Source organism: Bubalus bubalis, chromosome 4, assembly GCF_019923935.1.
Source record: "Bubalus bubalis isolate 160015118507 breed Murrah chromosome 4, NDDB_SH_1, whole genome shotgun sequence".
Taxonomy (NCBI): Eukaryota; Metazoa; Chordata; class Mammalia; order Artiodactyla; family Bovidae; genus Bubalus; species Bubalus bubalis.
The window spans coordinates 137,632,568-137,704,656 of record NC_059160.1 but is presented as its reverse complement, the minus strand read 5'-3'; the positions used below and the strand labels follow the sequence as shown (position 1 = coordinate 137,704,656).

The following is a 72,089-nucleotide window of genomic DNA, read 5'->3' as shown; positions in this document are numbered from 1 at the left end:
AGACATATTGATTATTTTGAATAAAGGTATTTGAGAAACAGCTGGTGCAAAAAGGATCTTCTAACCCTTTTATCCCCCTTAAAGCTGGAGATAGATCTTCCATGTAAAAGGTACCTTCCCCTATATTAGGAGGGTAAAAGGCATTCTTGTCACCAGACTCAGGGTGTTTAGGGCCAACAAGGTTGTATTACACAAACCTCATTATTTCATCATTTTAGTTGTTGTTTAGTTGCTAAGTCGTGTCTGACTCTTTGCGACCCCATGAATTGCAGCCAGGCTTTCCTGTCCTTCTCTGTCTCCCAGAGTTTGCACAAACTCATGCCCATTGAGTCAGTGATGCCATCCAACCATCCTCTGTCATCCCCTTTTCCTCCTGCCTTCAGTCTTTTTCTGCATCAGGGCCTTTTCCAGTGAGTCAGCTCTTTGCATCAGTTGGCCAAAGTATTGGAGTTTCAGCTTCAGCATCAGTCCTTCCAATGAATATTCAGGGTTGATTTCGTTGAGGATTGACTGGATTGGTCTCCTTGCTGTCTAAGGGACTCTTGAGAGTCACCACAATTTGAAAGCGTCAATTCTTTGGTGCTCCATCTTCTTTATGGTCCAACTCTCACATCTGTACCATGATTACAGGAAAATCCATAGCTTTGACTATACACTCCTTTGTCAGCGAAGTGATGTTTCTGCTTTTTAATACACTGTCTAGGTTTGTCATAGCTTTTTTTCCCATGGAGCAAGCATCTTTTGATTTCACGGCTGCAGTCAGCATCCACAGTGATTTTGGAGCCCAAGGGGGAAAAAAAAACATCTATTTGCCATGAAGTGATGGGACCAGTTGCCATGATCTTTGTTTTTGGAGTGCTGAGTTTTCAACCAACTTTTCCACTCTGCTCTTTCACTTTCATCAAGAGGCTCTTTAGTTCCTCTTCACTTTCTGTCATTAGAGTGGTATCATCTGCATATCTGAGGTTGTTGTTATTTCTCCTGGCAATCTTGATTCCAGCTTGTGAGTCATCCAGCCCAGCATTTCTCATGATGTACTCTGCATATAAGTTAAATAAGCAGGGTAACAATATACAGCCTTGAAGTACTCCTTTCCCAATTTGGAACCAGTCTGTTGTTCCATGTCCAGTTCTAATCATTGCTTCTTGTTCTGCATACAGGTTTCTCAGGAGACAGGTAAGGCGGTCTGGTATTCCCATCTCTTTAAGAATATTCCACAGTTCGTTGTGATCCACAGAGTCCTATCCTAAAGCTGCATTGTCTTGTCAGTTCTTCACAAATTTATTGTTCCTTTGTGTGCTTTGGTCCCTTCTGAGTCTCCTATCTTTGTGGATTCTCATATCTTTACAAAACTGCATATGTATTTTAAGTTGTTTTTCCTCTTGTTAATCTGTCTTTTATTATAAGGGAGTCTCAGCCCAGAATATACAAGGGTAGAGGGGAAATTATTTTTCCTCCTGTATGATGGCTCTGAGGAAAATTAGCAAAATTTCCAAGGTTTTGATTAAGATGAGCTTATTTTCATCATCTCTTACTTTCTATGCCAACTCTTTAGAGGTAAAGGCTGCAGGAAATAACTTTAGTTGAATAAAGCATGATATTAGCAAAGAAATGAAACTGACATTTTGTTCATGTTTAGAGCAGTTTCTATTTGTGAAAGACTATTTAATGTTTTATCCACTGTAATCATTACTGGTATTTTTTTTAAATGACTGCTATGGTACAAAGTACTAAAATAAACTACTCTAAGTACTTTAGACAGGATGCACAGTAATAATCAGTGTTAGGCTAATATATTAATAAAAATGACACAAAATAAGGAGAAAGAATAGTATGTTTACCTCAAATAGACTCAAGGAGTTGATGACCAATGTTAGAAATTTTTAGGAACAATATAAATGGTCATTTGGTAAACAAAGTAAGTACATTTATTGAGGTTGATTCTCTCAAATAGAAATACATCTTTTAATATTATTTCCAATAGTTCTTCTGCTAACAAAATAGGTCTATTAGATCTCAAATCATCTGAAATTGTCTGGATTACTGAGTTCCAGAGGGACCTTGCCTTCAAAGGTTCTTATAATTGGTTTGAGGAAGCACATCAGATTACAGTAATAGTTCATGCTGTGTGGTTACATGTCTCTTCAACTTCCTTTTCTCTCTCTATCTCCTTCTTTTTCTCATAAGATGTCAGTGTGAATAGGAAAAGTTTATTGTGAATTCTAAATTGCCACCTAATATTTCAGGATCCGTGGCCACTCAAAAATCTTCAATATATTATTTTTTCTATTTTCTGTCATCAAGAGATTGGAAGTAATAGGCTCTGCCTTCAAGATATCAGACATGTGCTTTTGGATTCAGTATTAGGAAAGCATGGGAATGTTTCAGATGAAAACCATTCTTCAAATAATAAAATATCTAGGGAAAACACTTCCTTTTCTTGTGTTAGGTGAACATTAATTATGGATGCAAATAATCATTCTTCCACCAAAAGTGATTTCTTGCATTTGGCTCAATCTGTGTTCAGCTCATACTATTTTAATTTCATAGTTTTTTCCTGGTGATCTTCCATCTGACCAAGTAGAAGCCTAAGACACTTGATCTGTGTTGGGAAGCCTACTGGGGAAGGGATTGTGAGATCTGCATGCCTCAGAGCTGAAGGTGATCCAAGAAATAGCATCCATGAGTGAAGTCAAAATGAAAAGTCAGAGAAATTATGTGATCAAAATGTCAAATCCAATATGCATATGTATGGCTGAGTCCCTTTGCTGTATACCTGAAACTAGCACAACATTGTTAGTTGGCTGTACTCCAGTAAAAAATAAAAAGGTTAAAAAAAAAAAAAACCAAAAAACTGACTAGGGAGAAAAAAAAATCAAAGTGTCAATTCAGAAGGCGAGATAAGAATATTCAGTTCTGGGTTCAGTTCAGTCGCTCAGTAATGTCCAACTCTTTGCGACCCCATGAATCACAGCACGCCAGGCCTCCCTGTCCATCACCAACTCCCGGAGTTCACTCAAACTCATGTCCATCAAGTTGGTGATGCCATTCTGCTATCTCATCCTCTGTCGTCCCCTTCTCCTCCTGCCCCCAATCCCTCCCAGCATCAGGGTCTTTTCCAATGAGTCAGTTCTTCACATGAGGTGGCCAAAGCACTGGAGTTTCAGCTTTAGCATCATTCCTTCCAAAGAAATCCCAGGGCTGATCTCCTTTAGAATGGACTGGTTGGATCTCCTTGCAGTCCAAGGGACTCTCAAGAGTCTTCTGCAACACCACAGTTCAAAAGCATCAATTCTTCGGTGCTCAGCCTTCTTCACAGTCCAACTCTCACATCCATACATGACCACTGGAAAAGCCATAGCCTTGACTAGATGGATCTTTGTTGGCAAAGTAATGTCTCTGCTTTTGAATATGCTATCTAGGTTGGTCATAACTTTCCTGCCAAGGAGTAAGCATCTTTTAATTTCATGGCTGCAGTCACCATCTGCCGTGATTTTGGAGCCCAAAAAAATAAAGTCTGACACTGTTTTCACTGTTTCCCCATCTATTTACCATGAAGTGATGGGACCAGATACCATGATCTTACTTTTCTGAATGTTGAGTTTTAAGCCAACTTTTTCACTCTCCTCTTTCACTTTCATCAACAGGCTTTTGAGTTCCTCTTCACTTTCTGCCATAAGGGTGGTGTCATCTGCATATCTGAGGTTATTGATATTTCTCCTGGCAATCCTGATTCCAGCTTGTGCTTCTTCCAGCCCAGCGTTTCTCATGATGTACTCTGCATAGCAGTTAAATAAGCAGGATGACAATATACAGCCTTGACGTACTCCTTTTCCTATTTGGAACCAGTCTGTTGTTCCATGTCCAGTTCTAACTGTTGCTTCCTGACCTGCATATAGGTTTCTTAAGAGGCAGGTCAGGTGGTCTGGTATTCCCATCTCTTTCAGAATTTTCCATAGTTTAGTTATGGGTGGGATGGTATAATTTGTGGTTGACCAGTACTTCCTTCATAAACAACCAGAAATTCTGGGTAAGACAAGATCACTTGTTTAAAGATAGACAACTGCTGAATCAAAGAGGGTAAAAATCTAAATTTCTCAAGAGGAAAGAACCTCAGCCCTCTGGCATGTACAATCACTTTTTTCCTTGGGACATATGCAGACTATAAGAGATTGTCAGTCTGAGATTTTTCCAGAGAGCCAGGAGGAAGGAAAATTAGCAGAAATTTGAATGGTCTTGTGGTGCACTGGCACCCCACTCCAGTACTCTTGCCTGGAAAATCCCATGGAAGGAGGAGCCTGGTAGGCTGCAGTCCATGGGGTCGCTAAGAGTCGGACACGACTGAGCGACTTCACTTTGACTTTTCACTTTCATGCATTGAAGGAGGAAATGGCAACCCACTCCAGTGTTCTTGCCTGGAGAATCCCATGGACAGAGGAGCCTGGTGGGCTGCCGTCTGTGGGGTCGCACAGAGTCGGACATGACTGAAGCAACTTAGCAGCAGCAGCAGCAGCGGTGCTATAGAGACATAATTAAAGGCTTAAGGGACTTCAGGCTTCCCTGGTGGCTCAGGCAGTAAAGCGTCTGCCTGCAATGCAGGAGACCCGGGTTCAATCCCTGGGTTGGGAAGATCCCGTGGAGAAGGAAATGGCAACCCACTCCAGTACTCTTGCCTGGAAAATCCCAAGGATGGAGGAACCCGGTAGACTATAGTCCATGGGGTCGCAAAGAGTTGGACACGACTGAGTGACTTCATTTCACTTCACTTCACTTCACTTCACTTCACTTCACTTCAAGGGACCTCAAATGCAAAACCCTCAAGACATTTGCCATTTGCCAATTTCTGAAGTGGCAGGGCAGGTCATTGAAAAGCTAAGCAGAAAACATCTAAAACACTAACATCTTTTCATAGACTGATGGTACTGGGGGCTTCCCAGGTGGCACTAATGATAGAGCACCTGACTGCCAATGCAGGAGACATGGGTTCGATCCCTGGGTCCAGAAGATTTCCCTGGAGGAGGACATGGCAACCCACTCCAGTATTCTTGCCTGGAGAATCTCATGGACAGAGGAGCCTGGCAGGCTATGGTCCAGAGGGTTGCAGAGTCAAACAAGACTGAAGCAACTTAGCAAGCATGCATGGTACTGGCCAGACAAAGAGACTTTAGGACTTGCAAGCCATATCAGAAATGTCTGAAAATCAGAAAGGAATTTCCCACTGTTTCATAATGCAAAAGAGAGAAAAAAAAAAAAAAAGATCCTGCCAGGAAGAGGGGCAACAGTGAATACACGAGACATTTAGTTGAGAAAATCCTGAAGGGCAATATCTCAGTAAAAGACAAGGTTCAGAGGCAGACTGAACCTTGCCAGAACTGTCAGTTAGCCTCAACTCAGTTCATTCCCTCATCAGTTTAAGAAATTTCACCTACCTAGCAGAGGAAAGGATAAACCCACTGTGAAGGAAAAAAAGCCACTTGGAGTGATATAATTTTTAGACACATGACCAACATTTAATAAAAAAAATTCTATACATGCTGTGACTCAGGACTATATTACTAAAACCACAAGAAAAACCATTCAGTAGGAATAGAACCACAGATGACATAGATATTGTAGTTAGCAGAAAAGGACTTTAACTACGATTAATATGTTCAAGAAAATAGAACTTTAAAATATCTGTGTAGTATGTTTAAGAAAACAGACAATACCAATTTTAACATGGGAAATTTTCAGAGAATTATAATCTCTAAATGGAATCAAATGGAAATTTAAGAATTTAAAAATATGTGATATTATGGATTTAATAGAGGTTAGAAACAGAAGACAGGACTAATGAACAGCAAAAATGACCAATAGGGAATTCCCCAGTGGTCCAGTGGTTAGGACTCTATGGTTCCACTGCAGGGGGCACGGGTTCCATCCCTGGCCAGGAATTAAGAATCTGCAAACCATACCACGAGGCAAAAAAAAAAAGGAAGAAAGAAAAGAAAAAAGAAAATGTCCAAACTGAAGCACAATGGAAGTAGGAATGAAAAATATAGAAAAAAGCACAAAAGACATGTAGGACAGAATGAAAATATGTAATACATATAAACTCTAGAAGGACAGGGGAGAATGAAGCAAAAGGAATATTTGAAGATAAAATGGCCAAAAATTTTCCTAATGAAGAGTGACAGCAGTACACAAGTTCCTGAAACTCTGCCACAGATTCAAGAAGCAGCCATAAGCAAAATAAATGCAAAGAAAACCACACTTGGGAACATCATGTTAATGCTGCTAAAAGTCAGAAGGCAAGGCAAAGAGAGAATCTAGATATACCACAAAAATCCAAACACACGAGAGGCCATATGAACAGAGAAAAGGAAGCTGGATTACCTGGATGATCCACAGGGTGGTACACTTGGCAAAGTATTTCAGAGGTGGAGATGAAAGCTCTTAAGAATAAAGAGACAAAGGAACTTTTGAGTTTCACTTTTAGTTCACTAGTGCTAAGAAGCCTAAGAACAACAATGAAATCTCAAGCAATTTGTATACTTGGTAGAGTCACCATCAAGTTTGTTCTCTGTTATATACAAATATATTAATTTATAGGGCTTCCCTGGTGATTCTAATGATAAAGAATCCACCTGCAATGCGTGTTTTTTTATATAGTTTATTGTTTGATAAATGCTTTAAGTATCAGGAAGGGTCTGCATCTTGATTGTTGTTTTGTTTACTTGCTAAGTTGAATCTGACTCTTTTGTGACCCCATGGACTGTAGCCCACCAGGTTCCTCTGTCCATGAAATTTCCCAGGCAAGAATACTGGAGTGGGTTACTATTTCCTTCTCCTGGGGATCTCCTCCACCCAGGAATTGAACCTGTGTCTCCTGTATTGCAGGTGGATTCTTTAAGACTGTGCCACCTTGGTGGGGCCTCAGCAAAAGGCCTCATTGCATATTGAATAGCTCCCCTTGTATTTCTGCCTCCCCTATCCCTACCCCTGGCCCCATTAAGAGCCACTTCTCTATACTGATGCTAATGAATCACTCAGGGATCCTATTAAAATGCAGATTCCAACTCTGTAGCTCTGAGGTGGGACCTGGGATTCTGTTTTTCTAACAAACTCCCAAGGGAGGCAGGAAATTGTTTCACAGACCACTTGGAGAAACAAGGTTTCAGGTGATCCCCCAAATCACCTAAAATTGGCCACTTGGGTTGTTAAATGTGTACTGCCTTAAGATAAAAGATCTGAAGTTCTCTCATGAAGTGGGGGCAGTGGGGAGTGATTGTAATTTTCAAATGTTTACCAATGTATAATCTGAACACTAACTGTAGCAGTTGCAGAAGATGCACATTCTCAAGAAGAAATAGTTCCATGGCTAAATAAGTTTTGGAAGCATCAGATACTTTCCTCACTCTGAAGAGATTCGTGATGCACATTCCCATTTAATGATTCTGAACCATCTGCAGTAGGATAACTTATTTCATCTGATAATTTAATTAACTGTTAACACTCTGAGATCTAGTGTTCCATGGAACAAACTTTGGGAAATGCAGCCATACAGTGCAGAGGCTGTCAAACTTTGGTGTGTATCAGAATTAGCTAGAGAGTTAATAGAGAACACAGATACTGGTACTGAACGGAACTTGAGTCTGCTCACTCACCATGCAGCAAAGCTAACTTACTGACTCTGGGGTGTAGTGAAGGAGAGTACAGCATTTATTGCTAGCACCAAACAAGGAGAACAGGCAGGTCATGCTCAGAAGACCCAAACTCCCTGATGGCTTTCAGGGAAGGGTTTTTTAAGGCAACATTGGGGGTGAGGGTTGCAGGGTACATGAATTCCTTCTGATTGGTTCATAGTGAATAAACAGGATGGTGTTTTAAGAGTCTTAATCATCAACCTTCTGGTTCTGACCAGTCTGGGGTCTGTGTGCTTGCAGTCAACATGTAGTCACCATCCCCTACCTGGGCAGGGCTGTTAGTTTCTGCACAACTCAAAGATATGCATTAGACTGTTATATACATTCCTTGAGGAATATACATTTCTGTTACCATCTGAAGAGGGAGGGTTGCCTATTAGCCCGCTTCCCTTTTGCAGAAGCCTATGTTATCCCTGGGAGGACAAACATTGGTTACAAACTGCCTTCATCTAAGGAAGAACATTCAGACCAGATGGGATACCCCAAAGATTCCTCCATGTATTCTACATACCACAGGGATTCCTCCAAGTCTTTTCACTGTAACCTCCCAGTCATCAATGGCTATTTATTAGCCTTGCTCCAAATCAGAGCTCAGGAGAAGGACTTTCTGTCTAGAACCAATTCACTGATTCACTGAACACATTTTCATCAATCAGTATTGGGGCAGTACTCAATGAACAATATGGCACTTCCACAAGGTGGGGTAGGGAAAGAATGAGTAAATAATTTCAGATAGTAATCAATGCTGTGAAGCAAATAAAGTGTTACAGGTTGGGAAGCAGGGTTATTGGATCATATCATCACTTGAAATGAGAACAATCTTGTGGCTGAAAACAAAGCAGGCAGCTCCATAAAGTGCAATTTATTGTGGGTGCCTTACATTCAGATAGGCAGGTTGAGGCATACAGAGGATCCAGAAGCATTTGCAGCTTCACCCCACACTGCCAAAGGGGCACAGAGTAATTTAGAGGGGCTAAGGCTAAAAACAGAATCTGACTACCAAGTGAAGGAGGGACCAAGATGGCAGAGTACAAGCACATGCGCTCATCTTCTCCTGGGAGAACTCCAAAATTGCAACTAACTGCTGAATAACCATTGACAGGAGAATGTTTGATCCCACCAAAAAAGATAGCCCATGTCCAAGGGCAAAGGAGAAGCCCCAGAAAGAAGGTAGGAGAGGCGAAATTGCATTTAGAATCAAACCCCATACTCACCAGAGATGCTCGGAAGGCTCAAATAAAACCTTGTGCACACCAGAACCCAGGGACCCCACAAGAGACTGAGCCAGACCTGCTTCCTGCAAAGGCACAGGTCAGCAGTGGCCTGCCCCAGGGACCTAGGCTCTGGCTGCAGCAGACCTGAGAGGTACAGCGTGTAAGCCCCACCATACAGCCACCAAGCAGACAACCCACAAACTGGAGAACAATTATATCAAAGAAGTTCTCACACTGTTGCGAAAGTTCTAGGGCCCACAACAGATTTCCAAACCTGGGGATCCAGCAAAGGGACTAATTGCACTCATCTTATATTCTAGCAAAATAATGCTCAAAATTCTCCAAGCTAGGCTTCAACAGTACATGAACTGAAAACTCCAGATGTTCAAGCTGGATTTAGAAAAGGTAGAGGAACCAGAGATCAAATTGCCAACATCCACTGGATCATAGAAAAAGCAAGAGAATTCCAGAAAAACATCTACTTCTGCTACACTGATTACTCTAAAGGCTTTGACTGTGTGGATCACGGCAAACTGTCAACTAAAAAAGCAACTTGAGAGCTGCAAGTTGAGTTTTATTTGGGGCAAAATGGGGACTGCAGCCCAGGAAGCAGCATCTCAGATAGGTCTGAGAGACTTCTCTAAAGCGGCCGTGGGGGAAAGTCAATATATAAGGTTTTGGTGAAGGGGGAGTTCAATACCATGAAGCACGCATTTTACAAAAGGTTTTTTTGTTAGTTATGAGGATCTGATATCACCATGAAGGGATTTAGTGCTTCTCTAGATATGAGGAGATGCAAGGATTGAGATAATAAAATCTGTTCCTAAAAACATCCAACTATCTAAAGACCTGTCCCACCAGGTTCCCTGGAGCACAGAGTGCCTCCCTCCACCCTGAACTCCCTCAGGGGTTGTTGAAGGTCAACAGCTATAGCAGCAAGGGATTCAATCACCATAGCAGATGGCAAATGCCTCTGCTTTCAGCCACTGGCAATGCTCCTGGTAAGTGCCAATTTGTAGTCGAGAAAACTGTGGAAAATTCTTAAAGTGATGGGAATACCAGACCACCTTATCTACCTCCTGAGAAATCTGTATACAGGTCAAGAAGCAACAGTTAGAACTGGACATAGAACAGACTGGTTCCAAATTGGGAAAGGAGTACATCAAGGCTTATATTGTCACCCTACTTATTTAACTTACCTTCAGAGTACATCATGCTAAATGCCAGACTGGATGAAGCACAAGCTGGAATCAAGATTGCTGGGAGAAATATCAATAACCACAGATATGCAGATGACACCACCTTTATGGCAGAAAGCAAAGAAGAGCTAAAGAGCCTCTTAATGAAAGTGAAAGAGGAGAATGAAAAAGCTGGCTTAAAACTCAGCATTCAAAAAACTAAGATCATGCCATCCAGTCCCATCACTTCATGATGGGTAAACAATGGAAACAGTGACAGATTTTATTTTCTTGTGCTCCAAAATCACTGTGGATGGTGACTGCAGCCATGAAATTAAAAGATGCTTTCTCCTTGGAAGGAAAGCTATGACCAACCTAGACAGCATATTAAAGACACATTACTTTACCAACAAAGGTCTAGTCAAAGCTATGGTTTTTCCAGTAGTCATGTAAGGATGTGAGAGTTGGTCCATAAAGAAAGCTGAGTGTCAAAGAATTGATGCCTTTGAACTGTGGTGTTGGAGAAGACTCTTGAGAGTCCCTTGGACAGCAAGGAGATCCAACCAGTCCATCCTAAAGGAAATCAACCCTGAATATTCATTGGAAGGACTGATACTGAAGCTCCAATACTTTGGCCACCTGATGCGAAGAGCTGACTCACTGGAAAAGACCCTGATGCTGGGAAAGATTGAAGACAGGGGGAGAAGGGGATGACAGAGAATGAGATGGTTGGATGGCATCACCAACTCGATGGACATGAGTTTGAGCAAGCTCCAGGAGGTGGTGATGGACAGGGAGGCCTGGTGTGCTGCAGTCCATGTGGTCACAAACAGTCAGACACAAACAAGCTACTAAATTGACTGACCAAGTGAAGAGCAATTGGAACCAAGTCCACACTAATTGGAATGAAGGCTTTTCCCCCACTCTCTGAGGGCATCTCATGACCATCAACCATCTGTGTCAGCAAAAGGCAGTCTTTAAATTTTCATGAAAAAAAGCTAAATGGGGACTCATCTGATTTGGTGCATTCCTTGTGAGTGAGGCTAAAGCTCAGTCACTCAGAAAAAGGGAAGGGGTAGGACTATGGGCCTAAGCTGGAGCTAACAAAGTGGTGGCAGAGTGGTTCAGCCACATATCATGGGATGGAGAATGACTGAGTCAGGTACTCTGTTTAGATGTGGTCCTGAAAGACAGCAAAAGCCCTAGGGCCAGCCAGGGTAATGTAGACACCATTCCAGAAAGGCCAATAGTGTTGGGATTGGCCTTAAAAGTTGAGAAGACTTCCTTGGCTATTCCAAATATATCTGGTCAGGAGGCAGCCTGTATCCCTTAGTGACTAGTTCCTACAGGACTCCTGGTGAATGTTGGTGAATGGTTGGTTCGATGCATGCATGGATGGATGGATGAGTGGATTGTTGGATGTATAGTTAGTTCCAGTAATTCTGACAAAATTTCTCTGGTGAGACCTTAAAGCAGGATTTGTTTAAGCCATTGGGCCAAACGGGCTTCCCTGGTGGCTCAGAGGTTAAAGCGTCTGCCTGCAATGTGGGAGACCTGGGTTTGATCCCCGGGTCAGGAAGATACCCTGGAGAAGGAAATGGCAACCCACTCCAGTATTCTTGCCTGGAGAATCCCATGGATGGAGGAGCCTGGTGGGCTGCAGTCCACGGGGTCACAAAGAGTCGGACGCGCCTGAGCGACTTCACTTTCACTTGGGCCAAACTGGGCATTCACTTTGATGAATAGCTCCTACATGATAAGGCAAATGGTGAGATTCATTACATCTGACTCTGAAGGTACATGGTGGTCTAAGCCTTATGAGGCTGCCTTGGGGAAGTGATAACTTATTGGAAATCTGAAGGTTGAGTAGAAATTAACCAGGGTAAGAAAGAGAAGGGCATTTCAGGCAGAAGGCATAACCCAGCATACCTGTGGTGTAGGGGGAACAGCAGGTCCAGGCGAGCCTCTGGAAGGAAGCTGGTCTGGACAGAGGCAAATCGGAGTTATGGGGCGAGGTGGGGTGGGAGAGGCAGGCCAGTCCAGAGTCTGCAGGCAAGCTCAGGGCTTTGTTCTGAATCCTAGTAGCTGGCTGTGTGTTCTCTCATTTGCCCTTACTCCCTGTAAGCTCCCTTGTGTTTATGCTAGGGTGTCTCTCACCTAATAAGAACCACAGTTTCTTCCACCAGCCCTCTGTGTTTAGGATTATAGAATAAAGAATTTCAGCTATGGTGTCAAGTTAAAGACAGACTTAAATAAGGATAAAAATAAAGTGGTGGTTCTTGAGAATGAGGGAAATGGATGCTCCACCTTGAACAAAAAGGATTGAGATATATAATCAGCTATTTCTCTATGATATATCTGACCAAGGTAAAAGCAGTGCCCCTCTCATCAATCAGCAAACTACCAATCTGAAGGATCCAAACATGTGTGCATTGAACTCTTAACAGACTTAGAATCTGAAACTTTGGAATTCCTTGGCAAGTTGGGGTGGCTCTGTTATAAGGCAGGGAATGTACAGATTGTGTAGAATGTACAGATTGGTGATATTTATATCCTCCACAGTAGCTTGCATTAAGTAGGTGCAATAATTGATAAATACTAAGTTGACTTTTAGGACATTGAGAGCCACTCTATAATCAGCGAATGCAGATATTAAGGACCATGTTCTGGGACTCTTGTCAAGGACTGGCACAAAGTTGTGAAGAGCACTAGCTGAGGTTCATGAAGACAGTATTCTGGTTCTCACTCTGGCTCCGGCATGAAGGAGATTTTGGCCCCTAGACAACTGTTTCAAACCACTATAAGCCTCACCTTCATTGTTAAATATGACAAAATCACCTTCTTAAGTATGTGACTAAAATTTGCCTTAAGAAGAAAGGCTAAAATTAAATATCATCAACACTATCTGAAAGACAGCTGAGGAAAAAAATGCCTGAGGAGGGCACATTGCTGGAGCTTGACACACTGCACCATCTCTTACCAAGTCCAACGTTGCCAATTTCTCTCCCAGTGTCGGACAGAATTGCTGTTGACTCAACTGAACACCAGATGAAGTGGTTGGCCTGCATTCAGAAGCCATGCTGTAAACAAGGAATGTACCTTCTCTTTAAACACTGAAATGACATTTTAGCAAGGTGAGATGCTTCCTGGGAAGCACCTGATTCTGACTGAGGTAACACTGCCACATGTGTCTCTCTCACTTCCCCAACTGCTGTTCCTGCATCTGCTAAGAGAAGCAAGTGATACCACCTCATCCCTGCCTGCTTCAAAAGCATTGTATGAAGATAACTGTGGATACGCGTTACAGAAACCTTTACAAAGTCCAAGCCAGTGGGGAAAATCTCCAGGATCAATGTCATGTCAACACTGAGTTTTACGCAGCCAATATTTACAATAATGCAGTATCATATATGACAGAATCCTAGGGCTGCAAGTGGTCTTAGAAGAGTCCTCTTTTCAACAAGGTGACCCACTCCATGTTGCACTCAGACATTTTTCCGTTAATGACTTAATATCTGCTTCTTCAGGACTTCCACTCACTGTCTTAGTAATGTCTTTTGCAACCACAAAAAATTAGTATTCTTGCTTATGGCAACACTTCAGATATTCAAGGGCAGCAGCTGTGTCTCCTCTCCTCATAGCACATGGGTACCAAAGCTCTCATTCACCATCCCAGACACCTGCCTGCACATACACAAAATTTATTTACCAGCATCCCTGTCACAGGGTGGGGCTTTCCAGGTGCAGCTTGTGGTAAAGAACCCTCCTGTCATTGCAGGAGAGATAATGAGATGTGGATTCGATCCCTGGGTTGGAAAGATCCCCTGGAGAAGGGCATCGCAACCCACACTAGTAATCTTGCCTGGAGAATTCCATGGACAAAGGAGCCTAGTCGGCTACAGTCCACAGGGTCATAAAGAGTCAGACATGACTAAAGCAACGTAGCATAGCATAGTCATTATAGGGTGGGCAGGATCGCCAATCTTGCCTGTGCGTGAGCTTCCTTGAATGGAAAAAATTCATTTCTGGTATGGACTAATGGCTGCAAACCCAGAGTAAACCTATCATTGGGCTACAGGTTGAAGATCCTTTTTTTAAATAAAAAATTCAGATGTGTGCATTTTTACTCATAGAAAACACGGACAAAAAAGAAAAAAGAAAAGAAAAAAATTCACCATAAGAAAAACAATTTCTGAAGTCCCCCACCCTTTTAAATATTTGAAATGTTTCCAGGGATTTTGTTTGGTTCCTGCATGCATGCCATCTCTGGAATTCAGTTTTCAAGGACCCAGACTGAACAGAATTGAGATATGGGGATTTATTTATGTTTTCTAATGGCCATAGATAATCAAGAATGTCACAGTTATTTCTCAGGAGCATTATAACCTGGTGAACCCATTAACTTCAACACAAGTAAGCATAAGAACAGACCAAGTCGTTTCCCTAACGGCTCTAACAGCTCCTGAGCAAACGGAATCCCCTGCATTTTCCTAATTCCATGGTTCTTAAAAGACCATGGCTGAGTAATTCTACTTGCGACACAACTCTGTTAACTATCCTGATCACTTTCCGAGCCTTATAATGACTAGGATGTATAGCACATACCATCTGAGATACACACTGTGAAATCTGTTCATGGTTTTTTGCTAAGAGTTGACAAGTTTAAAAATACATTGTAGGAAAATTACTCATGGTTGTGGAGGAAGATGGGAGAAAAGTGCCAAATGAGCTTTTAATGAGGACTTCTCAGTGTGAACATATGTAAAAAGAACCTTTGGATAGAGGCATTGTGATAAACAAAAATGATCCAGCTAAGCTCTTAAGAAAACTTACAGGTACAAGATCATGGCGTTTACATGTACAATGAACAGCTTATTCATGAAGAACCAGCTTGGCTCCCCAGAAACATTTCAGCTAGACAAAACATACCAACACATTAGGCATAAATATAGTTTTATTATTATAATATTTCATAATCTAAAAACCTTTATTTAAAATCCAGGAACAAATAGTCCAACTTCCATACAACAAAATGACCCTGCAGAATACCGGAAAACAGTGTCTAAGTAGTCTGAACTTTTCAGTTAAGAATCTGTAATCTAGTTTTGGGAAAAGAGAATGAAAGCAGGTTGAAACAAAGACTTCCTCCTTACAAAACAAATAATAAAATTAGATCCATTCTTCAGTTTAAACTCTAACATGTTTTCCTAGAAAACTTTGGTGATTTCTTAAAAAGACCAACTCTGAGGTTGACTACCCATGAGCACAAAGAATGCATTTAAAAATAACACCCAAGTGGGACATGGCACAAGGCTCAGGCCATGGCAGGTAAATGGGATATCCCTTAGAATGAGGTGGCTCGCATGTTTCAAAACCAAATTTATGTCTCTAAGGAAGCACAATATACATAGTGCATTTCCTTATATAAGGATCAGAATTTAGTTACAACTTAAAAAAATTTTAATATAATAAACCTTAAAATCATTTGTCTTGTATAATGTACACAGAGTAGACAGGGCATTACGGTGCTTTCTGAAGATCACTGGGTACCACTGTCAGAGACAGCTGTCACACCCTCAAGGCATATTAAACGAAAACTGAAAACGTAAGTTACATTAAATAAAACGGGAAAAAAATCTGGCTTATACGACCTTTAAAAGCAAACGACTATCATTACACACACACATTATGGGACAAAGAGCATGCAATACAACAAACCAGTCAAATGTTTAGTATGTAAAAGGTAAGTGCAATCATGGTATAAACATCAATAATAAATAACCTTGGAAGAGGTTAATTCTCCAAATAAATAATTATTTTAACATTACAGTTTTTACCGTGTTATCCTAACAGTGATATTCACAGCAATGTTTTTTACCACTTGATAGCTGCCTATACACCACGTGAAGGGCCTATCCCCATGAGTTGAAAGTCAAGTGAAGATTCAAAAATCAACATTTTCACTACGATAGGCTCAAAGTATTTGTATCAATTACATTTTTCAATTTACTGGCATTTTACGTAATTGTTTTGTTACCTATTTTGAATGCACTGCTAATCTGATGCTTATTGCAGTAACAATCATAATCCTACTAATGTTAATTAGGTTAAGCTTTAATTTCTAAAATCAGAGAATTCAATTTACATGAACATATATAGTTTAAAAATCACCCACCACAAACATACACCTTTTTCATGAGTATTTAAAAATAAATTATTAATATACTTGACATATACATTTTGTATTTGTTATATATATATATGTATATAGTTGTGGACATAACCGTTCTTGTTTCCAAAGGACTGTCAGCACTTATAAACTCTGCGGGAGACCTGATGATATTGCTAAATTTTAAAAACTAACACAGAAATTTATTCTTGAAGAAAACTATAAAGCAGGAGGTTCATGACAGATGGTTCTTTATGGAAACAAAGGCCATTTTAGGGAGGCAGAGAGGGGAGGATGATTTCAGATTCTGGATCCCACATGCACTGTTTATTTCGGAAATCACTTTAGAAAGCCATATACAACAAATACATCAGATACTCGGCTGAAAGGTGGGAACGTGTATTTTAGTCATAAAATGGCACAGAAGCAGCAAGAGATGGAAAAGTCAGGCCAGCAAGGAGAAAGTTGTGCCTATAGCTGACAGAGAGGCTGCTAATAAACCACCCCTCCGCCCCACCACCCGGGGCAGCGGGTCTTAGTAAAGAGCTGAGTAACATCTGTGTGTCTCCTGGGTGGCTCGCAATGCACTAAATGTGTAGTCCACTGGTATCCAACCTTTCTGACCCTGAACTGCTGACGGGTGCTGAGCATAAGGGTTTTACTGTCCTCCCCAACCTCAGCAGTAGAAGCAGCTATTAAGATAGAGGCTGGCAGCACAGTCTTAGAGTGCAGAATACTCAGCCAAGGAAGAAAGCAGAGGCACCAAAATAAGAATGAACATGCATCCAGGGAAACAAAAAACCTGAATCGAACAAACTGGAAAACAGTCTGTCGAGATGACAACTGAAATCTAATGGGATGAGTTCTTGAAGCAACCCAAACACTGGAATCTCGATTAACCAGAATTTTCAGGGAAACAAGAAGCTTTATTTTGGAGGCTCCCAAATTAACTGACAGTGAGGTTAAAAACAAAAATATTTTTATTTCATAGAACTTTACTGGGCCAATTATTTTAAGAGCTGGAGCTAGCTTCATTTTACTAAAACTTTGGAATAAGACTGATTTCATTATTTTAAAAACAATTCTGTAATCTGCCTCCTGCTTCCAAAAGGGACTTGTATAAAAGCCTGGTTCACCAAGATTCCCATTTGTTAAATTCTGGTTAATCCAGGTCAATGCCCACATTGACATGAAATATGTTTTATAACACAGTGTGTCCAAAAGGACACTACTGATGCCCCCTAGAACACACTTCCCAAAGCCCAGTGCTGGGGTCCAGAACCACCCAACCTTTTAGATGATGTTCACAATGGCTGTCGGCTTTTTTTTGGCCATTTTGGGTCTGATGTTGCCTTTCCGGCCGAACCCCAGAGGCTCCCCTTTCTTTGCTGGTCTGCAGAGTTCTCTTGGCGACTCGGTCTGCTCATGCAGGGACTTAGCGGGCTGCACGCTGGCTCTGTCATCCTTGGCTTTTTTCATCCTTCCCTTTGGATGGAAATGGGCCTTGAGATCAGGGTGGTTATACACAGAATGCAGGTGCCCTCGGCTTCTACAGATGATTGTGGGAGGAGGTAGATAAGCAGAAAGTTTTAAGTCCTTAATAGAATGAAAACTACTCATGGCACAATCACTTCTACGTGCTAAGGTAGCAATAATGCTACCAGTGAAACAAGTAATATATTGTATACTGATACTTTTCCTTCCACATTGATACGATGGCCTTCATGAAAATGATCTCATGATACTAAATTCCCAGGGAGATATTACTAGTCTTATTTACCAGTGACAGAACCCGAGGCATAGAAAACCTAAATGACTATCAAGGGTAACACACAGTGGTCTATGGAGAAGATGAGACCAGAACCTATACCTTTTGACTATTTAAGTGACTTCTAGGGGATTCAAACAAATCTGTAGTACAGCTATCATAAAGTATATGATTCACGGTATAAATTCATGTATAAAATATATATATATCAGTATGTACACTACATTAACAGCACTATAGGGTTACTATGGCTACACGATAGCACAATAGGAGAAAGTTCTATTACACAATACTTTAAAAAGCCTCCTGTAGTACTATCATACTGCCATATACTCATAGACCATTAGCATAAAAGTCACATCCACATTTTTAGAAAGGTAAATAAGCAGGTAAATTTTCACCCAAAGCTCTCAAATATATTTATATTATAGATACCATAAAAAGTGTAACAGGAAGGCATGTCATGCAAACATTAATCAAATGGTCTAAGTATAAAAAGATATACATACAGGCATTTGGGCTTCCTATTTGAGGAGATATCTGTAAGCTGAAGGAAAACAAGACAAAATATTACTTTCACTTAAAGGTTGGGTTTGGTTTTATAAAAATCCTCCTTATGTTTTTGAGAAACTGTATTCCCATTAAGGAAGCCAGTGACTGTTATCAGGAGCACAGCCCATGGCACCATCCATCACTGCAGTGAACAAGAACAGTTCGTGCTCAGCTCTGCTTACTCAGGAAGCCTCTGTGGCTCCCTGTTCTGAGAATTCCAAAAAGCCAGTATCAGCAGATCTCAAAAATTTCAAAAAGTTAAACAGCCCCTCAAGAGAACAACATTTGGAGAAACATGTTTTTAAAAACTGGAATGATGTGCCATTATTTCTTGATTGATTCAGGCTGTATTTGCAGCTAATTTACACAGCTATGACTGGTCACAGTGTATCAACTAAAGGGAAAATTGGCACAAAATATTTATTGCCTAAAATACATCATTTCTAAAATGAGAGCACACGAAAACCCAACTCCACAACTGTCCTGAGGCCATCTATCATTGAGATAATTTTCCACTCTCAATGAAATATCTGCATGCACTTTTGTGGCTGGGCTCAGAACACCATTTGCAGAATAAATGGATAATTATCATTTTGTGTTCCAGATGTCACCAAACACTTTATAGGCAAGTGTATTTCCAGTGTATTCCCAAGCTTCAGTTCCCAACCTCCCGCACGCAGCCTCCAACTAAGAGAACTGCTGTCCCATTAACAGGCCGATTGACAGAAGAGGGCGACAAAGAGAATGTGGAGAAAGGGCCATCTTGGCCCAGGATGGCCAACATCCACCCCCGCTATATTCAAGTCACCCACAAAACCAAGCCTGACATAACAGGATCTTCCTCCAAGTTTTCTGTATGCAGCTTAAGCCGCAGACAGCAGCAAATCAGAAAGGGTTCTTAAACAGACTTCTTGGTGACCAAGAAGGTGAGACAGAATTCCTGCCTTCTGCCTTGGGACACAATTGAATGTCACGTTATTGCCAACCCTGTCCACGCTGGCTGGGTTTGGCATGGGATAAGTAAATTTGAACAGCAAAAGGCACCTTCCTTGTATGAGGGTCCTGAGGTCTTGTAATATACAAAGAAGGGGGAACAGATGGCTCCAGCAAACACCAGACTGGCAGCTTCTGGGAACCCTGGAGGCATCCGCATTTCTACTCTCTTTCCTCCAGTCCGCCCATACCCCCTGCTCCAATCAGTTGGGCTCCTTGAATGGATTCAGTGTATCTATAAACTGTAAAAACTTACACGGTTTTTCTTCCTTTAAATACTTCCCCACTTAAAAAATCATTATTACTGAGATATAACAAAATGTTTTCAACTTTATGTGTGTATGTAAACATATAATGTGATGATTTGCTGAATATGGGTACATAATTCCCTTTGGAATTTTATTCAAAAGTGTGTGTATGTGTGTGTGTGTGCGTGCGTGCGTGCACACGCATTTGCGCACACCCGCACGTACACACATATACATGTTCCCTTACCGGGGAAAAGGCCAACAGTGATCTGACGGATTATGAGGTTTGTGGGTAGAGGTGGTGCCTGTGAAAACGAATTTCCTCTGCTCTCCTCCCTGTGAACACAAGAGGCCAGTGTTCTTCTGGATCCACAGCTGTAGGCAGATGGAAACGCTCTTCCCACTCAGTCAATCCACCTACCTCCATTTTTTCCTGGTCCAACTACTCTGTCTTTTTATTTAGGGAGAGAAGGGTATGACAATAGGTATCAAGAGAGGCCCTGGTCAACATTTCTGGTTGAAAAAAATATAAATAACCTTGTACTGAGAGCCAATCTAAGTACTTCTAAAGCACAGACATGGTGTCTCAGGATATGACAGCTTTTGGGAAACTGGAAACCTAGCCCTCCTCCAACTTTCCTCTCTGTATATACCCAACTTTTTAGGCCAAAACCATGAATTTGTTCTTGACTCCTCAGTTTCCCTCACCATCTAAATCTAATCCTTCATCCTGTTAATTCTCCTCCAAGAACATACCCTATACCTTTAATTTCTACTTTGGCTCTATCTGAGCTGCTGTCCCCTCTCACCGGCCACAACATAACCCATCTCTTATTCTTGCATCCCTCCATCAGTTCCTCCAGAGCGGCAGAGTGGTTCTGCTAAAACATAGATCATCTCCTACTTAAAACTTTTCATTGGTTTTTCCCTACGTGTGATGGAACAGATCCACACTCCTTATATGACCAAGAAGCTCCTGCCTGATCTGGACCCCTCCTGCCTTTCCAACTTACCTCCCGCCACTCAAATGTGCCAAGCTTATTCCCTCCTGAGGCAGCTGCACTTCCTATTTCTCTGCCTAGAATGTTCCACTTCCAAATTTTCCAGAACTGCCTCCTTGCCATTCAGGTCACAGTGCAAATGCTGCCTTCTCAGCGGGGCTTTTCTCGAAAGCTTTTTGCTAAAGCTAAAGTGACCATCTCAAACACGTCATCTTACTTTTTTCTTCATGGTAGTTATTCACTGTACGGAATTATCTTCCTCATGTGTTTGCTTATTGTGTCTCCCTCCTCCCTGAGACCAGGGACCTCATCGATCTTGTTCACAGTAGTTTCATCAGCACCCAGTAAGCGCTGCGTCCCCAATAAATATGGTAAATGAATTACTGCTAGCACTAATTTAGCAACCTGCAGGAAATAAATGCAATGCTTAAAATAAGATTATCCAAGCTATTTCATGACCTTCTATTTGAGCAGGTCTGTGAGTAATTCTGGCAGATGGTATATTAGGTCACTTTGTGTCTAATTCGACAGCATGTTTCAGAGCATACAGACAAATTATCTGAGTAAGCACATTGCATTTTTAGAAATCAGCCAGGTGAAAAAGAACATAAATGCTCAAGGGGATTAATGCCGAAACATTATTTCAGAAAAGGCGCTAATTGTGAGGGGGAAGGAAATTTTTCTAGTGCACAAAAGAATCTTAAAGCTAGAAAGAACAGAGGTACACATCAATCTAAAGATGTCATTACTCTCTGGAGGAGTAATGAGAAAAAGAGGGAAGAGGAGAGAGGGAGGGAGGGAGGCAGGGAAGAAGGGAGATGAAGAGGCAGTGCTGTTTCTGCAGAGCAGCCTTGGTGGAAATGGGGAGAGCCGGCCAGGCTGGGGATGGCATTCCCCACGGTTCTGGAGGAGGGAGTTTAGGTGCCGGGAGTTGAAAGTTCTGCTCCATCCTGGGGTGCACCCGGGCAAGAAGCTCTCCCAGGCAGAGCTGAGGCTCCAGAGGCCTGCACCTTCTCTAAGCTGGACCAAACAGGTTACTACAGATCCTGCTAAAAGCGTCCAAGTTCTTCCATGGCCAGACTGAGTAGTTAAATTACATCAAAGACATGGTAAATGTATTTTATTATGTAAAATAGACTAAGTTAAAAGGAAAAATGATTTTAGGATTCGTAGACTGTCTCATAACATGGCACATTATGGGCCAAAGTAGAGTTGAGAGGACTATATGTGAAAACAGGGAAAACCACATCTGCCCATTCTTTCAGAAATCAAACATCTCATCCTTGACACCTCTCAGGGTGATGTGTCCTCCCTCCAAAAGTCAGCTTACCTCGCTACAGCCTGATCATGCCCTGCTTACAGACAGCTCTCATTTCTAAATTCCCACTCAATCTCAACTGTGTTTTATTTGACTTGAATTAAGTTCTTTCCTGTGTGGATTAAATCTGAAAAAGGCAGATGGTGTCACGTTTGGGACATAAAGAACAAAAACATAAATATTTACTATTACATGTCCTACCATATTTGTATGTACATGTATACATATATATATATTTATGTGTACATGTTTGCATATATACATTATGTGTACCTACACACACATATAATTTTATATCTATACATTTGACTACAAGAGCTGGGATGCTGTTTGACTTTTGATTATATGATACAGCAGGTAAGAACTAATGACTGGCTATGTCTTTTAAAAGGTGTTCAGTTTCCAAGCTGGAAAAGTAAAGTGAGCAGAGGAAGTGAACACAGAAATACAAATAAAGGCAAGAACTAATGGGCTTCCTTTCTCTCTCCTTGCCTTCTATTATTTTTCTCTTTCTTTAAGAACTTCTTAATTTTGTACAATAAAAATTTATACATTTCGTAGCTCTGCGTTACTTATAAGCCTAAGTACTGAAAATATTATGGCTACATTTTAATTTTAGAACTCCTAACCACCAAAGTCAGGTGATGATCAGAGAATCTGAGAAGTTTAAAGCCTTATAGAGCATCTAGTACAACTACTTCATTTTATAGAAGAATGATGGGCCCAGGAAGACAAACTGTCTCACCCAGTCAGAAGCAGGGTGGGAATGATCTAGAAGCCAGGCGGGCTCACCTCACATCTGGTCTCCATGATCTCATGCCACAGCCCCCTCCTGAGAGAGGGCAAAGTGGAAGGAGGAGGCAGGGAAGAGCTCAGAGTGTCCCTCTGTCTATGACTGGACTTGTATTTTCCCAAGGAGGTGACTAGGGAACCAAGGAGGGGAATAAAGCTTCCTCCTCAGGAGACCACAGACACCCACCCAGAAAATAACAAATAGGTCAGGTAGCTAAAACTGCTTTGATGACAGTTACTGAAAGCTCATAGGCATAACACACGGACTTCCTTCCAATCTTCTTTGTTCTTGACTGCTTGCACAGTTGCCTGCACAGGGGCTTGCACAACTGCACAGCTGTAAGGCTGAGTGAATGTAACTAGAGCAAGCACTGTGTAAGTCTTCATTTCTTCCCTTCCTCCTTGTCTCTGTACCTTCCTGCTATCTGTGTCTCTCCCTCTGGTCTTCCTTCTTTCACCCACCTGCCTTTCATTTCATTCCTTCTTTGTTTATTTAATCACGTTTCCTGTTAAATCTTGGCTTCCAGACTGCTCAGCCTAAATTTTTCAATCAACCAACAGCAACCTTACTAATCTTTTGGTTAGCATAAATGTTTCCTATTTTTCTTTTCCTCATTTCGGGGTTAGTAAAAGAATCATTTTTAAACTTCTGAGAAGATGGTAAGCATAAATAGAATTCAATTGATAATGAAAATGTTATAAATAAACCACTTTAGGTTTTCAAAAATCCATTCTTTGGCTTTGTTGTTTATACCATCAGGGAAACTGTATGGACAGTAAATGTGACCACCCACATCCCTCATCTGAAGTGTGCTTATTTGTAAACCACCAACTTCCCACCCACCCTCCAAAGAGTCCAGGCAACCTTGATCAAGCCACTTATCAGAGCTGGACCTTCATCTATACTCAGGGTTCTCATTTGGGCTCTGGGGGTTTCTTAAGTCCCTGCAACCATGTGTAAAATCATATGCAAAATCCTATTATAGAATACCATTTGGGAATTTTGCTTAGTCTTTTTGAAAATCTACTTAAAGAATCTTTCACCTAGAGAGAATACCAACAAGTGTTTTCCTTCCTATTAAGGGGGGGAAAAGTGATTAAATCTTTTGCTAACTAAGAAGCATGAAAGTTTTCAGATGATTCCTTGACGAGCTCAAAAACAGGATAATATTAATAACTTCCTATCCACCTGACACATGATTGCGACAGATGATTTCTTTGGATACTTCAAACTGTTACGCTGCAACATAAAAGTATTTCTACCACCTCAGCCTGATGTGGAGTTGGAGGTGAAGAACTGGAGACCACGCATCCAGGGTCTCACTTACTCCCAGGTGTCCTAGGCTCACCTGTATCACTTCCGCAACACAGGTGTGGCTGGGGCAATGCTTTCAAATGATGCCTAGAAAATTCCTGCAAGTCATTTCCCAGCACCCTTTCCTTCTGTCCTTGACCCCACCTGACGCATCACAACCCTCACGCCGGGCCTGCAGGACTCACCGCGAGCTCTCGGGGATCCCCGCAGGGGCCGGCCCCCTGCTGGCTGTGGTAGTACTCCAGCTGCTTTTCCGCTAGCTCGACCCGGTGCAGCAGATTCTCTATGAAGTCCTGCAGCCGAGCTTTTCCTTGAACCTCCTTCTCAGCTGCTGTTTCCAGGAAATGGTTGAACGTAACCACCTCTCTGCAAGGCAAAAATGTCAGAACACAAAATGGAGAACCGAGACAGGAATTCATTCATTCAGTGAATATTTACCGAGAGCCTGCCCTGTCAGGCACCGCCCTATGTAGTATGGCCATGTGTGTTGTGCTCAGTCACTTCAGTTGTGTCTGACTCTTTGCGACCCCATGGACCACAGCCTATCAGGCCCCCCTGTCTATGGGATTTTCTCAGCAAGAATACTGGAGTGGGTTGTGAATTCATTCATTCAACTCATATTTACTGAGAGCCTACTATGTGTCAGGCACTGCCCTACAAGGTATGGCCATAGCCATGATAAAAGACATAAAATTACATTTTAGTGATTGCATTGAGAGGTTACATTTTAGTAGAAGATAGTCACTATAAAATAAACATATGTGTCAGTTGGTGATTAGTGCTAAGGAGGAAATGGAAACTGGGTGTAAGGGGACAAAGAGTGACAGAGGAAGGAAAGGAATAAGTAATACTGTAGACAGCAAAGACATCCACCTTTTGGATGGGGCAGCATTTGAATGGACACCAGGAAGCAAGCACAGCCGTGAAGACAGCTGGGAACAGCAAGCCGGGTCCTCGGCAGGAACATGCAGAATGGTCTCAGGTACAGAGCAGAGCAGGGAAGGGCGGAACAGCTGAGGCCGGGACCAGGTAGGGTCTCCCAGGTCAGCATGAGGACTCCAGATTTTATCATGAGACAGGAAACCACTGGCTGCTTCTGAGAAAAGTTCTGTCCTGTATTTTAAAAGTCTGGCTATTAGGGAAGAAAAGACTATAGGTAGGGAAGTATGGAAGCAAGATGCCACACTGAGCACCAGAGCATATAAAATAGTCTATGTCCAATAGACTAAGAATGAAACAGTCCAAGAACTGCCATCTTGAGTAGATCCAAGGTATGTTGGGGAAGCTACTACAGCTGACACAGGAGAAGCAATGTGCAGGCTGCCCCTCCCTAAAAAGTTGAGCAAAATACCTGCATCTACATAATTCACTGTGATTCACAAATCCAGAAAAATTTTAGTAACTATATTACTACTTTATATCTTATTTCTAATGCAAGTATGAAAATAATACTTCCCTGAGTTACAACTAAATAAGTTGTTTATTAAAAATTCGAACACATTAAATATATAATGAAAATATCACCTAAAATCCCATTATCCCAAGACCATCACCCTTTACATTTGGTAATCATCCTCACAAACATCGCTACAAATACACACACATACTAGTCAGCACCAATAGTAGGTACACAGTATCACAATTCTCTCATTTGATTTGCCTCATGCAATAAGAAATCATGAAGATCTTTCTGGCCATCCTCTTTGTATGTTTTGTCACACCCATTGGAGCAAATGACTTCAATAATTTCACTACCTGTTGGATACAATATTTATGTGTCTTTGAACTCTCAACCTTCAAGGAGTGGTCCCTCATTTTTCTGGCCATGTTCTACTCATGCAGAACCAAGATTCTAAAGAATCTGCTCATTGTCCCCTAAACCTCTTTCATTTTAGATTAACAAATCCTATTTTTTTTTAATCTAACCTCAGGCATTTGTTCTAGATAGTCAATTAAATTCTATTCCTTCTCCGAATCTTCTCGGCCTCTACTTGATTTTTATTTTCTGCTAAGCTCCATAATTTCTTGAGAGTAGAATTTCATGGATGTTCAGCTCAGGAAGTCATAGTTTCACAGATCTTTGCCAAATAATTGGTGGTGACTTCCAACTCCTTTATTCTGTACAACTAGTCAGGAGGCCACTTTTACAATTAGTAATGATTTTTCTCTCACAAATATATTACATCATATTTTGCTATACTGAAAAGTTTCTGACACTTCCTACAGAGTCAAGCATCTCTGCAAAACTTTCAGAATTATATATTTATACAAACAGAAAAGAGACTGGTTCTAACAATGATTCACTCCAAAAACTGCTCATCAAACTTGTTCTAGTTTCCTATCCAGATCAAATATAAACTCAGAGCCCAAAAGAATTCCATTATCTTTCAGTAGCTAAGAAGCATTCACATATAAGAAGTAAGAGTCCTTTTGGAAAGTTCTCTTTTGTAATTAAGTTCCAATTTTATTTCCAGATGTTTCCCTATGAGCCCTGAATAGAAGATGTACACTTTCCAAGCTGTTCAAGCCACAGAGAGACGCCAGTTTTCAAGTTCTGCTGTCATTTGCCTTTGCTCTGCCTCCTAGGTGAGTCACAAAATCCTAACCAGCAGCAAAACAGTGAGGGTCCATCCAGGTGTCACATGCAGCCCTGTCATGGTCCTTAGTTATAGTACAGAACCTTTGGATGGAACATCTTCATATGGCTCAAAAGCACCACCAAAAACAAAGCCCAGGAAATGGCTACTCCTTCCTCTTTCCAAAATCAAGGCTTCAATTTATGTGGAATCAAGCCCATAATAAAGAGTCCTCTAGAAAGAGAGTGATATTCAGGATAACTGACTCTTGAAGCATCTCCACACTGGTACTTAAAGGAGAAACAACCAGAAACGCACAACCCTCTTGCCCACCAAAACCAAAAAGTAGAAAAAAGAGCCAGTGTATTTTTTCAGTTTATTTTGCTTTAAATATTTACTATATTTATCTCATTACAGAAGTATTTCACATTTATTATGAGAAATATAAAAAGTGATCTATGGAAGACCCAACTGAGCAGAAGCTCAATCACCTTTTCACTTTAACTCCATCATTCAATACATGACACATAATACTCAATAAATATTTATCGTAATCAATGTTTAAAAAGGACAAAGAAGAAACAAAATGTGACCCATAGTCCCATAACCCAGAAGTCACTACTGTCAAGATTCTGGTGTACTTTTTCCAGTCTTTTTTTTTTTTTTTCCTGTGCATATTTACTATTCTTGGGCTCTCAGGCTATACAGTTTAGAATATAAGACATCAGTATTTGACAGCTTAATCCCACAGGATCAACATCTCAAAAGCAAGAAAACAAATCTGAATGCAATGCAGCTTATGATTGTGGCTGTATTTTTACATCATGTGATGTTTTATAACTGGTTCCATATAAAACTTTTTTATTTCATATAAAACTTTTTAAAACACTAATGCCACTAGTTGATTGTATAGTGTTATGTCATGTTGTAAAAAAGAAGCATCTTTTTCTAACCTCCCTCATCCAATTATCTTGTGCCCTAAAGCTAAGAAGTTAATACCCTTTTTTCCAAACAACCTGGCATCAATACTAACCTAATTTCAGTTTATGGATGTTTCACATCAACTAAGAAAAAAAAAACAAACAAACAGTGATGATTTAATTCTAAAAGAGAAGTTACACGAGAAAAGGGCTGGAGAAGTTCATCATACTGAGACTGTGTTTGGGTATCTGTATTAGATAAAAACAGGAATAAAAGCTGGTGATTAACTGTGGAATAATATGTGTGCACAAATTCACATCCCCCTTTTCACATCCTGTTCAGTCTGGATTAACAATATCCAGAAACACCTCTTATTTCCCCAAGGAATCTTGTGAACTTCCTGAATGAAAGAGAAAGAGCTTTAACTACTTTGCATTTGTACTTTTTAAAATAATTATACTCCTAACAGTAAAATATCCATTCAAAGTGCAAGACAGACCAATGGATTTCAATGGAGGGGAGGAGGAAATGTTTGTTCACTGGTGTGGTTTCAGGTTCCACACTGCAATTAACCTTTGAGAAACTACCAATTGTCAAGCTTTGGCACAGTATCAGAGCAGAATAGCCACCATTCTCTAAAAGGCTATTAACGTACCTCTCCACTTTCCTACTACCTATCTGTGTGAGACTAGATTTCCTTCAGCTACTTCAACCAAAACAACAAATTTGCAACAGATTAAAGGCAGAACTAACGAAGTTCAGCTGCCTCCTGTTAAGCCAGACATTAAAAGTATTTCCAAAATTTCGAAAACAAAACCATTCTTTTCACTAAATTGTTTTTGGGAAAATTGTTCTTTTTTGAAATATTTTCATTGTGTTAAACAAGTAATGGATTTAATATTGTTATTTTTATATGAATTAATAACCGTCCTTTTTACTTCACTAAATTTTAATTTTTAATATAGTAAACCTTGATAGATAAAACCTCCACAGAGAAAAGTTTCTTGGGGTCCTCAGATTTTTTAGGAGTGTAGGGGGAAATGAAGCCAAAGAGTTTGAGAACTGCTGCCATACCATGTACAGTTCAGTTCAGTTCAGTCGCTCAGTCGTATCCGACTCTTTGCGACCCCATGGACTGGAGAACGCCAGGCCTCCCTGTCCATCACCAACTCCCGGAGTTTACTCAAATTCCTGTCCACTGAGTCAGTGATACCATCCAACCATCACATCCTCTGTCATCCCCTTCTCCTCCTGCCTTCAATCTTTCCCAGCATCAGGGTCTTTTCAAAAGACTCAGCTCTTTGCATCATGTGGCCAAAGTATTGGAGTTTCAGCTTCAACATCAGTCCTTCCAATGAATATTCAGGACGGATTTCCTTTAGGATTGACTGGTTGGATCTCCATGCAGTCCAAGGGACTCTCAAGAGTCTTCTCCAACACCACAGTTCAAAAGCATTAATTCTTCGGTGCTTAGCTTTCTTTATAGTCCAACTCTCACATCCATACATGACTACTGGAAAAACCATTGCTTTGACTAGGTGCACCTTTCTTGGCAAAGTAATGTGTCTGCTTTTTAATATGCTCTCCAGGTTGGTCATAACTTTTCTTCCAAGGAGTAAGAGTCTTTTTATTTCATGGCTGCTGTCATCATCTGCAGCGATTTTGGAGCCCCTCAAAATAAAGTCTGTCACTGTTTCCACTGTTTCTCCATCTATTTGCCATGAAGTGATGGGACTGGATGCCATGATTTTTGTTTTCTGAATGCTGAGCTCTAAGCCAACTTTTTCAATCTCCTCTTTCACTATCATCAAGAGGCTCTTTAGTTCTTCACTTTCTGCCATAAGGGTGGTGTCATCTGCATATCTAAGGTTATTGATATTTCTCCCAGCAATCTTGATTCCAGCTTGTGCTTCATCCAGCCCAGCATTTCTCATGATGTACTCTGCATAGAAATTAAATAAGCAGGGTGACAATATACAGCCTTGACGTACTCCTTTTTCTATTTGGAACTAGTCTGTTGATCCATGTCCAGCTCTAACTGTTGCTTCCTGACCTGCATACAGATTTCTCAAGAGGCAGATCAGGTGGTCTGGTATCCAGAATTTTCCACAGTTTATTGTGATCCACACAGTCAAAGGCTTTGGCATAGTCAATAAAGCAGAAATAGATGTTTTTCTGGAACTCTCTTGCTTTTTCGATGATCCAGTGGATGTTGGCAATATGATCTCTGTTCTCTTCGTTTTCTAAAACCAGCTTGAACATCTGGAAGTTCATGGTTCACGTATTGTTGAAGCCTGGCTTGGAGAATTTTGAGCATTACTTTACTAGCGTATGAGATGAGTGCAATTGTGTGGTAGTTTGAGCATTCTTTCGCATTGCCGTTCTTTGGGATTGGAATGAAAACTGACCTTTTCCAGTCCTGTGGCCACTGCTGAGTTTTCCAAATTTGCTGGCATAGTGAGTGCAACACTTTCACAGCATTATCTTTTAGGATTTGAAATAGCTCAACTGGAATTCTATCACCTGCACTAGCTTTGTTGGTAGTGAGGCTTCATAAGGCCCACTTGACTTCACATTCCAGGATGTCTGGCTCTAGGTGAGTGATCACACCATCGTGATTATCTTGGTCGTGAAGATCTTTTTGTACAGTTCTTCTGTGTATTCTTGCCACATCTTCTTAATATCCTCTGCTTCTGTTAGGTCCATACCATTTCTGTCCTTTATTGAGCCCATCTTTGCATGAAATATTCCCTTGCTGTCTCGAATTTTCTTGAAGAGATCTCTAGTCTTTTCCATTCTATCATTTTCTTCTATTGCTTTGCACTGATCACTGAGGAAGGCTTTCTTATCTCTCCTTGCTATTCTTTGGAACTCTGCATTCAGATGCTTATATCTTTCCTTTTCTCCTTTGCTTTTCACTTCTGTTCTTTTCACAGCTATTTGTAAGGCCTCCTCAGACAACCATTTTGCCTTTTTGCATTTCTTTTTCTCGGGGATGGTCTTGATCCCTGTCTCCTGTACAATGTCACAAACCTCTGTCCATAGTTCACCAGGCACTCTGTCTATCAGATCTAGTTCCTTAAATCTAGTTCTCACTTCCACTGTATAATCGTTAGGGATATGTTTTAGGTCATACCTGAATGGTCTAGTGGTTTTCCCTGCTTTCTTCAATTTAAGCCTGAATTTGGCAATACCATGTACAGTGCACGCTAAGTCACTTCACTCGTGTCCGACTCTTTGCGACCCTATGGACTGTAGCCCACCAGGCTCTTATGTCCACTGGAATTCTCCAGGCAAGAGTACTGGAGGGGGTTACCATTGCCTTCTCCAGCAGACCTTCCCAATCGAGGGACTGACCCTGCATCTCTTACGTCTCCTGCATTGGCAGGTGGGTTCTTTACTACTAGCGCCACCTGGGAAGCCCTACCATATACACAGTGATCCTAAATCTCAGAACTCAGATGAGGGTGGACAACACAGGCTAGAACCCTGGTACAATGCAGCCAGAATCCCTAAATTTATTTACTCCACTATTCAGTAACTCAGCAAACATTTACTGAATGCTACCAGGTTTGGGATTAGGGCAGCAGCATTTATGAACCAGTGGCCGTCCTCATGACGCTTACTGTCTAACCCAAGGGCCAGCCAACGTTTTCTGTAAAGGGCCAGGAAGTAAATATTTGAACCTCTGCAGTTCATATGGTCTCTGTTGCAAGTATTCAAGTCTGCCTAGCACAAAAGAGCCACGGAGGCTATGTAACAATAAAACTTCATTTATGGACACTGAATTTTGAATTTCATATAATTTTCAAATGTCATGAATTATTATTTGACTTTTGAATTTTTTTCAAGCATTCAAAAAACAAACAAACAAACAAACTATTCTTAGCACAGGGGCTCCACAAAAGCAGGTGGTGGGCTGGATCCAGCTGTGGTAAGGCAGACTCCCCACAGAGTAGGGAAGCAGACATTAAAAGAAACAAACATGAAGTTACAAAGCTGAATGTGACTAAGAAAAAGAGTAACAACATGATGCTATCAGAAAGCAGAGTAAAAGGCGTGTGGTTTTAAGTTCTCAACACTGACTCACAATACAGTGCAAAGCTGGAAGGCCAGACGAGAAGATAAGGGCAAACCTGAAATTCAACCCAGGTGCAGGTGCAGACCAGCTCTGGGAAAATTAACTGATTCTAGGCTGCTTCCAGCCCTATTTTTGACTTATTATTTATTTTTTTTAAAGGTTAAATGTGATTGAAATCAAGTTTTAAGCTTCAATGGAGAATACTTTTATTTAAAGCAATATCTGATACTAAAGGAAAAAGATACCAGTATACAGTATAAGAAACTGGCCTGAAGCTCGTTATCATGCTGAATGATTTGCAGACCTAGAAATCTGTCAGTATCCTGAGATGCACAGGTGTACAGAAAAAGTCTAGAAGGAGGCATGAAGGGAAAAAGCCCCTTCAGTACAAAATTTTATTTAGAAAGAAATATCTGTTCACTCATGTACTCATTCATTTGCAGGATAGCTATAAGCTCTAAAACACAGGTCATACTTCATTATATTACAGATTGAATCCCTTCAGTTACTTCTTCAGAAAAAGGTTACTACTACTAAGTCACTTCAGTCGTGTCCAACTCTGTGCGACCCCATAGGCAGCAGCCCACCCAGCTCCTCCGTCCCTGGGATTCTCCAGGCAAGAACACTGGAGTGGGTTGCCATTTCCTTCTCCAATGCATGAAAGTGAAAAGTGAAAGTGAAGTCGCTCAGTCGGGTCCGACTCTCAGCAACCCCATAGACTGCAGCCTTCCAGGCTCCTCCGTCCATGGGATTTTCCAGGCAAGAGTACTGGAGTGGGGTGCCATTGCCTTCTCCAATGCATGAAAGTGAAAAGTGAAAGTGAAGTCGCTCAGTCGTATCTGACTCTTAGCGACCCCATGGACTGCAGTCTTCCAGGCTCCTCCATCCATGGGATTTTCCAGGCAAGAGTACTGGAGTGGGGTGCCATTGCCTTCTCCATCAGAAGTAGGTTAAAGATGGGTTAATTTCAGAAAAATCAAAGATACACTGTCTAGAAGCAGGTGTAGAGACAGAGGGAAATGCATGTTAACGCTCCGTGGTGTTCACCGCGATTTTACATTGGCAGTGAGCTGTGCATTGTTAATGAGGGGCGGCACACTGATCATATCACCCATTGTAATCTACTGTCAACAAACCATTTCCAGCTTTCACGGCCATCCTGTAAGCCTTCGGTTCACCTCGGGCCTCATCAAGGCACATCACCTCCTCTCTGCTCCAGCATTAGTTCACTCCCCTCAGCCTCCAAGCCAGATGCTTACTTCTGCACACGCTGTTCCCTCCACCAGGGTCCCTTCCCAAGCCCCCTCTTAATGATCCTTCTAGCCTCAGGCTCCCAACAGGCCCGCCCCTAGACGTAGGCGAGGCGATCTGCTGTGTTCTCCCGCAGAACCTGTCACAGCACACTCCAGGGACTAGCTGTGCCATCGACACCATCAACCACAAAACCAGGGACTTCGGGGTCCTGGCCTGCCTCTTCACTGCGACTCCCACAGCCCCTAGCGTGACACCAGAACACATCAGGGTCTCCACAAACTTCTGCTGAATGCGTGAAATGTGTTATTAATAACTCCATCTTTAGTCAAAAATCTTGAACTGACTAAAAGATTCTGAGGTTTGTTTGTCTCTTTTGCCAGACAAGTATTGGGGCATAAAACAAGTAAGTGACCTACAACAAAGATACCTGCTACAGAAGTAGAGGTGGGATCTAAAATTGATGCCTCTTTTCTATTCTTAAACAACACTTTAACAGCTTCCATCCCAAGGGCAAAGCTCTACCCCGTTATTTAAATTTCATTTTGCATTACTGATTTATGAACCTCTTCAGAGTATACGAAACGGTAAAAATACCCCTGGTTAAAAATAGCCTAGCTATTGATCACAGAGCACCTCAGACAGACTGTAATGTCACCCATGAGGCAAATCCTAAAACTAGAGCCAACCGCCTCCGAGTGCTGGAAGCCTGGCTGCTCACTCAGAGCTCGGGGTCAGCTCCTGTGTCCCTGGAGGGGCCCTCAAGGTGGAATCCACACCTGCTACACGTCAGGAGCCACATCACATTTCCACTCGGGTCAGCCCTTTGCCTCATCTTTCTTTCATGACCTCCTGGAACACACCAAAAAGAATACAATTCTAACTAAGGACTTAAAAAAAAATAAGAAGAAAATCAAATTATTCTTATTTGCTCTAAAGAGATCAAAACCACATCCTAAGCCCCTCAGTCCAGACAGAGAGGGTGGTAGGGGAAGGGAGGATGGACATGAGAGAGACACATAAGGGGCTCCACAAATTTCTGCTGAAAGCATGAAATGTGTTATTAATAATTCCATCTTTAGTCAAAAATCTGTAACTGACTAAAAGATTTTGAGGTTTCTTTGTCTCTTTTTCCAGACAAGTATTGGGGCATAAAACAAGTGGCCTACAACAAAGGTACCTACTACAGAAATAGAGGTGGGATCTCTTTTACAAAATTTGAAAATTTGGAGGGGGGGGTTTCCAAATTTTATCAGAGATCTAAGAGGGCATGCTTGACATCCTGTTTTTTCCTACATTAGTCTGTAAGTCTGCACGGAGCACAGCCTGCATAGGGAGGACTCCATTCACATAAATGCATTAAAACATGGAGCAGACACCTCCCTGTCCCACTGAACTCTCCACCTAACGTGATTTTTCTAAGCCTGCTTCCTAGCTATGGGTCAGTCTGGAGACCAAGTTGCCCGCTCACTGCTTTAGTTGATCAAAGATGGGAAAGTGGGTTCAGTTGTGCAAAGCAAGTTACCAAGTCAAACTTGCCTTTCAAAGGACAGCATTCCGCAGCCAGCTCTGGAGAGAAACCTAAGTGGACAGTCCTAGCTCAAGCCACCCATGGATGTCTCTTTTAACACACCCCTCATGATGTTTAATGTCTGACTTACCTGCTCATCTACTCCTGTCATAGAAGCAGGAACTGGACTCCTTTGGTTATCACTGTATGACCAGAACCCAGAACAGTACCTGGCACTCAGTAGGCACTCAATAAAGAGTTGTCTTCTGGCTGACAGCAGCCTGGGAACAGGACAAATGATGAAGGAAGAAAGTAAAGGTCATATCTATGGCAGCTTGCAAGGGAGCAGCATGGAAACGACATGGAACTACAAAGAGTCTCCCTCACTGCCATCCAAGGCTGGCAGTGGCACATACTCCACCCTGACTGGGCATGAACATCTAGAGGGCCACGTTCACAGCCCTTGTTGGAAGCTAGAGGTCCTGAGCTGGTGTTCCAGAAGCTTCATATCATAACTATACTGATGATGCCGCCATTCCCCATTTCCCAACACTTCTGATGCTAAATGATGTCACCATGCCAGGCCTCTCAACACAGCAGAGAAGTAAGCCCATTCCAAAACAGGCCAGATTTGGTATTACCTAAGTCTTGATGCTCTGGGCAAATAACCCATTTTCAAAAGTCTGGCTGAGGCCAGATTTGGTATTACCTAGTCTTGATGCTCTGGGCAAATAACCTATTTTCAAAAGTCTGGCTGAGTGAATTAATGGAAAAGGCACTCAGTAAAGAGACAAGAAATTCGGGTTCCCATTTCAGGTTTGTTACTAAATTTTTGTCCCTGTCATTCTACTGTTTCAGGCATTATTTCTGACATGTGTAAAATGAACATGGTTTCTTTCCAGAACAGAAAGTACACAGTCCCCTCGGGGTTCATCTCTAATAGTCACCTCTCTGATGTCCTTCAATGTCACTGTCCTCCAACTACCTGTGCAAATCCCACCTTTCCTCCTCACTCTTCGGTGTGGCTTCAACACAAGGGAAAACCTTTTCTCTAATGTTCATCAACTTGAAACCGTGGTTTGTATTTAAGCAGTGAGTTTGAACATGGGTATGATTTATTCTTCCTATGTAGTGTGGAAGCTTCTTAGGGAAAAGGACCAAGAATGTTATGCGTTCCCCCCGCCCCCGCACCACACACACATCCAGCACAGCGCTGGGCACATCACAGGTGCTTGGTCAGGGCTTTCCAGCCTTGCCAGCACCTGAGTATGCAAGTAAATTTAGGATTACTGCTACTACATTGATGTCCTCTGAACCCCAGGTAACCAAATCGGCCAGGAGTCAGCTACAATCCAATCCATGTCTATCCTTCTTTTTTTTTTTTTTTTATGTTTTTTTTTAATTTTTTTTTATTTTTAAACTTTACATAATTGTATTAGTTTTGCTGCAAGGTTGGCCAGGGTCGATTTACCTGATCATGGACAGTGCTACCTATAAGCTCTAAATATTCTGGGACAAGTAAATACAGTATCTGTTTGCATAAGACTTTTAAAATTGCACAGACTGAAAACAATGGACAGTTTCTTTCTTGGATGTGCACTCCAAAAACAGAGATACCTCTCTGTGGAGGTACAATGAGACTCGCACAAAAGTACAAAACTCTGCCAATTCAAACAATCTCTTACACAGCATATAGATGACTTCTACATCCAAGCTGGTTCAGCCTATAGATGGCCTCAAGGCAGAATCAGCCCTTAAGTCTTTTATTTCAGTATGAAAAAAGGATTTTTTTTTTTTTACTTTAGCCATGCTGCACGGCTTGTGAGATCTTAGTTCCCAAACAGAGACCAGAAATGGAATTGTGCCCTGTGCAGTGGAAGTCTGGTGTTTTAACCACCGGACTACCAGGTAAGTCCCCAAAAGGATTTTAAAGTTGAGGGGGAAATCCATAATCAAGAGAACCTCATGTGAATGTCAAAATACTAGAAGTCTGCTTATTTTTTAAACCAAATCTACCATCTGTATCTTAAAGGGTCCCTGGAGTTTAAGTCAATTTCACAAGGGACTGTAACAACCTACTTTTTCTCACAAATGAGCCTTGAGAGCTGAGGAGACGTGGGTTCGATCCCTGGGTTGGGAAGATCCCCTGAAGGAGGATATGGCAACCTACTCCAGTATTCTGAGCTGGGAAATCCTATGGACAGAGGAGCCTGGCAGGCTAAAGTCCATGAGGTTGCAAGAGTTGGAGACTTAGTGAACAAACAATAACAACAACAAACAGGAGAGCACAGCTCCTGATGTGTGTGTTGGGCAGGCAGGGCTTTCCGTACCTGAAAGGTCGCCTCTTCTCTTTGGTGGAAGCCACAGCACTGTGAGGGAGTGGTGAGCGGGGAAGGAGCGTGGCTGAGCCAGGCTCATCTGACCAATCACCCTGGCATGATAAACGGACAGCTGGCCTGCTCTGCTCCGCACCCTGGGGTGGGGGTGGGGCTAGCCGTAGCCACGGAGGCTGTTGGCTACAGTTGCCCTCTCAGACCAAGAGCTCCACTGTCCTTCCTGTTAAGAACACTCTTTCAGTCCTATTTTATGTACAGAAAGAGTGATTATTTGAGGCATGAATACAGAAATTAATGGGACAGGCCAAATGAATGCTTAACAAAATGAAGACTTTGTTTATCCTATGTTTAAAAGTTTAAGGCAGTTTCACTAAATTTTCACTTAAAGTGGTTTTCGTTCTGTTTTTGTCACTGCTGTTTTTCCCCTGGTAGTCCAAAAATGTCATACTAAAACTCAACTCATAATTTATCCTTAGGTATACACCCCAAAATGTGAACAAAGATATATGTACAAGGACATTAACTGGGACATTACTTTTTAATACCAGGAAAATGGAACAAAACCCATGCACTCCTCAGTAGCAAACAGATTAGAACAGTATGTGTCATGATTCCACTGGGGAAAACACAGTAACTCTATATGTGCACATAAAGTACCTATGACTGTATGCACACAGGAAAGGTCCATGAGGATATCCACTGACCTAAACAGTGGCTGTCTCCAGAGAATGGGGGGGAGGATACCTGAAGAGGAGGGAGGACTTTAACACATACAATTTTGCCCTGTTAAATCTTATTTTTACGAATATATTTAGTTTTCTAATTGGTCCTCTGGTAACAGCACTGGATTAACCATATATAACATATTATCACTGCTGATTCATGCGTGGCCCACTTTTATTTAAGTTATTTGACCAGTTATTTTTGGTATAATAAAGCACCTTCGAACACAAAATGAAAGTTAGATCCTTGACAATAACCTGCTGCTGCTAAGTAACTTCAGTCGTGTCCAACTCTGTGTGACCCCATAGACGGCAGCCCACCAGGCTCCCCCGTCCCTGGGATTCTCCAGGCAAGAACATTGGAGTGGGTTGCCATTTCCTTCTCCAGTGCATGAAAGTGAAAAGTGAAAATGAAGTCACTCAGTTGGGTCCGACCCTCAGCGACCCCATGGACTGCAGCCTTCCAGGCTCCTCCGTCCATGGGATTTTCCAGGCAGGAGTACTGGAGTGGGGTGCCATTGCCTTCTCCGACAATAACCTAGATCTAACCATATGCTCCTCCCTACCATCGTATTGTTTTCCCATGCTCCAGGCAACCACCACCCCAAAGCCCATCGCCCTTATTACTTGTGTACTTAATAAATAAAACATGACAAATATATAAATGCACACAATTAATTTGGTTGCCTTTTAAACTGACTGCTCTTCCACCAAACAGAAATGTCACAAATTTAACTCCACGCTCTTCTCTGCACATAAAGCAATGCCATCTGCCGTTTCTTCAGTGGTGCAGTGTTAGTCAGCCTTGGTGCTATAGCAAGTCAAGGCTCTAACTTCCCACCAGGAAATACCAAGAGCCAAGAGCGAGACATTTTTCAAAGGAGATCATTTCCATAGGAGTAAAGTAAATCAGTGGCTGATTCAAATCTGTCCTCACTACATGATTTAAAAAAAAGTATCTAGTTGAGCAGTGCAGGCTTTTTCTCCAGGCAGGCGGTAAGCATTTAGTAATAGCAAGTGATGATCTCTTTAATACATAGGGTTTCTCAGCCTCTTACCAAGTGGAGGAAGCTTTAATTACTACATTTTAAGAGACAACACCAGATAGAAGAGTGCCAGAGGACAAAGAAAGCATGAAATTAAGTCAATCTGTATAGCACACCTCAAATTATTTGAAAACCTTCCTTTTAGGCTGTTTCAGTCAATCAATTTTTACTTCCTTTGGTTCTATGAATTCTGAGCCTCCACTTAAAATTAAATCCAACATTCTGCATTTGGGATATAACACTGCATTGTTACATATACTTTTCTAGTTTGAGATGAATCCATACTTATTGATAAGGAAATGCTTTTCCAAGTATGATAATTTTTAAACTAACAGCTTCTCCAATCACCTGTAATTTGTAAAAACCAGCATCAACTCTGCAAGCAGGCATGACTAAGTCTAGTATTTTACAAAAAGAAAATTCTCAAACTTAAATCATAAAAGTATGGCAATCTCAGATGCTTCCTCTGGGTTTCCTAATGTCTGCTTCTTTGAAATAAAAATTATTATTAATAGATTCTCAGCTACTAATATTTAATTAACATGGACAGGTAATACAAAATGGCTAAGAAGCAAAAATTATATATATTTAGACCATATTGGAGAAGGAAATGGCAACCCACTCCAGTGTTCTTGCCTGGAGAATCCCAAGGATGGGGGAGCTTGGTAGGCTGCCATCTATGGGGTCGCACAGAGTCGGACACTACTGAAGCAACTTAGCAGCAACAGCAGACTATATTTTTATATTTGAATAAGACAACATCTCATGTTCTTGATTTTATTACATGGAGTTGTCAATAAGACAGAAAGGGTGCCCAGCACTCCCTTTCTGCCTTCCCATTCAACTCAACGCCCCTATCCCCCAACCCCCTACTCCCCTCACACACACACACACAGGTACATACACCAGGAATGGATCCCACCATGGACAGAGGACACTTGTAGTAGACATTTGTGATGTCTACAGTTTCTAAGGTGAGAAGGAATACAATATTTCAACTTTCAGGTTGCTGAGCTGGAGGCCATAGCAGAGACGGTAAACAGTACTAAAAGTCTTGAGTCTCCTACATTCAACAATATCAATGGGAGACTGCAGCAAGGTACCTGCAAGCAATTAAAACCAAACTATGCTTTACACTTGAGTGTAACTTGGGAGTGGGTGGGAAGTGTCTAAAGCAAGGGGGTTAGCATCCATTTTCAACGCCACTTACTCTTCTTTCCTGAGAAGCTCCTCTTCGGATTCCGTCAGGCGTTGCCTCAGGGCTGCGATCATCTCCACGGCCACATCCACCTGTCTGTTCAGGGCTCGCTCTCGTCTCTGAACTTCCTGCTTCTTCTGCGTCAGTTGCACAAATGCCGCCCGAACCTCCAACAGTTCAGCAGTTTTCTGGGCCAGTTCTTTGGTGAGTTTATCAATCCTCTTCTCTATGGTCCTGTCCACAGCCTCGACCATCCGACTGAACTTTTCTCTGACATGTGCCTCGAAAGCTGCTTTGGTGTCTGAGGCAGGAAGGCCTGGACTGGCCCTCGGTGCATCCGGCGAGTCTGCACGTAGGTCTACTGTAGTATAGGTCTGCACGTACGACACAGGCCTCTCTGCCACCATCTCGAATGGCTTCCTGTCCTTGGAGTGTTCGTGCGAAATACTATACAAGTTAACATAGCTCGGTTTCTGCTTTACTATGTTGCCACAGCTCTGCAATTTTCCCTGTTTCGGGGGTTCGGAGGAAGTGACCAGGTCTGTGTCTTTGAGGGATGGAAAGAGGCTGCATTTTGTCAAGAGGGTTCTCTCCTGGTAGCTGTGACTAAATTCCAGATGGGCCCTCAACGAGGACAGGCTTCTAAATCTGGTATGGTCCCCACACCTCGGGCAACGGAAAGGCAGGCACACAGCGACATTCTCAAAGGACTCCTGCCAGGGGTATCTGCTTTCCTCAAAGGCCTTCTGTTGCATTACTCTAAAAGTTCCTGGGCAGGGAGGAATAAAACAGGTAGTTTGCATGTCTGTTTAAAAAACTACTACTGAAATGAGCTGATCTCCATGGGGACAGAGGCTTTGAAATTCCAAATTACTTTTACATATAATACCTAATTAAAATTAAAACCTACAATCCATGGGCCAAATCCAACAACATTCCACTCATTTCCATATTGTCTACTGCTGCTTTGTGCTAAAGGATGGAGGTGAGTAGTTGAGATGGAGGCCCTATAGCAGGCTAATTCAAAATACTTTCTACTTGGTCTTTACAGAAAAAGTCTGCCAACCCCTACTTAAAGATAAAAAAGCTGGGTATCACTCCCTTTTCACAGATGAGGAAACTGGAGCAAGGAGGTAAAGCAATTAATCCAAGGCCAAAAGGAAGTGTCAGATTCCCACACGGAATTCAACTTTCCTGCCCTCCTGAATTTAGTACAGTCACTGCAAAAACACACACTATTTTACTGAGGACCCTGATAAACATGAAAAAAAAAAAAAAAGAGAGAGAGAAACTCACATGAATTGTCAAAACAGGTCCTAAGACAGCAAACTCAGCAAACTTTCTCAAATATAGGGAAAGTATCACTCAAACTAGTGCAGTGGCATTAAGCACACTATCAGCTGAAAAATTTTCAATCTGAGATTTCTGCCCTTAATTTTAAAATTATTGCTGTGATTATTTAAATCAAAGTGTTATCATAATAATGATGCTCCCCTAATACTCCAGATTTACTGAAATCTGGAAACCCAATGTATCAAAATACTAAGTGGGGCCACAGATAAGGTTTTACTAAAACAGAGTGTTCTGGATGGATTTGTCTCGACTCTGATCCTGTTTTAACATGACAACCTCTAGGGTGGCCAAAGTTTGAACCATGTAGGTAACAGCATAACTTTTTTAGTAAAGGGAAGTTCTTATTTCCTCATAGAAATTTATTTTCTTAACCCTAGCATCAGATGACTGTTAGCAGCCCAATTCTGCCAGCAGGGCATATCTAGTCCCTCCAGGAATGGTTTCTTAAATGTAAGTAATAAGCACGGGACCCCAAAGGGAGGGAGCCAGGGTCTTGGCTAAAAAGTACTATTATTGGGCCCTCAACCTCTTTGAAAGCAGAGGTGCCTGTGGTCCCCACACAGTAGACAAAGCTTCCATGTTAATAAGCCTCTGCCCCCAAAGAGGGGAACCTCTTCCTGTGCTACAGCAAGCTGTTTAAACACGCGTATTCTGGGGACAGGAGGCCAACTCTGGCCGAAAACGCAGGCCAGACGTGAAAGAAGGGGTACCAGAATTCCAGGGAGCAATGGGGAAGGAATGGCATCCCCGGATGGGGAAACCCGTGCTGATGCACCCCGGGAGTGCGCCAGCTTTCAAGGGCCCAGCGGGGGCCCCAGTTCACAGGGTTGGCAGACAAGCCCTAATTTCCTCTGCCTTAAGCGGGGCAGGCTGGAAATGACTGTGCCTCGGGGGTCCCGGCTCTCCCCACCCCAGCTCCTCTGCGTGCCAGCCCGCCGGTGCCAGAGTGGATACGTGCGCACACGAGTGCCCGCAGGCGGGGGCCGAGATGCCCAGCTCCCCGTCGTGGTGCGGGACGGGACCTGCTGCCCAGCCCGGACGGCCCCCTCTGCCGCGCCCCCTGGGCCGGGCCGCGGGCGCAGATGCCCACTTACCCGACTTGTTGCTGCAGCTGCTGCTGCTGCCACGACGGTGCTACTGCTGCGGGAACGAAGCGGTTTTCAGCAGAGCCGTAAATCAGGCTGAGCGGGCCTGGTCTCACCCCCCGCGCACCCCCGCGCCGGGACCAAAGCGGCTTCCAGGGCGGAGCGTGGCGCGTGCCAGCGGGGGCGGCGTGCGCGGTTGCCGGGACCCCGCGCGCGGAAAGAGCTTTCGCCTCGGGGGTCCCGGACCGCCGTGGTCCCGCGGGGGACACCCCAGCTCTTCCCGGCTGCCGAGAGCACCGTCTGCCCTCTCCCAGCCGCGGAGCGGGATGGGGCTCAGGATTCCACTGACATCACCGGCAGAGGTGCCGGGATCTCTCCCCACTCCGGGGGAGGAAGGGGGAAAGCGTGCCAGCCTCTGAAGCGCTGCGCTTTCTGCAGGCCCTGGCAAGGTTTGTTTGGACTTTACAGTTATCGGGGAGCGGGAGAGTGTGCGTCAGGATGAAGCACGGCCGGGCATCTTCTTTGAAAATCTGCCAGCAGGAAGATGCGGGTGTATATGTTAGGACCTCTTCATTCTAACTGTCATCCCTGAATAACTAGCCTCGATAGTCCATACTTCCTAGCGGAGTATGCTGGTGCTGAGTTAACTGGCAGAACTAAGTCTAGAAAAGTATATGGGCTGTGAATAAAGAAATGAGACCCCTACCATTCGCACTCCCGTCTCTGAGATACACCCTCCCCCTGTCCCACCAAGCAGAAGGGAAGATTTCCCATCCTAAAGAGAGGTTTCTTCCTTTTTAAAGGACACAGATGACTCAGCTTTTTTTTTTTTTTAACCTCTTTTGGAATATTCCTAGTCTAAGTGTTGAAATGAAACCAGAATAAAAGTTACCATTGGGTTTTCTTGTCAAAAAGAGATTTTGTTCATCTGCAGTTTCTCTGATGAATCTTAACTCCACAGGGTGTCTCTATTCTCAGAAGGTACTGTTACTCATTTCAACCTTGATTTTAACTGTAAATATCTCAGTAATTATCTCAGATTTGGGGGAGGGGTGCAAATGATTTATCATATCAATGTAATTAAGAGTCCAGGCTCTGGAGTTAGGCTTGATTCAAATCCTAGTTCTAGAATTCAAATGTGTTTTATAGTAAATATGGTGATTACATTTACCAGAAATCGACCTTAGAAGAACTGAACAGGGCCCCCCTGTTTGTATAAAGCTCCTGTGAAGGGAATGCAGGTCAGATTACTGTTCCTTCTGCATGTCTGCAACAGGCATGTGTATGCAGAGCCCCCTGGGTTGCAGAAGTAAGTGACCTGAAGAGCAGAGACAGTCCTTTGGAATCAGACAAATCATTTCACACACTGTCAGGTAATTATGAAAATCCAGGGTGATTATGAGTGAACTTGTTTCAGGCTGACTGAGGATTGATTTAAGTAGCATCTGCTGCTAGGTCTTCATCTCCCTAATGCAACTAATTGCATTCATGTTTTGTTTTTCCACCAGTGTAATGGTGTACCTACTATGTGCCAGTACTTGCATCACTTGCATCAGTTAATCACTTGCATCATTTAAGCTTCAGAGTCAGAGCTGTAATCTGGCTTTTTAGCCTTCACCAGAATAATCTACTAGAGCACTCTATTTCTGTTAAATTTCGTTGGCATGGCAACCACCAAGCAACACCATGGAAAGTGCCTTAAATCCCACAGCAGTCTGTTAGCCAGAGTGAGTGCAAGAGCACAGAGTATACGGAGGCTAAAAATAGGCAATTTACAGGGAGGTTTCCCCTTCCCCACTAGGAGGAGTGCAACTTACTTGCTCCCTTTGGTGGAGGCAAGTCTTCCCTGGTGGCTCAGAAGTAAAGAATCCACCTGCAATGCAGGAGACTTGAGTTTGATCCCTGTGTCCGGAAGATCCCCTGAAGGAGGAAATGGCAACGCAGTATTCTTGTCTGAAGAATACCATGGACAGAGGAACTTGGGCTACAGTCCATGGGGTCACAAAGAGTCGGACACAACTGAGTAACTAACACTTTGGTGGGATCAAACATGAGCCAATTGAGAGAGTGCTCAAATTTTCCAGTTTATAGGTTTCTTCACCCCAACACCTGGACTGGAAATGTGCAGACTCAAGGTCTAACACCAGTTTCACTCCCTCATTAGCTGTGTGAGATTCAGTCCAAGAGGGGCAACATCTCTGGGCTTTAGTGCCATTACTTATAAAAGACAGGGCCTGGAATGGACCAAGGGCCCTCCAGTGCTACAATCTTAGTTGCTAGTTCAGTTAATGTGTTTGTCATTTCCTTGCTAGCATGGATGGGGTGTCTAGCAAAGAGGGCATGGCAGGCAGGTGTGGTGGTGATACAGTTTGTCATTTGTCAACAGGCGATTTGGCAAAAATGAGGTCATCTCTGGTAGTAACAGCTGACATATGGCATGTTTACCACATGCTAAGGAAGGTTCTAAGTGATTTTCACATAATATGCCATTTAACCTTCCTCACTGGGCCAAGAGAGAAATTACTGGTGTCCCTATTTCATAAGTGAGAGTGTGTGTATGAGTGTGTGAGTGTGCAAGCACACATGCTTAGTCGCTGAGTCATGTCTAACTCTTGGCATCCTCACAGACCTCCTCTGTCCGTGGAATTCTCCAGGCAAGAATACTGGAGTGGGTTGCCATTCCGTTCTCTAGGGGATCTTCCCAACCCAGGGATCAAACATGGGTCTCCTGTACTGCAAGTGGATTCTTTACCATTTGAGCCATCAGGGAAGCCCCATAAATGAGTAAGCTGAGTCATAAAAATAATACAATTAATAGATCATATTTACACAGGTAGTAAATTATTTGGGCTTCCCAGGTGCCGCTAGTGGTAAATTATTTAGTTGGAATTTAAACACTGCTGCTGCTGCTGCTAAGTCGCTTCAGTCATGTCCGACTCTGTGTGACCCCAAAGATGGCAGCCCACCAGGCTCCCCTGTCCCTGGGATTCTCCAGGCAAGAACACTGGAGTGGGTTGCCATTGCCTTCTCCAATGCATGAAAGTGAAAAGTGAAAGGGAAGTCGCTCAGTCGTGTCCGACTCTTAGCAACCCCATGGACTGCAGCCTACCAGGCTCCTCCATCCCATGGGATTTTCCAGGCAAGAGGACTGGAATGGGGTGCCATTGCCTTCTCCAATTTAAACACAGACTACCTAAATTCAGAACCTATGCTTGACCATTATTCCATTGTACCCCCAGTGCTCAGATCATTGCCTGACCCCCCAAGGGTCCTCAAAAACTAACTGTTGAATATGCAATGCATGACTGCTATGCTAGAAGATTCTCAGTGAGTATTATTCACAAAACTTCAAAGCCCAGCGTTCCTTTCTTAGTAGTTTATAATATGAAAATAAACCTTTGAGACGTCTCCCCTAAGAAAATGGTTGGGGGGCGGGTAGAAAACATATTGCTATGAAATAAAATATACAGAAAAAGATACAGTTAAAATATAAGTATTGTTAGGTAATGAGTTTGGATTACGTGAAAAATGAATTATGCAACTGATGTTTTGTCAAAATAGAGCCTGTTTTCTAGGACCTAGAATACATAGGCCATTTTCTTCTGTTTTAGTTGAAACTTATATTTGTTTCTAGAAGCAAGAGGGGGAAAGTGGGCACTTATAAGTATAGGCATGGAGAACTGAACTTGAGAATAACATATAGGCTATAGAAATAAATCTTCTGATTGGGAAGAAGGATTCCCCCCACCTGCCCCATCTCAGCCTTCCACGGCAGTACGGGAGTGATTTTCTAGGGTTAAGAGAGAGGTATTTTATCAGGTGGCTCAGAACTAAGATCATAAGGTGAATTAAAAAGATAACTTCTTTGGAACATTATTATTGTAAGGTGAAATTAACGATGTACATCAGGCTTGACCTTCTAGTTTAATTCCTCTCTAAAAATGAGTTGTTAGTGTATTTTGAACTTTTTATTGGAGACGAGTATACATATAATAGTTTTTCATATCGTAAGTGTAAATCCTAATGAATTTCACAACCAGATACATTCCTGTGACCAGCATCTAGATCAGGAAACAGGGTGATTTCCTGCTTCTCACAACACTCCTTGGTATTCCTATTAAACACTTGTACCCTCCTCCATTAGTGTAACCATCGTCCTGACTTGTATCACAGAGGGGCTTAGGCTTGCCTCTGTGTTCTTCATGTAAATAAAATCCTATTGTATGGACCCTTTTTGGTTTTAGTAGATACTGCCTAATAGTAGTCAAAAATGTACCAGTTTACAAACCTTCTAACAATGTATGAGAGTTCCAAATGGTACCTACACATCACTTTCAACTCTTGGCATTTTCTGACTTTAGCCATTCTGGTGAGTGTGTAGTAGTAATCTCAAGCTGTGGTTTAATTTAGAAGTTCCTGATGGCCTTTCCATACTGTTCACGGGGTCCTCAAGACAAGAATACTGAAGAATGCTAAAGAATGCTCCAACTACCGTGCAATTGCACTCATCTCACATGCTAGCAAAGTAATGCTCAAAATTCTCCAAGCCAGACTTCAACAGTACGTGAAACATGATCTTCCAGATGTTCAAACTGGATTTAGAAAAGGCAGAGAGGAAACAGAGATCAAATTGCCAACATCTGTTGGATCATCGGAGAAGGCAATGGCACCCCACTCCAGTACTCTTGCCTGAAAAATCCCATGGATGGAGGAGTCTGGTAGGCTGCAGTCCATGGGGTCGCTAAGAGTCGGACACAACTGAGCGACTTCACTTTCACTTTTCACTTTCATGCATTGAAGGAAATGGCAACCCACTCCAGTGTTCTTGTCTGGAGAATCCCAGGGACGGGGGAGCCTGGTGGGTTGCCGTCTATGGGGTCGCACAGAGTCAGACATGACTGAAGCGACTTAGCAGCAGCAGTTGGATCATCGAAAAAGCAAGAGAGTTTCAGAAAAACATCTACTTCTGCTTTATTGACTATGCCAAAGCCTTTGACTGTGAAGATCACAACAAACTGAAAATTCTTCAAGATATGGGAATACCAGACCACCTGACCTGCCTCTTGAGAAATCTCTATGCAGGTCAAAAAGTAACAGTTAGAACTGGATGTGGAACAACAGACTGGTGCCAAATCGTGAAAGGAGTATGTCAAGGCTCTATATTGTCACCCTGCTTATTTAACTTATATGCAGAGAACATCATGTGAAATGCTGGGCTGGATGACGCACAAGCTGGAATCAAGATTGCTGGGAGAAATATCAATAACCTCAGATATGCAGATGATACCACACTTATTGGCAGGAAGTGAAGAGGAACTAGAGCCTCTTGATGAAAGTGAAAGAGGAGAGTGAAAAAGTTGGCTTAACACTCAACATTCAGAAAACTAAGATCATGGCATCTGGTCCCATCATTTCATAGCAAATAGATGGGGAACCATGGAAACAATGACAGACTTTGTTTTGGGGGGCTCCAAACTCACTGCAAATGGTGACTGCAGCCATGACATTAAAAGACACTTTCTCCTTGGAAGAAAAGTTATGACTAAACTAGACAGCATATTAAAAAGCAGACACATTACTTTGCCAACAAAGGTCCATCTAGTCAAAGCAATGGTTTTTCCAGTAGTCATGTATGGATGTGAGAGTTGGACTGTAAAGAAAGCTGAGTGCCAAAGAATTGATGCTTTTGAACTGTGGTGTTGGAGAAGACTCTTGAGAGTCCCTTGGACAGCAAGGAGATCCAACCAGTCAATCCTAAAGGAAATCCGTCCCGAATATTCATTGGAAGAAATGAATATTCCTGAAGCTGAAACTGAAGCTGAAGCTGAGGCTGAAACTCCAATACTTTGGCCACCTGATGCGAAGAACTGACTCATTTGTAAAGACCCTGATGCTGGGAAAGATTGAAGGCGGGAGGAGAAGGGGATGACAGAGGATGAGATGGTTGGATGGCATCACTGACTCGACATGAGTTTGGGTAAACTCCGGGATCTGGTGATGGACAGGGAGGCCTGGCGTGCTGCTGTCCATGGGGTCACAAAGAATTGGACACGACTGAGCGACTGAACTGAACTGATGGCTCATGGGATTGAAGTACCTTTTTACACGATTTTAGGATACTTGGATATCCTCTCATGACATGTCCAGATTTTTTTTTTTTCAGTTTTCTCTTGGGTCATCTGTCTTATTGATTAATAAAAGTTTGTACACATTCTAGATATTACTCCTTTGTTAGATATATATGTGTGTGTATATATATGTGTGTGTATATATATATATATGGATGTTATTCTCTGTGTTAATGCACTTTATGTCTTGTTTAAGAAATCTACCTACTCCAAGATCAGAAGGATGTCTTCCTGTGTTCTCCTCTAAAAGCTTTATTGTTGTATTTTCACATTTAGATTGGCAATCCATCTGGAATTAATTTTTGAGTAATGGTATAGGAAGAGGTACATATATATATATGTGTGTGTGTGTGTGTGTGTGTGTGTGTGTATTTTTAACATATCCTATTAATCCAGCAACATTTATTGAGAATACTCTTCTTTCACCAATTGCATTGTTACCTGTATCATGAATCAGATGACTATTCATGTATAGACCTCTAATCTAGTTCACTGGTTAGTTTATATAACTTTAAAATAAGTCAATCCTATGAGGTCCTCATTAACTATAGCTTTATGATTGGTTTTGTTCTCAGGTAGAATGAATCTTCAGCTTTGCTCTTCTTCTTCAGTTGCCTTAGGTATTCTTGGCCCTTTGCATTTCCATATGAATTTTAGAATCAGCTTTGTCAGCTTTCCCAAAAATCCTGCTAGAATTTTGATTGGGGTAGTATTAATTTATAGATTTATTTGGGAAAAATTGACATCTTTACAATATTGAGATTTCTGAATGTTAAAAGCTTTCTGAAATGTTTATTTCTAAATTTATTTAAATATTTAGCTTCCCTCAAGGAGTTTTTTTGTTTCCAGTGTTGGGGAATTATAAATATTGGGTTGGCCAAAAAGTTCACTCAGGCTTTTCATCAGATTAGATCTGTCGCTCAGTTGTGTCCGACTCTTTGTGACCCCATGAATCGCAGCACGCCAGGCCTCCCTGTCCATCACCAACTCTCGGAGTTCACTGAGACTCATGTCCATCGAGTCAGTGATGCCATCCAGCCATCTCACCCTCTGTCATCCCCTTCTCCTTCTGCCCCCAATCCCTCCCAGCATCAGAGTCTTTTCCAGTGAGTCAACTCTTTGCATGAGGTGGCCAAAGTACTGGAGTTTCAGCTTTAGCATCATTCCCTCCAAAGAAATCCCAGGGCTGATCTCCTTCAGAATGGACTGGTTGGATCTCCTTGCAGTCCAAGGCACTCTCAAGAGTCTTCTCCAACACCACAGTTCAAAAGCATCAATTCTTCGGCTTTTCATATCACCTTACAAAAACCCAAACAAACTTTTGGGCTAACCCAATATTTTATATGATATTTATTTTATGAGAATTATTTTTATGTAGTCAGAATATGCTATTACAAATAATATATTTTAAAATATAATGTTCTATTTACAAATGATATATAGAAATACAAATGATTCTTTAAGAATGATCTTTTATCCAGCAATGTTGCAGATTCAATATTAGGTCACAGAATTTATAGATTCTTTTGGATTTTCTACCATATAATCATGCTGTCTACAAATAATGACAACTTTTCTTTCTTTTCAAATTCATATATATGTGTATATATATATATGTATATATATATATACACACACACACACATTTAATATACCACAATGGCTGGGACCTCCACTACTTCTAACCTCAGTTATAAATAGTAAGAATGGCATCCTTGTCTCATTCCCAAGGTTAGAAGGAAAGTTTTCAGTTTTTCACCAGTGGGTATGATGTTTGCTATTGTTATTGTTGTTGTTTTGGTAATATTCTTTAATTGTTTAAGAAAGTTGCCTTTTATTTCAAGTTTGTGAAGTCTGTTTTTAAATACAGAATACATGACGAAGAGAACATTTTTGTCAAATTGTTTTGCTGCATCTATCAAGATGGTCATATAATCTTTTTCTTTTATTTACATTAATATGATTGGGTTAGTTTTTAAATGTTAAGCCAATCTTGCATTCCTAGAATAAGCTCAACTTATATATCACTAGATTCAATTGTCTAATATTTTGTTAAAGATTTTTCATCTGTGTTTATGAAAGATTGGTTCTGTTAATTCTCTTCCTTGTAATGTCCTTGTCAGATTTTTGAATTCTAGTTATATTGCTCTTAAAGAGTTGCATTAGAAACAGATGTCTTTTTGTTTTCTAGACGAAATTGTGCAAGATTCATGGTATTTTTTTTTCCCTTAGATTTTTGTAAGAATTTACCAGTGAAACCATGTGAGCCTAGAGTTTTCTTTAGGAGAGATTTTTAAATAATAGAGAAAATATGTCTAAGCTAGTCAACTACTGGCTTAAATACTGAGCTAGTCAAATTTTCTGCTTCTATTTTGGTAAATTATGTATATAGCTTTAGAAACTTATGCATTTCACCCAAATTGTCAAATTAATACATGTTAAAATATTTAATTGGGACTTCCAGGCGGTTCAGTGGTTAAGAATCTGCTGCAGTCCATGGTATCACAATGAGTCAGACACCTGAGCAACTGAAAAACAGCCAAATATTTAATTACCAAGCAGTTGGCATTATGCCAGTTATATTTTGTTATTGATTTCTATCTTGATTCTGTTGTCTAAAGACAACTCTGAGATCGACCACTTTTTTTAGATTTGTTGAGATTTTCTTCATTATTTTGATAAAAAATCCATGTTCACTTGAAAAGGTAAATTCTTTCATAGTTTAAGGCAGTATTCTATATAAGCCAGTTAGGCCAAGTTGATCAATTGGGTATTGTTTTTATAGTTTTTTTGTTATACTGTCTTATGAGCTATTAAATAAAGTATGCTGAAGTGTTTCTCTAAGAGTATGGATCTGTTCACTGAGCCTTTTCATTCTGTTCATTTCTCCTTTAATATTTGGAGCTCTGTTATGGAGTACAGAAAAACTCAGGACTGTAAATAACTTCCTGCTGAATTGATCCTTTTACAATTACGAGGTTTCTTAATTACTATTTTTACTTTATATCTGCAAATTTGGTAATTCTTTTTGCATTAAATCTATTTTATCTTATTTTACTGTAGATACACTACCTTTGTTTTGTCTATTGTTTGCATGGCATATGTTTTGTTTGTTTTTTACTGTTAACATTCCTGTATATACTTAAGGTGTGACACTTTAAACATGATATTGTTGTTGTTGTTTAATCCAATCTGACAATCATAAACCTTTACTTGGTGTATTTAGTTCATTTACAGTTAAAATAATACCTGACATAGTTTGATGTATATATCATGTTGCTATCTATGTTCTATTAAGGCTGTTTTGTTACTACTTTTTCTATTTTTCTTTCCTTCTTTAGGACTAAACTTTTAAAATTATTACTTCATTTATCCCTTCTATTATCTTGTAATTATTGGGTTGCCCAAAATGTTACGGAAAATCCCAAATGAATTTTTTGGCCAACCCTATATATATATTTATATTTATATTTATCATTAACCATTCATATAGTGGTCCTCCTAGATATGCAGCCCTGGTGGGGGTTTAGTCTCTCAGTCGTGTCTGACTCTTATGACCCCATAGACTGTAGCCTGCCAGGCTCCTCTGTCCATGGAATTTCCCACGCATGAATACTGGAGTGGGTAGCCATTTCCTTCTCCAGGGGATCTTCCCAACCCAGGAATTGCACCCTGGTCTTCTACATTGCAGGTGGATTCTTTACTGATTGGGCTACGAGGGAAGCGCTAGCATGCACTAGCCTGGCAGTATTTGCCAGGATCCTAGCAGATGTTGCCATCATTAGGTGACACTTTCACTTTTTCATCCAGTCTACTTCACTCACTTAATTCACCTGCCTGGCCACTATAGGAATTAACGTTTGAGATTCTTAAGTTAGAAATTCTAAGATATACGTCATAGTTCTTGCTTTCAATATGCTTGAGGAGAAATAATTGAGTACGATAATCACTGCTCTGTAAGTGCCAATCTACAACCTGTGGGTCAAATCTGTCCTACTGTTTGTTTTGGTGAATAAAGTTTTTACTGGAACACAGTCATGCCCGTTTGTTTACATATTGTCTGTGTCTTCACCCTACTGTGGCAGACTTGTATAGTGGTGGCTGAGATTGTACAGCTTGCTACATGTGTTCCTGGATTAGCTAAATTAGGTGGCTGAAATAATAGAAATTGATTCTGTCACATGGTGTAGGTCAGAATCCAAAGTCAAGGTGTTGACAGGACTACACTCCCCACAGGGTTCCAGAGCTGTCCATTTTTTTTTTTTTTGCCATATCCAGCTTCCAGAGGCTGTCAGCATTGCTTAATTCATGGCAGCATCACTCCACTCCAACCTCCGTCTCTATGGTCACATTGCATCCTCCCTTTCTACCTATCTTCTCCTATATGTTTCTTTTATAAGGACACATCATTAAATTTAGGCTCCACCTGGATGGTTCAGGATGGTTTCATCTCACAACCCATGACATCTGCAACAATCCTTTTCTCAAATAAAGTAACATTCATAGTTTCCTGGTTTTAAGACATGGATCTTTTTAGGGTCCACTGTGTAGCCTACTGAGAGAAGGAAAGGGCAACCCACTCCAGTATTCTTGCCTGGAGAATCCTGTGGACGCTATCAGAACCTAAAATATTTATTATTTGGCCCTTCACAGAAAACAGTTGCCAACCTTCATCATAGAGTAGTACAAAGAAGGCCATATAACCCAGATTGATGAAGGCGGGAGATCAAAGACATACATATTCCTGGGGAAAGGCGACATTTGAGCTGAATCTTTAAGGTTGAATACAATGTGGCCAGGTTTGGGGAGTGTTTGAAAGATATGAGAGTATAAAAAAGAGGGAAAAAACTTCAAGAGAGGCAATAGCAGTGTGTGCAAGGGCCCAGAAGAATACACAGTGTGGTACGTAGTTAAATGCAAGTATAATAGCTCAGCCTGGCTATTGTGTCAGGTACATATGGCAGGGAGGTAAAGTGCAGATCATGAATAACTTTAGAGACAAAATGAAAAATGTCATATTTAATCCAAAGTACTATAGGGAACAATGATGAATTTTAAACTGGGGAGAGAGGCAATGAGATTTCCATTTTGTAAGGATTGATCGGAACCAGTACACACCAAATAAATTGGAGAAGGGCGCAAGATGAGTCAGAAGGAAATTAAGTGGCTATTACAAGAATCTGAACGTTGGAATGAGGGCCTGAAGTGGTAGAAGTGAAGATGAAGAAGATATGGCATTTAAATACAATTTCGGAGGTGAAATCAATAAGACAGGGAGATTTATTTTCCCCTGGCTGTGCTGGGTCTTCATTGTTGTGTGAGGGCTTTCTCTAGTTGCAACAGGCAGGGGCTGCTCTTTAGCTGTGGTGCATGGGCTTCTCAGAGCAGTGTCTTCTCTTGTTGCAGAACTCAGGCTCTACAGCATGGGCTTCGGTAGTTGTGGCACAGAGTCTCAGTTGCCTCACGGTGTGTGGGATCTTCCTGACCTGGGATTGAACCCATGTCCCCTGCAGTGGCAGGCAGATTCCTAACCACTGGACCACCAGGGAAGTCCCAGGAGGTCGTTTTGTTTTAGTGAATGTGACAAATGTTGAAGAGATAAGATGACTCCTTTATTTCTGTTGGAAAGTGGGTCAATGTTTGTGCAATATGAACATAGAAAATGAAGGAATATGAAGATAGAAAATGCAGGAGAGTAGATTCAGAGGGAAAGATGGAGAGGTCCGTGGAGTACCTTCTGAGATGGGAGTAGGATAATAACTAACATACTGAACAAGTTTGAGTTGTAGATGTACAATTGAATCTATTGAATAAGCCCTTGTGTGGGTGGGTGTGACAATTAGAAAAGATATCAAGTGTTTCACTATTATTATTCACTATTATTTTTATACCTTTTGAAGACCATGTTTTAATTATCCTTATCTGTTTCAAATCTTGCCTAGCAGAATGAGGTAAAGACTCATTTTCTTTAAACTGACAAGATGAAAGGACAGTAGGATGCTATTCTCTGCAATAATATTGTGATGATGTTTGTTACTATCAGGTAATGAAAATCAACCACTACTTAACTCCTGTTTCTCCTCCTACTTTACAAATACTAATTAGTATTCAAATCACTAAGGCATAGTGAGTAAGAGCTTCACAGAGATTATTCATATACTTTCTGGTTGCTGGAGATCCAATTTAGCCACATAGTAGATTGGACACACAGGAAATGACTAACATATGTGGTGTTAAGTTGCATGATGAAATAAGCTAAACAGGTAGAATTCTCTGAGTTGAAAGCTTATAAGAGCAAGAAAAAAAAAATCTCTCTTTCAAATAGCATTCAGATGTTATACAGGGCTTGTTTATCCAGTTTATGTCTACATGTAATATCACATCATATATTACTGTAGTATGTATCTTGATAAAAAGATGTTTCTTCTTTTTCCTGTTGTTGCCACCCTGTGGTTATTGGCAAAGAAAAGCAGTTCTGTGACATTATGCATACATTCAAGCTAAGTTCTACCCCATATGATCCTCATCTGTCCTGAATATGGAAACTGAGTGGTTTTGAACACACGATGCTCTTTCTAACCTCAAGAACATCCTAGAAATCTTCCCTTCGCTGGACTCAAATATCCTCCATCTAGGTTGTCTTCACGCTTAGATTAGGAAGACTTTCCCCGTACTGTGTTATCTCTGCTGGTTCACCTAAGTTTTTTTTTCTCATCACAGAATCCTATGATTCCTTCTTAGAATCAAGTAAAACCTGTATTATCTGTTCTGTTCTTTTTTCTTTTTTAAACTGAAATATTGAAATATGTTAGTTTCAGGTGTACTACATAATGATCTGACATTTGCATACATGATGAAAAGATCGCCATAAGTCTGGTAACCATCTGTCCCCATACAAAGTTATTGCAATACTATTAACCATATTCTTTATGCTGTGTATTATATCCCCATGACTTATTTATTATATACATAGAGGTTTGTACCTCTTAACCCCCTTCACCTATTTCACTGATTTTACAAGCCCTCTCCCTTCCGGCAAAACCCATTTGTTCACTCTGTCTTTGAGTCTGTTTTCATTTTGCTTGTTTATTTGCCTTGGTTTTAAGATTCCACGTGTAAATAAGATCATGTGGTATTTATCTTTCTCTGTCTGATTTATTTCACTAAGCATAATACCTTCTTGACCCATCCATATTTTTGCAAATGGTGAGATTTCATTTTTTTAATGGCTGAGTAGTCTGCCCTTGTAACATCTATACCACATTTCCTTTATCCATTCATCTGTTGATGGACACTTAGATTGCTTTCATACCTTAGCTATCATATTGAATAAATAATGCTACAAGGAACACTGGAGTGCATATATCTTTCAAGTTAATATTTTGTTTTCACAAGTGAAACTGCTGTATCATATATTCATTCTATTTTAGTTCTTTGACACACTTCTGTACTCTTCCACAGTGACTGCAGCAATTTACATCTCCATCAACAGTGTACTAAGGTCCCCTTTTCTACACATTCTCACCAGCACTTGTTATTCCTTGTCTTTTTGATAACAGCCAGTCTGGCAGGAGTGAGGTAGTATCCCCTTGTGGCCTTCCTTTGCATTTCTCTGATGATTAGTGATGTTGAGCATCTTTTCATGTGTCTTCTTTGAAAAAATACCTATTCAGGTCCCCTGCTAATTTCTTAATCAGGTTGTTTGTTTTACGATGTTGAGTTGCATGAGTTCTTTCTATATTTTGTATATTAACCTCATCAGATATATCATTTGCAAATATCTTCCGCCATTCAGTAGATTGCCTTTTTGTTTTGTTGCTAATTTCTTCCACTGTGCAAAAGGCTTTTAGTTTGATGTAGTCCCATTTGTTTATTTTTGCTGTTGTTTCCCAGGCCCAAAGAGGCATATCCAAAAAAAATATTGTAAGACCAGTGTCTGAGAATATACTGCCTGCGTTTTCTTCTAAAGGTTTTGTGGTTTCATGTCTTACATTTATCTTTAATCCATTTTGAATTTATTTTTGTATACGGTGTGAGAAAGTATTTCAGTTTGCTACTTCTGCATTAACTGTCATGTTTTTTCCTAATGCTATTTATTGAAGAGAGTATTAATTGTTTAATATATTTATTAATATATTTTATTATTATATTGTGGTAATTTTATATTATTATTATATTGTATTGCATTATTATATATTGTATTAATATATTTTTATCTCCTTTGAAATAGATTAATTGATTAGATAAGTATATTTCTGGATTCTCTATTCTGTTCAGTTGATCTATGTGTCTGTTTTTGTGCCAGTACAATAGAGCTTTGATTATTGTAGCTTTGTGGTTTAATTTGAAATCAGGGAGCATGATACCTCCAACTTTGTTCTTCTTTTCTCAAGATTGTTTTGGCTATTTGGAGTCTTCTGTGTTTCCATGCAAATTTTAGAATTATTCGCTGTAGTTCTGCAGAAGTATTTTTGTAGAAATTATATTAAATCTATACATTGTCTTGGGTAGTATGGACATTTTATCAATATCAATTTTTCAAATTTTTCAGCACAGTGTATTTTTCCATTTGTCTGTGTCTTTAGTTTCTTTCATCAGTGGCTTATGGTTACCTAAGAACAAGGCTTTTACTTCCTTGGTTGGGTTATCTCCTAGGTATTTTATTCTTTTTGATGAGAATAGAATTTTAAATTCTACTTAAAATAGAATTTTAAATAGGACAAAATATCAATATATAAATCAAAATATCAATATCAATATCAAAATATCAAAATTTTAAATAGAATTGTATTCTTAATATCTTTATCTGATAGTTTGTTATTAATGTATAGAAACACAACCACTTTTTGTATATTAATTTTGTAATCTGAAACTTTCAGTTCAGTTCAGTTCAATCGCTCAATCATCTCTGACTATTTGTGACCTGATGGACTGCAGCACACCAGGCTTCCCTGTCCATCACCAACTCCTGGAGCTTACTCAAACTCATGTCCATCATGTCGGTGATGCCATCCAACTATCTCCTCCTCTGTTGTCCACTTCTCCTCCCACCTTCAATCTTTCCTAGCAGCAGGGTCTTTTCCAATGAGTCAGTTCTTCACATCAGGTGACCAAAGTGTTGGAGTTTCAGCTTCAGCATCAGTCCTTCCAATGAATATTCCGGACTGACTTCCTTTAGGATTGACTGGTTTGATCTCCTTGCAGTCCAAGGGACTCTCAAGAGTCTTCTCCAACACCATCGTTCAAAAGCAATGATTCTTTGGCGCTCAGCTTTGTTTATAGTCCAACTCTCACAGCCATACATGACTACTGAAAAAACCATAGTTCTGACTAGATGGCTTTGTTGGCAAAGTAATGTCTCTGCTTCTTAATATGCTGTCTAGGTTGGTCATAGCTTTTTTTCCAAGGAGCAAAGTGTCTTTTAATTTCATAGCCGCAGTCACCACCTGTAATGATTTTGGAGCCCCCAAAAATAAAGTCTCTCACTGTTTTCATTGTTTCCCCATTTATCTGCCATCTATTTGCCTGAAACTTTACTGAATCATTTATTAGTTCTAATAGTTTTTGGTGACATCTTTAGGATTTTCTATATATGATATTACATCATCTGCAAACTGTCTTCCTTTACAATCTGGATGTCTGTTGTTTTTTCCTTGTCTGATTGCTGTGGCTAGAACTTCCAATACTATGTTGAATAAAAGTGGCAAGAGCATACATCCTTCTCTTGCTCTTGATCTTTGAGTAAATGCTGTCAGATTTTCATCATTGAGTATGGTCTTAGCTGTTGGTTTGTCATCAGTCAGTCAGTCACTTCAGTCGCTCAGTCACGTCCGACTCTTGCAACCCCATGAATTGCAGCACACCAGGCCTCCCTGTCCATCACCAACTCCCGGAGTTTACCCAAACTCATGTCCATCGAGTCGGTGATGCCATCCAGCCATCTCATCCTCTGTGGTCCCCTTCTCCTCCTGCCCCCAATCCCTCCCAGCATCAGGGTCTTTTCCAATGAGTCAACTCTTCTCATGAGGTGGCCAAAGTATTGGAGTTTCAGCTTCAGCATCGTTCTTACAATGAATATTTGGGACTAATATCCTTTAGGATGGACTTGTTGGATCTCCTTGCAGTCCAAGGGACTCTCAAGAGTCTTCTCCAACACCACAGTTCAAAAGCATTAATTCTTCGGCACTCAGCTTTCTTCACAGTCCAACTCTCACAACCATACATGACTACTGGAAAAACCATAGCCTTGACTAGATGGACCTTTGTTGGCAAAGTAATGTCTCTGCTTTTGAATATGCTATCTAAGTTGGTCATAACTTTCCTTCCAAGGAGTAAGGGTCTTTTAATTTCATGGCTGCAATCACCATCCGTAGTGATTTTGGAGCCCCCCAAAATAAAGTCTGACACTGTTTCCACTGTTTCTCCATCTATTTGCCATGAAGTGATGGCACAAGATGCCATGATCTTAGTTTTCTGAATGTTGAACTTTAAGCCAACTTTTTCACTCTCCTCTTTCACTTTCAGCAAGAGGCTTTTTAGTTCCTCTTCACTTTCTGCCATAAGGGTGGTTATCATCTGCATATCTGAGGTTATTGATATTTCTCCCAGCAATCTTGATTCCACCTTGTGCTTCTTCCAGCCCAGCGTTTCTCATGATGTACTACTCTGCATAGAAGTTAAATAAGCAGAGTGACAATATACAGCCTTGACGTACTCCTTTTCCTATTTGGAACCAGTCTGTTGTTCCATGTCCAGTTCTAACTGTTGCTTCCTGACCTGCATATAGGTTTCTCAAAAGGCAGGTTTGTCATATATGACCTTTATTGTTTTGAGGTATTTTATTCTATACCCACTTTCTGGAGAGTTTTTATTTTTAAAAAATGGGTGTTGAATTTTTCAAAAGCTCTTTCTGATCATTGAGATTCTTTAATTTGTTAAATAGATGTATCTTCCCTTGTGGTTCAGCCAGTAAAGAATCCACCTGCAATACAGGAGACCTGGGTTCGATCCCTGGGTTAGGAAGATCCCCTGGAGAAGGGAAAGGCTACCCACTCCAGTATTCTGGCCTGGAGAATTTCATGGATTGTATAGTCCATTGGATTGCAAAGAGTTGGACACGACTGAGTGACTTTCACTTCATCACGTTGATTGGCAGATATTGAACCAAACCTGGGATGAATCCCACTTGATCTTGGTATATGATCCTTTTGAAGTGTTGTTGAGTTTGGTTTGCTAGTGTTTTGTTGAGGAGTTTTGAATCTATTTCATTCAGTTTTAAATCCAATATCAATATTGGTCTATAATTTTCTTTTTTGGGAGGAGGTTGGGTCTTTGTCTGGTTTGGTATCAGGGTGATGCTGGCCTCATGGAATGTGTTAAGGAGCATTTCTTCTTCAATTTTGGGGGGAATAGTTTGAGGACAGGTGTTAACTCTTCTTTAAATATTTAGTAGAATTCATCTGGGAAGCCAGAAGATTTGGACTTTCATTCGTTGGGAGTTTTTAAATTAATGATTCAATTCCATTCCTGCTCATATTTTCAGTCAGTCTGCTCATATTTTCTATTTCTTCCTCATTCAGTCTTGGAAAATTATGTATTTCTAAAGATGTATCCCTTTCTTCTAGGTTGCCCATTTCATTGGTATATAATTATTTGTAGTAAACTCTTTTAGTCTTTGTCTTGCCACTCCATTTGATTCTTCTTTGTATTTTCTGACCCTGTTAAATTCTCACTGTGTTCATCCACTCTTCTCCTTAGTTTGTTGAGCATTTTTTACAATCATTACCTTAAACCATTTATCAGGTTGATTGCTTATCTCACTTTGTTTAGCTCTTTTTCTGAGGTTTTGTCTTGTTCCCTCGTTTAGAGTGTATTTCTCCATCTCCTCATTTTCCTTAATTTTCTGTGTTTATTTCTGTGTATTAAGTGAGTTGGTTATGGTTTTAGATCTTGGAGAAGTGGCCTCCTATGGGAGACTTCCTATGAAGCTCAGCAGTGTGCTGGTAACCAGAGCTGTATGCTCTGGGAGTGCCCCTATGTACTGCATGGGTCCTTCTGTTGTGGTAGGACCAGCTGCTGACCTGCTATTGGGCAGGGCTGGGCCCTGGCAGTTTTCTGCATAGCCTGGGGTGTCCTTGGCTGGTTCTGGCCCACTGGTAGGCAGGTCCAGTTCCTGGCATGGCTGGTTTTGCAGCCTGGAGGACCGAGGGCTGGTTCTGCCCACTGATGAGAGGGGCCACATCCCAGGGTGATTGGCTGAAAGACCTTTGAGGACTACTCTATTTTTCTTTAATCAGACTCAAGAAGAGTTTAATTTTGTTACTCTTCTATATTTTGAGAGCATTATTATCTTTCTTTTTTTTTTTTTACATTTATTAACTTTCTTATCTCCTACCTTTAAATTCCATATTTCCAATTCTTTCAGTTTATTTTATTGATTTTTTCCAATGTTCTTAAGAGATATACTAAAAATGTGTCCTTTTTTTGTTATTTTTTTCTTTAATGATGCAAGCATTTAAAGGCTAATACTTTTAGTTTTTAGTATAACATTTGCTGCAATGTTTCATAGATTTTGATGTGATCTCCTTACATATACTTCTATGTGCATTTTTCCACAATAAAAAAATTAAGTGAAAAAAGTTATCCATGTTCATTTTAGGTCATGGCTTCTCCACATAAAATTTTAAATGGAAAATATCCTATCAATATCTTTGACATAACATCATTCAATCCTAATCTTTTAATACAGAGTAAGTCTCTAAGTTCCTTTTAGACTTTTTTTTTAGTTTTACATTTTTTTATCTTTAAAGGAGTTGCTTTTTGGAGCGTTATTTTTATGCTTAAGGGGGGTTTGGGATGGGGAACACGTGTACACCCGTGGCGGATGCATGTTGATGTATAGCAAAACCAATACAATATTGTAAAGTAAAAAAATTTAAAACAATTTTAAAAAAAGAACTTTATATTTTACAATAATTTTTGGCAAATATTCATATACATACAGAAAATAATATGTCATAAATTTATGGCTTGATGAATTAACACAGGTGAATATGCTCATATAAATAACTAACCAAATCAAGGAATAGAACATTGCCAACCCCACCCCTTAAGAAGTTTTCTTTGTATTCCTTCTAATTCTCTGACTTTACCCTCTTCCCATAAGAAACTACTTATTTAATGTGTAATTTTAATGTAACTCAGTTTTACAATGCTTCCATTATAAATTAATGCTTTTTGTTCCCAGTTAAAGAAATCTCCTTCCCAAGTTTCTTAAAGTATTCTCCTTTGTTATTATGTTTCAGATGTTTCCATTGTGACATCTTTGACTTAAAAATTATATGTGTATGTGATTAATCTCCAGAAATTGGTGTTATTTTCTAATTTTCTTCCTATTATTGATTTCTAGTTTAATCCTGCCACGATTAATTTTAGTCTTGTCAAATTTGTAGAGGCTTGCTTTATTATCCAGCATGGGATTAATTAAGTTTGTTCCATGTACACCTGGAAGAATGTGAATTCTCTCACTGTCAGGTAGAATGTTCTGCCTATGTCTGTTAGGTCAATTCTTCTTTACGTTGAATGATATTTTCACCTTAAATTTTTTTTCTTTTTTGGTGAGAATGCCTAAGACCTCCTACAATCTTAGCAGATTTCAAGTATATAATACAGTATTGTTAACTATAGTCACTATGCTGTATATTTAGATCTTCAGATTTTATTCATCTTATAAACAGATGTGTGTACCATTGGATCAAGATATCCTCATTTCTCCCATCCCCAGCTCCTGGCAAACACTATTCTACCCTCTGTCTCTCATAAGTTTGATTTTTTTAGATTCCATATATAAAGTTATACCATATATTATTTGTCTTTCTCTGTCTGGCATATTTTACTTAGCAAAATGCCCTCTAGACTCATCCAGGTCGTCACAAATTGTAGTATTTCCTTCGTTCTCATGATGAATAAGATCCCATTGTATATACACATCTTCTTTATCCATACGTTCATTGATGGACACTTAGGTTGCTTTCATATTTTGGCTTAGTGTGAGGAATGGTGCTGCAATAAAAGATGGGAGTATAGATATCGCTTGTGATTTCCTTTCCTTTGAATATATACAAGAGGGGGATTTCTGGATCAAAGAATTATTAATTCTTTGAAGAACTGTTTTCCAGAATGGCTATAGCAATTTACATTCCTACCAACATTATCAAAGATGAATTTTTGACTGCTTGTTTTGTCACCTAGCAAAAAAATATATAAATTCTCCCACTATCTTTGTAGACTTGGATACTCCTACTTTTAGGTCTATAAGTTTTGCTTTATAAAGAGACTTACAGCCAAATATATTATGCAGAACTTGTTTGTATGTGATAGGAAAATGTATTTTAAGACACCAGGGATATTTAAACATAGGCTATTGTTGTTGTTCAGTCACCAAGCCGTGTCCATCTCTTTGCAACCCCATGGGCTTCAGCACACAAGGCTTCCCTGTCCTTCACTATCTCCCAGAGTCTGCTCAAATTCATGTCCATTGTGTCAGTGATGCCATCCAACCATCTTATCCTCTGTCACCCCCTTCTCCTCTTGCCCTCAATCTTCCCCACCATCAGGGTCTTTTCCAGTGAATAGGCTCTTCATATTAGGTGGCCAAAGTATTGGAGCATCAGCTTCAGCATCAGTCTTTCCAATGAATATTTGGGACTGAGTTTCTTTGAGATTGACTAGTTTGATCTCCTTGCTTTCCAAGGGACTCTCAAGAGTCTTCTCCAGCACCACAATTTGATAGCATCAATTTTTCAGCACTCAGCCTTCTTTATGGTCCAACTCTCACATCTATACATGACTACTGGAAAAACCATAACTTTGACCATATGAACCTTTATCAGTAAAGGATATCTCAGCTTTTTAATATCTGTATAGGTCTGTCATAGCTTTTCTTACAAGGCGCAAACATCTTTTAAGACGTAAGCCACTATCTGCAGAGATTTTGGAGCCCAAGAAAATAAAATCTGTCACTCTTTCCACTTTTTCCCCATCTATTTGACATGAAGTGATGGGACCAGATGCCATGATTTTAGTTTTTTGAATGTTGAGTTTTTTTATTTTATTTTATTTTTTAACTTTACAATATTGTATTGGTTTTGCCATATATCAAAATGAATCTGCCACAGGTATACATGTGTTCCCCATCCTGAACCCTCCTCCCTCCTGCCTCCCCATACCATCCCTCTGGGTCGTCCCAGTGCACTAGCCCCAAGCATCCAGTATCATGCATCGAACCTGGACTGGTGACTCATTTCTTATATGATATTATACATGTTTCAATGCCATTCTCCCAAATCTTCCCACCCTCTCCCTCTCTCACAGAGTCCAAAAGACTGTTCTATACATCAGTGTCTCTTTTGCTGTCTCGTATACAGGGTTATTGTTACCATCTTTCTAAGTTCCATATATATGCATTAGTATACTGTATTGATATTTTTCTTTCTGGTTTACTTCACTCTGTATAATAGGCTCCAGTTTCATCTACCTCATTAGAACAGATTCAAATGTATTCTTTTTAATGGCTGAGTAACATTCCATTGTGCATATGTACCACAGCTTTCTTATCCATTCATCTGCTGATGGACATCTAGGTTGCTTCCATGTCCTGGCTATTGTAAACAGTGCTGCGATGAACATTGGGGTACATGTGTCTCTTTCAATTCTGGTTTCCTCAGTGTGTATGCCCAACAGTGGGATTGCTGGATCATAAGGCAGTTCTATTTCCAGTTTTTTAAGGAATCTCCACACTGTTCTCCATAATGGCTGTACTAGTTTGCATTCCCACCAACAGTGTAAGAGGGTTCCCTTTTCTCCACACCCTCTCCAGCATTTATTGCTTGTAGACTTTTGGATCACAGCCATTCTGACTGGTATAAAATGGTACCTCATAGTGGTTTTGATTTGCATTTCTCTGATAACAAGTGATGTTGAGCATCTTTTCATGTGTTTGTTAGCCATCTGTATGTCTTCTTTGGAGAAATGTCTATTTAGTTCTTTGGCCCATTTTTTGATTGGGTCATTTGTTTTTCTGGAATTGAGCTGTAGGAGTTGCTTGTATATTCTCGAGATTAGTTGTTTGTCAGTTGCTTCATTTGCTATTATTTTCTCCCATTCTGAAGGCTGTCTTTTCACCTTGCTTATAGTTTCCTTTGTTGTGCAGAAGCTTTTAAGTTTAATTAGGTCCCATTTGTTTATTTTTGCTTTTATTTCCAATATTCTGGGAGGTGGGTCATAGAGGATCCTGCTGTGATGTATGTCGGAGAGTGTTTTGCCTATGTTCTCCTCTAGGAGTTTTATAGTTGAGTTTTAAGCCAACTTTTTCACTCTTCTCTTTTACCTTCATCAAGAGGCGCTTTAGTTCCTCTTCACTTTTTTCCCATTTAAGTGGTGTCATTTGCATATCTGAGATTGTTGATATTTCTCCCAACTATCTTGATTCCAGCTTGTGATTCATCCAGCCCAGTATTTCTCATGATGTACTCTGCATATAAGTTAAATAAGCAGGGTGACAATATACAGCCTTGACGTACTCCTTTCCCAGTTTTGAACCAGTCTGTCCAGTACTAACTGTTGCTTCTTGTTCTGCATGCAGGTTTCTAGGGGGCAGGTAAGGTGATCAAGTATTCCCATCTCTTTAAGAATTTTCCACAGTTTGTTGTGATCCACACAGTCAAAAGCTTTAATGTAGTCAATGAAGCAGAAGTAGATTTGTTAAAATTTCCTTGCTTTTTCTATGATCCAGAGGATGTTGGCAATTTGATCTCTGGTTCCTCTGCCTTTTATAAATCTACCTTGTACAGCTGTAAGTTCTTGATTCACATACTGCTGAAACCTAGCTTGAAGAATTTTGAGCATAATCTTGCCAGCATATGAAATGAGTGCAGTTGTTAGGTAATCTAAATATTCTTTGTCATTGTCTTTCTTTGGGATTGGAATGAAAACTGACCTCTTCCAGTCCTGTGGCTACTGCTGAATTTTCCAGATTTGCTGGCTTATTGAGTGCAGCACTTTAACAGCATCATCTCTTAGAATTTGAAATAGTTCAGCTGGAATTCCATCACCTCCACTAGCTTTGCTTTAGTAATACTTCCTAAGGCCCACTTGATTTCACACTCCAGATGTCTAGCTGGGTAAGAGACTACATCATCGTTGTTATCTGAGTCAGTAAGATCTTTTTTGTACGGTTCTTCTGTGTATTCTTGTCACCTCTTCTTAATCTCTTCTGCTTCTTTAGGTCCTTGCCATTTCTGTCCTTTATTGTGCCCATCTTTGCATGAAATGTTCCCCTGGTATCTCTAATTTTCTTGAAGAGATCGCTAGTCTTTCCCATTCTATTGTTTTTCTCTATTGCTTTGCATTGTTTACTTTAGAAGGCTTTCTTATCTCTCCTTGCCATTCTCTGTAACTCTGCATTCAGTTGGGTATATCTTTCACTTTCTCTTTTGCCTTTTACTTTTCTTCTTTTCTCAACTATTTGTCAGGCATCCTCAGACAACAACTTTGCCTTTCTGCATTTCTTTTCCTTAGGGATGGTTTTTGTCACCACTTCCTATACAATGTTCAGAGAAGGCAATGGCACCCCACTCCAGTACTCTTGCCTGGAAAATCCCATGGACGGAGGAGCCTGGTAGGCTGCAGTCCATGGGGTCGCTAAGAGTTGGGGACAACTGAGCGACTTCACTTTCACTTTTCACTTTCATGCATTGAAGAAGGAAATCGCAACACACTCCAGTATTCTTGCCTGGAGAATCCCAGGGATAAAGGAGCCTAGTGGGCTGCCGTCTATGGGGTTGCACAGAGTCGGACATGACTGAAGTGACTTAGTAGCAGCAGCAGCAGCAGCCTATACAATGTTATGAACCTCTGTCCATAGTTCTTCAGGCATTTTGTAGATTACCAGATCTAATCCCTTGAATCAATTCATCTGTCCACTGTATAATAATAAGGATTTGATTTAGGTCATATCTGAATAGCCTAGTGATTTTCCCTACTTTCTTCAATTTGAGACCAAATTTTGCAATAAAGAGCTCATGATCTGAGCCACAGTCAGCTCCAGGTCTTGTTTTTGCTGACTGTATAAAGCTTCTCCATCTTCTGCTGCAAATAATATAATCAATCTGATTTTGGTATTAACCGTCTGGTGATGTCCCTGTGTAGAGACATCTCTTGTGTTCTTGGAAGATGGTGTTTGCTGTGACCAGTGTGTTCTCTTGGCAGAAATCTGTTATCCTTTGCAGTGCTTCGTTTTGTACTCCACGGCCAACTTGCCTGTCACTCCAGGTATCTCTTGATGCCCTACTTTTGAATTCCAGTCCCCTGTGATGAAAAGGACATCTTTTTTTTTGGTGTTAGTTCTGGAAGTTCTTGTAGGTCTTCATAGAATCATTCAACTTCTGCTTCTTTGGCATTAGTGCTAAGGGGAACAGACTTGGATTACTGTGATGTTGAATGGTTTGCCTTGGAGACAAACAGAGATCATTCTGTTGTTTTTAAGATTGCACTGAAGTACTGCATTTTAGACTCCTGTTGACTATGAGGGTTACTCCATTTCTTCTAAGGGATTCTTGCCCATAGTAGTAGATATAATGGTCATCTAAATTAAGTTCATCCATTCCCATCCATTTTAGTTTGCTGATTACTAAAATGGCGTTATTCACTTTGCCATCTCCTGTTTGACCACATCTAATTTACCTTGATTCATGGATCAGGTTCTTATACAGTATTATTCTTTACAACATTGGACTTTACTTTCACCACCAGGCACATCCACACCTGGGGATATTTTAAGAAACCAGGGACATTTGAACATAGGCTGTGCATTGGATGATATTAAGGAATCATTGCTAAATTTGTTAGATGTAGTGATATCTACTAGCAATACAGGCTAAAAGAATTATGGGCTGTTTTACATTTTATAGAATTTGCTTATAGGGACTTCCCTGGTGGTCCAGTGGCTGAGACTCCTTGCTCACAATGCAAGGGGCCCAGGTTAGATCCCTGGTCAGGGAACTAGATCCCACATGCCACAACTAAGGGTTCACATGCTGCCACAAAAGATCCCGTGTGCGACAACTAAGACCCGAGGCAGCCAAATAAATATTATTACATATTAAAAAAGAATTTGCTCATAGAATAAACTGAGAAGACTGAGAAATATATTTCCTTTAAGATTTTTATAACAAAGGTCTCTTGTTACTCACGAAGATATCATAGAGACATGATTGACAAGGATACGATTTATCACATGCTAAACAAATAGAGCTGCTTGGCTTCCCATGGCAAGTCGGCTTGGGAGTTTGTCAGAGGCGTTTAGTCAAATGTAGACACAGATTACATTTTTTTTAAGCCACTAATAGATGATTTTTCGTTCTATCTTTTTCTAAACATGAGCCAACAAGTATTTTTGGAAAAAAAAATATAGAAATGCAGTCACGGGCGGGTAGGAATATTTTCAGAGTGAAATCAGGAAACTCATGTAATGGTTAATTTTATGTGTCAACCTGACTGGGCTGAGAGATGCCTAGGTAGCTAGTAAAACATTATTCTGGAGTGTTGTCTGTGTTGTCCAGGGTGTTTCTGGAAGAGATTAGCATTTGATTCCATAAATTGAGTTAAGAAGATTGGCCCTCACCAGTGTGGGTGGGCATCACCTGATCCATTGAGAACATGAATAGGACAAAAGGGAGGAGGATAAAGGAATTCCCTCTTTCTCTCTTGAGCTTGGACATCCATATATCTTGCTTTCAGACATCAGAGCTCCTAGTTGTCTGGCTTTACTAGTGGCCCTCCAGTTTTCAGGCCTTTGGCTTTGGATAAGAACTGACACCATGGGCTCCCTTGGTTCTCAGGCCTTCTGACTTGGACTGAATTATACCTCCAACTTACCTGGTTCTCCAGTTTACAGACAGCAGATCATGGGCCATCTTGGCTTCCATAACTGTATAAGCCAGTTCCTATGACAAATTTCCTTATATATGTCCTTGTAAGGAAGGCATGGTTATATTCATTTGACAGATGTGAAAACTGAGTTTCTGAAAGTGTAAATGATCTGTCCAAAGGTCTACTCTAAGTGCTGGGTGTAGTTGTTTAGTTGCTCAACTGAGTCCAACAGCTGGGATTTAATCATAGATCCGTCTGGCCCCAAACCCTGTATTCTTTCTTATATCATAAAACTATTGACTGCCACGTGCTTCAGATTAAAATGATCATTTAACTACATTCATATGGGATCATTTTTGAACATGCTAATTTTTTTCTTTTCCTTGATAATTATTTTGTTTATTTGCCATTTAATTATTTTTTAAAAATGATAAAAGTACGCTTGCTTACATTATTTTTTTTAAGATCAAATAATAAAAAAAGTATAGTTAATTCCCCTATTAACATCCCATGCCCTTCCTATAGATGTGTGCTCAGTCACTCGGTTGTGTCTGACTCTTTGCAGCCCCATGGACTGTAGCCTGTCAGGCTTCTCTGTCTATAGAAGTTTCCAGGCAAGAATACGAGAACGGGTTGGCATTTCCTTCTCCAGGGGATCTTCATGACTCAGGGATCAACCCGAGTCTCTTGTGTCTCCTGCATTGGCAGGCAGTCTTTTACCACTGCACCATCTGGGAAGCCCTCTCCTATAGATGACCACTGTTACGTTTCTTATATAGTTCATATCAGAAATTTTCTCTCTATATTCAAAAACACACACGTATTTTTTTTTTTGGCTTGAATGAATGTATATTTTGCAAATTTCTCTGTCCCTTTCCTTTTTCACTTAACATATCTTACATATATTTCCACATAAATATATATATATAGTTCTATATTTTCATTATTTATTTATGGCTTTTTTGGGTCTTTGCTGTTGTGCAAAGACTGTCGTTGTGTGACTCTAGTTGCTCCTCTCTATTTGCAGTGCAAGGGCTTCTCATTGCAGTGGTTTCTCTTGTTGCAAATCACAGGCTCTAGGCACAGGGGCTTCAGTTGTTGTAGCACGTGGGCTCAGTAATTGTAGCTCACCAGCTCTGGTTCAATAGTTGTTGCACACAGGCTTAGCTGTCCTGTGGCATATGAGATCTTCCTGGGCCAGTTATCAAACCCATGGCCCCTGAATTGGCAGGCAGATTCTTTATGACTGAGCCATCAGAGAAGCCCCTATATTTTCATTTTAATGGCTACATATATCCACATTCCTTTGTATGGATGTATGTCATCCAGGTAACCAATCCCTATTAGAATTCATTCCTTTTTTTTTTTTTTTTTAATTGCTAACCATACTGCAATGGGCTTCCCTGGTGGCTCAGTGTTAAAGAGTGTACCTGCCATGCAAGAGACATAGATTTGATCCCTGGGTCAGGAAGATCCCCTGGAGAAGGGAATGGCAATCCACTCCAGTTTCTTGCCTGGAGAACTACATGGATAGAGGAGGCTGGCAGGCTACAGTCTATGGGGTTGCAAAGAGTTGGTCAAGATTGACTAACATTCTGCAATGATCAGTGCTGTATGGATATCTTTGCATACTTATGTATCTGTCAAATTGAATTCAGTCAGTTCAGTCATGCAATTGTCTCTAACTCTTTGTGATCCCGTGGACTGCAGCACACTAGGCTTCCCTGTCCATCACCAACTCCCAGAGCTTGCTCATACTCATGTCCATTGAGTCAGTGATGCCATCTAACCATCTTACCTTCTGTCGTCCCCTTCTCCTCTTGCCTTCAATCTTTCCCTTTTCCAGTGAGTCAGTTCTTCACATCAAATGGCCAAAGTATTAGGGCTTCAGCTTCAGCATCAGTCCTTCCAATGAATATTCAGGGTTGATTTCCTTTAGGATTGACTGGTTTGATCTCCTTGCTGTCCAAGGGACTCTCAAGAGTCTTGTCCAACACCACAATTCAAAAGTATCAATTCTTTGGTGCTCAGCTTTCTTATGGTCCAACTCTCACATCCATACACGACTGCTGGAAAAGCCATAGCTTTGACTAGATGGACCTTTGTCAGTCAGGTAATGTCGCTGCTTTTAATATGCTGTCTAGATTGGTCATAGCTTTTCTTCCAAGGAGTAAACATCTTTTAATTTTATGTCTGCAGTCACCATCTGCAGTGATTTTGGAGCCCAAGAAAATAAAGTCTATCACTGTCAAATTGAATGAGGTGCTTGAAAATCAAGATTACCTTCTAAGCATGTCCTAATTTTGATTATAATAAGTAATGAGACAAAAACTTAAAGGGATCCAAGAAACCCAGAAGTCAGTTAAAAACATTTACTATATAGCACCTTCAATCTCTACTGAAAGCAAATATAGTCGATATTCATATATTCCTGCATTGACTTCAGTCCACTGCCAGTCAGCAGAATTCTTTCAAATATCTGAGCTGTCTGGACTTACTGTGTTTTACCAAGATGATCATGGATTTTGCCTCCAAGTGAATGACATCTTCAAAGGGCAAGTAAGTTTTAATTCTTTTAATTACCTTCTCTGAGGTAAAATCATTGCGGGTACCCCAACTCCCTCATCCTAATTGTTAAAGTAATAGTTTAGCATTCTGGATCTGTTTACTGAACAGAGATTTTCCACAAACTCTGCAGTCTTTACCCAGCAAATTTGTGGCAATAATGTGAAGTGGGTTTTTTTTGCTAAGACAGAAGCATGTTCTTCCCAATACATCTTATTTGTGAACAACTGTTATCTCATAGTTTCATATTTCTCTTTTTCTTCAAGAGACAAAAAGGTTGTTAAATACATGGAATGTATTAAGGGAGTGATTTGACTAAGGATTTATTGGAATGAGGGTAAATTCCTACAAGTAAAAATGCTGTCTTCAATGGTATGCCTTCTAAATTTTGATAAGTATTGTTAAAATGCTATCTAATATCATTTAAATGTATATTCTCACAAGTTTACAGTACTCTGAACCCTTACCTATCTCCACATACACATTCTGGAAGTTACTAATTCTAATTGTGGAAAATATTATTTGTATAATATGAAGTCTTGGTTTTCAATTGCCTCTTGAACTTATGAATGTGTTCTGGCATCACATATTTCTTTTACTTATGAACTTCCCAACTGAGAATTTCTGTTAAGCCTCTCAAAGGAAAGTGGGAAAATCATCCCATGATGGGTAAATATGAAGGGAGATAAGTCCAAATTCTCTTTGCAAACCAGCTTCTTTTCTGTAGGACAGCTCAGATTTTTTAGTACATTCACGAGCACTGTGACTCTCTAAGGAAAGGAATGGGTTTGAAGGAAAATCATTTCACACTCCTCCTCACCTGTAACCTTTCTTACCACAATAGTTTTGGTTTTGATTTAAATATTTGTTTGTCTGTTTATTTGGCTTCACCCAGTCCTGGTTGTGGCACTTAGGACCCTTACCACAGCAGTTATAATGACTTTACCTCTGGTTCCTAATGCTGAGGAAATATTATTTATGAATATATATTTCTACAAACTGTAAAGTAAAAGTTTATTTGTTACTCACTATACAGTTCTGCTATATTTTTATCTTCAACAACTGTCTTAGGTGATGAGCAAAAAGGGGGTTGGGTAGTATAATTGATTATCTTCCATCGAGCATTGAGGACTCTTTCCCCTCCCCTTGACTCCA

General features: G+C 40.7%; 1 protein-coding gene across 1 annotated transcript; it reads right to left on the bottom strand.

The window, feature by feature from the left end:
* Positions 1-15,013: 15,013 nt before the first annotated feature.
* On the bottom strand, positions 15,014-42,460 carry ZNF365 (zinc finger protein 365). The gene is made up of 5 exons (XM_006045509.4): positions 42,322-42,460; positions 39,887-40,643; positions 24,419-24,599; positions 18,524-18,561; positions 15,014-17,795 (listed from the first exon to the last, which is right to left on the bottom strand). Exons 2-5 carry the CDS (start codon positions 40,627-40,629, stop codon positions 17,540-17,542), a joined length of 1,218 nt encoding a protein of 405 aa, XP_006045571.1. The 5' UTR covers positions 40,630-40,643; positions 42,322-42,460; the 3' UTR covers positions 15,014-17,539.
* Positions 42,461-72,089: the final 29,629 nt, after the last annotated feature.

Coding starts and splice junctions, on each gene's coding strand:
- ZNF365 (XM_006045509.4), bottom strand. CDS start 40,629: ATGCAACAGAAGGCCTTTGAGGAAAGCAGATACCCCTGGCAGGAGTCC. Junction 18,562..24,418: donor GGGATCCCCGAGAGCTCGCG/GTGAGTCCTGCA, acceptor GTTTTCCTTCAG/CTTACAGATATCTCCTCAAA. Junction 17,796..18,523: donor AATAGGAAGCCCAAATGCCT/GTATGTATATCT, acceptor AATCATCTGTAG/AAGCCGAGGGCACCTGCATT.